This window comes from Camponotus vicinus, unplaced genomic scaffold (assembly GCF_025532165.1).
Source record: "Camponotus vicinus isolate PSW18456_S1 unplaced genomic scaffold, iyCamVici1.0 SCAF_9, whole genome shotgun sequence".
Taxonomy (NCBI): Eukaryota; Metazoa; Arthropoda; class Insecta; order Hymenoptera; family Formicidae; genus Camponotus; species Camponotus vicinus.
The window spans coordinates 11,030,331-11,102,419 of NW_028141981.1; the positions used below are offsets into that span (position 1 = coordinate 11,030,331).

General features: G+C 36.1%; 2 protein-coding genes and 1 pseudogene across 2 annotated transcripts; 2 read left to right on the forward strand and 1 right to left on the reverse strand.

Moving 5' to 3' along the window:
- Positions 1-1,722: 1,722 nt before the first annotated feature.
- LOC145977271 (ATP-dependent DNA helicase PIF1-like) lies at positions 1,723-9,437 on the reverse strand (annotated as a pseudogene).
- A 20,568-nt stretch (positions 9,438-30,005) lies between these two features.
- On the forward strand, positions 30,006-30,692 carry LOC145977272 (uncharacterized). Its single transcript, XM_083109135.1, has one exon. The coding sequence runs from the start codon at positions 30,006-30,008 to the stop codon at positions 30,690-30,692; it is 687 nt and encodes a 228-aa protein (XP_082965261.1).
- Positions 30,693-31,526: 834 nt separating this feature from the next.
- On the forward strand, positions 31,527-36,443 carry LOC145977274 (uncharacterized). Its single transcript, XM_083109136.1, has 4 exons — positions 31,527-31,573; positions 35,763-35,936; positions 36,183-36,256; positions 36,433-36,443. Exons 1-4 carry the CDS (start codon positions 31,527-31,529, stop codon positions 36,441-36,443), a joined length of 306 nt encoding a protein of 101 aa, XP_082965262.1.
- Positions 36,444-72,089: the final 35,646 nt, after the last annotated feature.

Sequence of the window (72,089 nt, forward strand, 5' to 3'; positions counted from 1 at the left end):
CTAACAAAGTTAAAGTGAAATTGCACCCCAATTTGACGCAATTTTTTATATCAGTACTTTTTGTAAATATTTTTTACATAAAAATAACTATTTCTGTGAAACAATTTTTTTACAGTTAAATTTTTACATAAAGATAGCTATTTTTTGTGATAGCTATTTTTTGTGAAACAATTTTTAGATAACTATTTTTTGTGAAAATTTTTCAGAGTTAATTTTTTATTATTTTACATAAAGGTAGCTAGTTTTTGTGATAGCTATTTTTTGTGAGATGGTTTTTAGATGAACTCGACGCTTTTTCTTTACCTTTTTTTAAAAGATATTTTTTTAAGGATATCACTTCTTTTTGTATAAAAAATTATGTATTTTAAATTAAATTTTTGATAATTATTATATTTCATAATATTTATTAAACATTTTTAAATAAACTCACCACCACCCCCGTCATACTATATCAAAATGTGTGACGGTCTCGCTTGCTTACTATAGATATTTAAATATTATATGATCGTTTTTTACAGATATTTAAGTTTAACTTTTCTTTAAATGTATTTTTTAAGAATATCACTTTTTATGTATTAAAAATGTATGCATTATATATTTTATAAATTTTTTATGAATATTATTTTTTTATAGTACGTATTTATTATACATTTTTAAATAAACCCCCCGTCATACTTTTTCAAAACGTGACGGTCTTTCTTGCCTACTACAGATATTTAAATTATTAATTTTATCATATTGGATATATTTATATATTACTTATTAGACATTCTTCGTAGAAAAAGTAAACAAACATTTTTACTACCTCTAGGTCATTGTTTTTTCTTAACTTGAGCATCATTAGCTTCGATCCAAATATTAGATGTTCCTTCTCTGCACATACTTATATAATGGCCTTTATCAATATCAGGGTTTTGAAAAAATACGGCATTTGTCACTTTGTACGTGTGTCCATCTATTAATATCTTAGTGGTTGGAATAGCACATAAATTAAAATCATGTGTCGCTTTCATTGATTTATCATTTTGTGATGGAAAAGATATTAAATGAATCACGATTATCTCTTTTGCCAACATTATTTCTTTTTTTAATAACATATTATTTTTTTCAGCACAATATTCACACGATTCGTTATGCAATTGAAACCAATGTGAAAAAGTAACATTTAACAAATCATTAAGACCATATTTTTTTTCTTCAAATTATTAATAGGAATGGAAATAATAATATTATTATCAACAACAGTTTTTGTATTATTACAGGTTTTACACCGTCTTGTAGAAACTATTTGATTTCTCATGAAACTTTTTATGCAATCATATTTTTCGCAAAGAGCCATAAGAAAATCAGATGCATTTTGTTTTACGGGATTTGAAAAATATTCTCCTAAATATTGTCGTATTGAATTTGTACTTAGATTACACACACCATTTTCATATCGACATACTAATGTACGTAAAACATCTGATTTTTCGCAATGAAACAATTGTTGTCTAATAATATTAAAATTTAATAAACACTGCAATACTGCATTTGCATAGCATGAAACTTTATCTGTATTTTCGAAACCACGTATAATCCAAGCAGTACTTCGCTCTATTTTTTCATCCGACTGTTGAATGGAAGTAATTATTTTTAGTAACGCCCATAGAACATCTTTTACTTTCGGATAACGCCCTTTTGGAGGTATTATTATTTCTGCTGTTGGTTTATGTATACGTCTTAGCCGGTTATATTCGACAATAGCTTCTTCACTAGCCATTATTGACGAAGGATCAAAGTTAATTAAATGTAAACCATCTAAAGATGTTACTCGTGACAACGCAACGTAAACTTGACCACAATTAAATATAGAATTACCAATATCCATAATAGCACATTTCAAACTTAATCCTTGGCTTTTATGAATAGTTATACCATAACTCAGAGATAATGGAAACTGTTTTCTGGTAACATATGCTCTATCCATCACCTCAAATTTAACGTTTACTCTTTCAATTAAATATTCTGCACCTGATGGTAAAAGAAGTTTAATCTTTTCTACGTTATTAGTACATGGATTTTGTACAATTGAAATCACTTCAGTAATTGTACCGTTTACAAGACCCAAACTAGCATCAATATTACGCCGTGTGGCGTTTTGCCATACGCCACAAAAGCATTACGGCCGAACGCTCTGGGCGCCTACCGCACGGCAGCCCGCGCGCACGATACGCGCACGGTAGCGCGAACGTTAAGGGGATTCCCCCGAGCTGGATCACCGGCCGGCCGACAGATGGCAACGAAGGCGAACCTTTTCGCATAGTGAAGCCCGGCATAGTGAAGCCCGGCTGGGTATATAAGGCCGGGCGACGGCAAGAGAAATCAAGTCACGACTCAGTATAAGTGAGAACGCTTATTACAACAGTCGAAGATTCTACCTTTTGTAGAGTCTCAGCGCTCAGTAACGTTAAAAGCGAAGCCGTATTTTGGCAAGCTTTTTCCAACAGGAGCCGCTACGCTCCTGGAAGGATTCCGTCGAGGCGCAGCTACATTCCACGGCCGCTAATCTCGCCCCGATCACCCGGGCCAGCGAAGCAGCCGTGTGAGGAGTACGAGCCTCCGAAGAAGCGGGTCACTTGGCAGCTGCTACCGTGGAGACTCATACCACTGGAGCTGGACCCTCCAAATCTCACCAGGCCACCAAGGTGTCTACTCCACCAGTGGGATATCCGGGTACGCCGCTACACATCACCGACAGTTACGGGAAGCTATCCAGCGCTACTCTCACCTCTGCCTCCATCACCTCGACAGCAGAGAGAGATAGGTGTACAAACCGTACGCACGCTGGTTCACAGAGGCACACAGGCGCAGCCAGCGACCCAGGAGCAAGCAGTCCAGTCTGATAGCGACTGGGAGACCAACTCTACCTCCATTGCTACACAGACGGAAACTCCACCGGCGGACCTAAACAACAACTGCCTAGGGTCACTGAAAATCACTAAGACGTTCCCGCCAATCACATACCGGGAACGGCTACCTCACTAAACGGTCCTTTTCAGGACCATCTGTATATAATACGTGTACATATTAGTAGTAATAAACCATCATTGTATTATATCAAGAGTCAGCTTCACAACCTACACTCAGCCTGATCCTCATCGAGCGAAAAACATAGAACACGCGGAACAGCGAGCGAGAGCGAAAACTAGGACGTAATTCCTCTAGAGCGAAATACCTAGACGCCGTATCATAACTTTAGCTCTAATTTTAATCGTAATTTGTTTGAAAAGCCCAGCTGTTCTAGAATTATCATCATCATTATTTGATAATACTTTTAATACTTTTTTTTTACATATGGAATACATTCAATTGTATCTTCAGCGATTAATAATATTTCTTCAGAAGCAATACGACTTAACATTGCATTATTAAGAACATCACACATATGACAAGTGGGCAATAAACAAACGGTATCTGATGGCAGAGTGTTAATAAAATCACATAATTCGTTTAATTTAGATTCAAAAGAATTACCTTTGTAAGCGGAATAATAATAGACAACGGTAATCGAGGATTCTAGAAGGAGAGCCTTAACAACAAGCGTGATTAGGCATTGGTAAGCTGGCGGTGGCGAGAATAGGTGAGGTGCGGGGTCCTGCGAGACCAAAACAGACACGACCCAAAAGGTCGGCATTCGGAAATCAGCCGTTGTAGAGGAAAGTCGCGAGAGAGTTCTGATAACGAATCTGACTGAGTTTATATTTGAGTTAACGTTTAAATATAATTTTGATATCATTATTAAATTAAGTGTGGTGACAACTAATTTCGTGATCTATCCTGTCTAATACTTCCGAGTAATCCTCTATCCATTTCGGCTATCTTGAGAACCGTAATTTTGGATTTAGGTCCCTACAATTCTTCAGAAGTGGGATTCGAATTCGTTCGCATATTCGGAAAGAAATTAAGAGACAGGATTTACGAGATTGGCGCACATTTCAGTGACGATTTGTTGGACAGTATATCGGCTCGTGTAATTAAGAAGAGACTCGGAAAGAAAAATTTGTGATCGTAACGGATTTTTACTAATTATCTTGCTTGTTGTCGAGTCGCGACCTTTGAGGGAAAACATTCGTGTGGTGAGAAGTGCTTTGTCCTTGATCTTGTGTGTCGATCGAGAATCGTTAACGGTTTGAAATGGAAGGCGAAAAATTTACGGTCTCGCTATTGAAGGAAACGTTAAGGCGGGCCGGTCTTTCGCAGAGAGGTGCTAAGCCGGAACTGCTGAAAAGACTTTATGAATTTGATCCGAGCGGTGCGTGGAGGCTCACGGCGGGAGGAGTCTCGACGGAAAATGTATCCGCGGAGAGAGAGGAGACGGTGGAGCGGTTTTCGCGCGTGGAGGATGACGTTGTCGAGGGAGAGGACGAGGCAATAGTTGAGGAGCGGTGTCGCGTTGTGCGGGGTGTGGACGATGCTGACCGTGGTGGTCGGGAAGCAGAAGAAAAGGAATTACGTGACAGAGAATTCGAGCTCATGAGACGCAAGCGAGATCTAATGCGAAGAGAACTGGAGTTTTTACGTCAGGAGACGCGCACGGGGGAAGCCATGAGAAATGTTGAATCACCGGCGACGAGTGCAAACCAAAATGTGATGATGCGTCCACAGATTAAGGCTTTGGCCGAGTTAATGAGCGAATTCACGGGCGAGGAGGATACCTTTTGGAAATGGCGCAAGCAGTTTGAACTGATTCGAGTAACGTATCAGCTGGACGATGGGACGGCACGTGTTCTTGCGAGTATGCGATTGAAACAGAAAGCCCTTCAGTGGTTCCATTCAAGACCAGAACACTTAGAAATATCGGTGGACGACTTGCTTGAGGAGATGCAAGGCATTTTTGATCACCGACCAGGAAAAATGGAATTGCGAAAGCAATTCGAGAGGAGGACCTGGCGTCATGGTGAAACGTTTAGTCACTATTTTTATGACAAAGTAATTCTCGCAAATAAAGTGCCAGTTGACGAAGACGAGCTAACGGATTTTATAATAGACGGCATGCCGGATGGAATTATACGAGATCAGGCACGCATCCAATGTTTCAAGAAGAAAGAAGATCTGTTAAGGGCTTTTGAGAAGATGACCATTCGCCAGACAAACAAGAATTCACACGTACGTGAAAATAAAAACGCCATTGCTCACAAGACAGACGCAGGACGCAAACAGGAGTCGCAAGCTCGAGAGACTACGGGACAACGAGGATCGGATCCAAAATGCTATAATTGCAACGAGATGGGACATTTGGCAAGGAGCTGTCCGAAGCCCAGGAGGGAGCGAGGCTCGTGCTTTGGATGCGGAGCGACGGATCACAAGTTGCAGAGTTGCCCGCAGGGGAAGCGGACGACATCGCTGAAGGAAGCATCAAGGGCAGTCGCAACATCCCAAGTCGCCAACGTAGTGAGACAAGAAAGGAGCGACAACGAGTTCCTTAGGCGTACCAGCGTGCAGATGAGCGGAAACGGATTAACGTTTAGTTGCGAATTAGAGTCACAATTAGATACTGCCAGTCCAATTAGCTTAATTAAGTCGAAATATATTCCGCCCATATTAATTCATAATATTTCAGAGCGGATACGAAGGGATTAACGGCTCAAGGTTAGAAATTTTCGGACAGGTAGAGGCGAGGATTTCGATTGACGATCGCGGAGCAGACGGCATGAGGCTGAGAGTGGTTTCGGACCAGGCGATGCAGTGCGATGTCATTTTAGGACGAGATTCGATTAGAATTTTAGATCTTGGACTTATTAGAGCGAAGGTAAAGCCGATTAAAGAAAATTTTACGGACGAAATATTAAATATAGAATCTAGTTTGTTTGAGGGTAGTGAAGTGGACAAAGTAAATATAAACTGTCGATTATCAAGTGAGATTCGGGAAAAATTTATGGAGAAGTTGCAAGAATCCTATTTACGAGCGGAAAAACCGTCAGAATCGGAAGTCAGGGCCGAATTAAAGCTGTACGTCAAGAATAAACAGCCCTTTCATTTTGCTCCGGGAAGACTATCGCAAGATGAGAAAAATAAATTACGCGGAATAGTAGACGATTTATTAACGCGGAAAATCATACGTCCGGGAAATTCGGAATACGCGTCTAGAACGGTATTAGTTAAAAAGAGAAATGGGAAAGTACGATTATGTATTGATTATAGAGAGTTAAACAAGATTACTGCAAAAGATAATTATCCACTTCCGATTATTGAAGAACAAATTGACGCGTTATAAGGGAAACGTCATTTTTCGTTATTAGATCTTAAGGACGGATTTCATCACGTTTACATGTCGGAAGATAGCATTAAATACACTGCTTTCGTGACTCCGTTCGGGCAGTACGAATATTTAAAAATGCCATTCGGATTAAAGAACGCGCCTGCACGATTTCAACGATACGTTAACGAAATTTTTAGCGACCTAATCAAAAGCGGGAATGTTATTGTGTATATGGATGACTTTCTGATAGCAACGGACACTGTCGAAAAGCATTTCGAGACATTGGACAAGGTTTTCCATCTCTTAGTACGAAATTTACTCGAATTGCGGTTAGACAAATGTCGATTCTTGTATGACGAAATAGAATTTTTGGGATACGTTGTCTCAGAGAGGGGAATACGTCCAAGCGATCATGGGATCGTCGCGATAAAAAATTTTCCCACCCCTAAGAATGTCCGAAACGTGCAGAGCTTTTTAGGCTTGTGTTCTTATTTTAGAAAATTCATTGGGATCTTCTCCCTAATTGCTGGTCCATTGTATGACCTACTTAAGAAGCAGGCGATATTTAGATTCGAACAAAAACAATTAGATGCGTTTGAACTACTAAAAGGAAAATTGATCGAAGCTCCTATATTGACGATTTATAATCCGAACGATCCTACAGAATTGCATTGCGATGCGAGCTCGCAAGGTTTTGGTGCGGTATTGTTGCAGCGTAAAGCGGATAAGCGATTTCATCCGGTTTTCTATTTTTCTAAGAGAGCTACGGAGGTAGAATCACACTATCACAGCTACGAATTAGAGACTTTGGCTATAATATATGCGCTCAGGAGATTCCGTATTTATTTACAGGGCATTTCGTTTAAAATAGTTACCGATTGTAATGCATTAGTTATGACGTTAAACAAAAAAATAATTAATCCACGAATAGCACGGTGGGCGTTCGAATTACAAAATTACGATTACAGTACCGAGCATCGTCCGGGCAAAAGAATGCCACACGTAGATGCTTTGAGTCGGGTAAACAGTATACTTGTTATCTCAGACGGCACATTCGAGTTCAATTTATCCGTATGTCAAGTTCAAGATCCGAAAATAAAAGAATTAAAAACACGATTAGAAAGAGAACAAGATAACCTTTTCGAGTTAAGAAATGGACTAGTATATCGTAAGAAAAAGGATCAAGTTCTATTCTATGTGCCACATGATATGGAACGAGAATTATTATATAGATACCATAATGATTTCGGGCATTTAGGAGTCGATAAGACTTATGATGTGTTGCGAGAGAGTTACTGGTTTCCTGACATGAAGGCTAAGGTTCGAGCTCACACACAGAATTGTCTTAAATGTATTGCTTTCTCAAGGCCGTCGGGTAAGATTGAGGGCTTTGTTCATAGTATTCCGAAGGGAGAAGTGCCATTCGAGACTGTACATATAGATCACTTTGGCCCCGTGGACCGAACGAATGCAGCAAAAAAATATGTGCTTGTCATTGTCGATGCGTTTACTAAATATGTAAAATTTTATGCAGTTAAGACAACAGCGACGCGCGAGACAATTAGATGTCTAAAAGAATATTTTAATGCGTACAGTAGACCGAAAATTTTAATCTCAGACAGAGGCACGAACTTTACCTCAAGCGAATTTGAGGAATTTATGTCAGAAATGAACATTAAACACATAAAAATAGCCACGGGCTCGCCACAAGCGAACGGACAAGTAGAGCGATACAACAGAATTTTGGCTCCTGCGATAGGCAAATTGTATGATGGGAAAGATTGGCACAAAGCGCTTAGCGAGATCGAATTTGCGGTAAACAATACAAAAAATAAGGCGACTGGCGAAACATCTAGTAAGCTATTGTTCGGAATAGAGCAACGCGGACAGATCGTCTATGCCTTAAGAGAATATGTTTTAAAACACAACGACTCGGAATTAGAGAATCCTAAAAAAATTAGAGCAGAGGCGGCGAAAAGGCACAAAAATACAACGAGAATTATGTAAATAGGAAGCGCAAAGCAACTCGCGAATATGCGGAAGGTGATCTCGTTATGGTCAAAAACTTCGAAACATCGGGCGGAAAGCTGGCGCCGAATTTTAGAGGACCGTATCGCGTAATAAGACGATTGAGAAATGATAGATATATGGTAGCGGACGTGGAAGATTGTCAGATTTCGCAAAGGCCGTACAAGGGAACGTGGGAGGCCGCTAATATTAAGCCGTGGCGAGAGATAACGAGCCTAGTTGAGCATTAAATTGTTTCTTCCAGATAGGGAGTGACGGCGGAAACAATAGATTGTAACAAAATCAAATGTAAAATATTTCGCTATTATGTTGTGATCGAGTAAGCGTGTTCGACGAAAGCGTTCAGCAAGATTTAAATTTTGACTTGTATCCTTAATAAAATGTTGGAAACGGCCGAGGACGGCCTATTGTCAGGCTGGCCGAATTGTAAGCGGAATAATAATAGACAACGGTAAACGAGGATTCTAGAAAGAGAGCCTTAACAACAAGCGTGATTAGGCATTGGTAAGCGGGCTGGCGGCGAGAATAGGTGAGGTGCGGGGTCCTGCGAAACCAAAACAGACACGACCCAAAAGGTCGGCATTCAGAAATCAGCCGTTGTAGAGGAAAGTCGCGAGAGAGTTCTGATAACGAATCTGACTGAGTTTATATTTGAGTTAACGTTTAAATATAATTTTGATATCATTATTAAATTAAGTGTGGTGACAACTAATTTCGTGATCTATCCTGTCTAATACTTCCGAGTAATCCTCTATCCATTTCGGCTATCTTGAGAACGATAATTTTGGATTTAGGTCCCTACACCTTTAAAAGATACTTTTTTATTTTCAAGAATCTTGCAATCAGATTTTGTGACTAAACCGAAACGAATTCTCGACAGTAATTCACGATAAGAGCCATCTCCATGCTGACGCATATTAATTGTTAATTCATTGTAATCGAATAATGTAGTCCACAAATTAATAGCATTTAAAGAGCCAAAATATTTAGCAATTTTTTCATTTGATAAGTGCATGAAAATAGGATCTCCGAGTACTGGAGGCAGTTGAAGTAAATCTCCAAATAAAAGAATATGCTTTCGGCCAAACCAACCATCATCGCAATCATTAGTGTCAAATATTTCGGACAATCGAAGATGTATATACATTAACATTAAATTAGATATCATTGATACTTCATCAATTACAAGAAGAATAACATCCTTAAGATCCACTCGTAAAACTTTCAATACATAATCAGATAGTTGTTTATATTTAGGAGTCTGACCATGTTGAACGGGTAATTGAAGCAACCTATGAATTGTCAAATCATCTATGTTAAATGCTGCTATTCCAGTAGGTGCTGCTACAGCAGTATCTCTATAAAGATTTTGTTTTATCCAACATTTAATAGTCTTAATTAAGAAACTTTTTCCAGTACCACCTTCTCCGCTAACGTATAATCGTAATATTGATTTATCTGATTGTACAGTATCAATAACTCTATTAAATATGTAACGTTGCGTTTCCGGTCGCGGTATAGCTCGCCGGGATCAGGAGTTCTTGTGTCAGGTTAGAGAGAGAAACGTCACGAATCTACTGAAATGTGCGTGTATATTTATTGAATGTAATTGTATTTTACAATGTGTGTGTGTGGGTGTGCGTGCGTGTGTGTGTGTGTGTGTGTGGGTGTGTGTGTGTGTGTGTGTGTGCGTGCGTGTGGATGTGTGTGATATTCGAATTAATCGCTATTAACCAATATTCGGTCTTATAAATCGACGTTCGGGTTTTTGTCGGCGTTTCCGATGTGTAACGGGTTTCCCGCTTTCGGTTTTTGCGCGTGTTGACGCACGGTTTTTGTCGCGATGTCTGGCACGGCCGTCAGCTGTTCGTCGGGCTTTAAATTCGTACGCGTGACAAGTGATTACAATTTGTTCGCTGTGTTCGCAATCTTTTATAATAAATTTATCTGCGTGTTTGCCAATTAATCGAGACAATTTAGTCGGTTCGGTGTGTTCGCGATACTTTTGTTACAAATTTATTCGCGCGTCAGACAATCAATCGAAATCGGTTTACTGTGTGCGGTCGCGGTTTTCGTATTATTATTACTGAGATGGTTACCGTAAGATGTTCGGATACGGATACGGATTGATTCGCGAGGACGGGAGTATCTCACGAGAACACTCGTTGGAGGCGGTTCTCTCTCCACCCCGGGACGTTTTTAAGATACTCAGGTGGTGGAAGGAGCGGGGTCGGCTGGCGGGCCGAGAACGCTCGGCGGAACTGGAGTTCTCCCTCCGGTCCGATCGGCAGCCTGGTTGTAAGCTAGGAGATACCTTTGAGAGCGATGGGGTGGAGTAGCCCTCCACCTTTTCGCTTCTTTTCTCGGTACCTGTGGGATTCGGATACGGTTCTGGATTGCTCTGCGCTGTACTAGCGAGAGAGGATTCGGAGTTGTCGTTCTCTTGCGAAACCCGCGTGAGACGAAGTGACTTTTCTGGCCGACGACAGCCCCTTTTGTACGGGGTGACTCGCTTGCGTCGGCGCAGACGGTACAACCCTTCCGAGCGGTGGTGGGGTTGCCGACAGGGGCCGTCTACCCGGCGTATCGTCGGGGCTGTTCGTCGTTTCTCGGCGATCTTCGGCCGACGAATTTTAACGGTTTTAAAATTGTGGGCGCACTGCGCCCCTGCCCTTGCCCGACGGGTGGTCGTCGGGCGGCAGCTTCCGGTCGGAGGAATGGCCGGGAATTGTTGGGGTGATGCGTTTTAGACGCATCGTTACAAATACTCGTTTTTGATCCGTATTTAATTTTGCTATCATTTCAATCACATCAATCTCTGGAATTATTTTCTCACCAAGATCTTTAAAATCTTGCATTGCTCCATCAGCCTCTACATTTTGAACATCTATTGGATTTTCAGGATCATCTTGAGATTGTTGTTTTTGTAAATCATCATCTAGACATTGTCTAACTAATTCTTCTGCAGTTTCAAATGCTCTTTGCATTTCTTCTAATTTTTCATGATATTGCAGTGCTTCTGTAAGATGTAGTTTTACTTTATAAAACGATTCGGCATAAGTATCGATTCCATTTTTAAGATCCTCTAATTTTCTCCAGGGGTGAACATAAATAATAACGAATAGAAGTAGTTTTCTGGTTGGTTATTAACATTAAATCTATAATGATTAATAAGATGTCCGCGCCGTCGTCGTTTAACATATTGATTATTACCTATTTTATAATATTCAATCTTTTTACTACTTGGTTTAGTCTTCGTGATATCGTACCATTGTGCAAATTCATAAAGAGATTTTTCTTCTAATTCATTTAGTCTTTGTGGATAATAATTATCTATCAAAGATGGATAAAATATATCTGTAGATTCAGCATTAAGGGTTTCAATTTCTTTACGGTTTTTTAATCTTCTGTGTCGTATCTGATTAACATCTAACCATCTAATAGTCGTATTTCGATCAGTTCCATGTAAAGGAATATTTAGCAATGTATCAGCAGCTTCAAGAATTCCACATTCTCTGTTATTCGTAAATCGCAAAGCAATATTCCATAGACGACTTGCTAATGATTTGTTTTTACTATCTGTACTTTTAAGAATAGAATCAGACAATTCACTTTTTCCCGCTTTATTCATATATTTAGTAACGTAATAAGTAAGCAATGATGATTTTTCACCAATATATTGTATATCCATATTGTCTTCCCATGCAGTAAGCACAACAGGATTATAATCATTTATAAGAACTTCATTGTCTGTTCGAGGAAGATCATAAAGTCTACTTTTATGTTTCAATGGTTTCCTTCCTGCTATTGAAGTTGCCACATCCCTCATTTTCAAAGATTCAGTAACGGGACGAGGAAATCCAAAGCGACACACACGAAGAACCTTATTACTTTCTGTTTTTTTAGAACGAAACAATAATCGTTATGTATGTGTCGTTGATGTGTATTAACACGTCTATATAATAACGGTGAAATATCTTTATTCGGCAATTTACAACTTACGTGTTCTAAAATAAATTTAGAAACTTCTTCAACAGTAGACTCACCGAAAATTGGTGCATCCTTAATCCAAATTAATAAGTGAAAGTGTTGTATACCTCTACCTTGATATTCTCGACGCCAGAAATAGTGAGTTACTTCTCCAATAGGATTATCTTTTGAATTAATAAAATCAAGCATTGCCTGGAATTTATTATCAAGGAATCTTGATGTTGACACGGGATCTTTAGCAATGAATACGCTAACAGATAATGAAGTATCATTCCAGCCATTTACGAATATATGCACCTAAATCTTTCCATAACCATTCACTCGGACTTAATGTCAAAAACCATATTGCAGGTATAATAGGGTCCATAATATTGCGCCATACACTTTAAATCACTTCTCGGTCTACGCCAATATTGTTCTGTATTTCGGAGCGTAGAAAATATTGTACTCAAATTAGATTCCAACAGATCTTTTGACATTGCATCTAAATATTCTGCAGCTGTATAACGAGCTCGTTGATCAGTTATATTTAATTTATGAAAAATTCCTCGACTTAATTGACGCATGTTTGCGTCGTTCAATAAATAAAATAAATATTGTGGATTTAATCTATACTGTGGATGTTTGGATATCAAACGACATTTTATAAATTCGTAATCATGAAGTTTGACTTGTCTAGTCTCATGTTGACCATACATGCCAAAGGGATATAAATCTGGAAAACACATTAAATCTAAATTTTTTTCACGGTTATCCAAGGGCATATCTTGAACTTTTAACATTTGATATAAATCTGTTGAAGTTTTATTTGCTTTCTTTTCATATAAAGGGTACATAGTATATTGCTCATAATAACCATCGTTTCCATCAGTAACCTGAGTTAACATTGCTTTCCGTTGACCATCTAATGTAATTTCCACATCGTTTTTCGTGTCTTTTATTGAATTATTCAATAACTCATTATCTGATATCATTTCTACATCATGTTCTGTTTCTTTTATCAAATCATTCAATTCATCATTTAATGCTGCTTCTTCTGTTTCTTCCATTTGAAATTCTGAATCTTTTAATTTTGGCAAACATAATTCATTATAATTATTTGGCAATATAATATGAGAATATAAAGGATTATTACTTTTTAATCATGTTAAGGCATCAAATACCTTTTTAACATCAACTACCTCTTCCCAAATAATTTTTAATTTTGTTGGAACACCTCTAACAAGAATAAACAGTTCGTGATTCATATTTATAGCATCACTTTTATCCCATAATTTGTCAAATGTTTCTTGCAATGGAAGTGGTAGATGAAACGTTCTACCTTTAACTTTTTGCATCATTTGTCTTTGAGGTAACTTTTTATTCATGACAGTTCCCATCTTAAGGACAGTTTGAAACGCTTTAGCTCTTTGTATAAGAATTTTTTCGAATGTGTTAAGAGATGATATTACTTCGGGTACATGATTTGAAGAGGTTATTCCAAATACAATATGCAGGCATTAAACCTTTACGAAATTTGCCTCTACAATAATTACATATATATCGTGTATCTTTTTGTGTTGTATTTTGTTGTATTCGTAGCATTAAATCTCTCCACATTGGATTGTCTATTTTCACTCGACTAGTGAGTTTAGTAACATATCTTCTATAACACAACCTCTCACATGATACACAAACATATTCTGGTGTATCTAACGAACGTTTAGTTAGAGCCTTAAATGCTTCACTATATCTAGATATAATATCATCATCGCTCAGAATAGTTTCTGTTTGTTGATGTTTGTACATATCTGCTTTTTCTTGTGCAGAAGTTGCTATTTCCTCCAATGTTTTCACATCAGCAGAAGCTAATGCTTTATCTAGTTTTTCCATCTCTCGATAGGAAGCTGTCAATTGATAAGTTAAACGCTTCATATTTCTTACTCTTGGAAAATGAGGTGATAATAATTGAACAGGAAGAAACATTCCCTTGCAAAGCGTTAAATCAATATGACAGCTACGCGTATGGCCTAATTTCTCATCTGAAGTTTTCATAGTACATTCATGAATTTTTGGTATTAATTTTGGCACATTTTTTAAAGTACATGTACTTATAGTTTCAAGAAACTTTTGATAACGATTAATTAAAAGTGGATTATTAATTTTACATGAAGTACTGCACGACCATGATTTTTTCGCTCCTGTTTCTTCTAGCGGTAATATATTAACAATTTTTCCTTCTGTATTTATTATCAAAGGCTCCGATGAAGTTTTTATCAATGACATTTTATCTACTTTTCCTTCTGCATTCAAAGGTTCTTCTGCAGTTACATGATGATACGTAGAATCAATGAAATAATTTTTCGATGAGGCTGTGTGTGCAGATATACCACATAACGCTGCTAATTTATCCTCATTAGTAGAATTTTCCGCAAAAATCAGATTTAGTTCGATCAGATTTACTTCTGCTTTTTGTCTAATCAAAGCTAAAATTTTATATACATTACGAATATAAGACTTTCTTACATACATACACCACCGTACGATTTTTTCAGCTTTTAATCGTTTTTCGATATGATCTGTAATATTAAGTTTCTTTACAATATTTTGTATATATACTTCTGAAGAATGATGAAGTTTTATAGTGTTTTGGGATCGAAATTTTCTATACTTTTTCAAAATTTTTTTTCGAACATCATAATTTTTTACTGTAGGTACGGATTCTTTACTTTTCTGATAATAACGTTTGTTGTAAAGCCATTTACGAGTAGGATCTAACCTTTTTTGTCTATCTCGTTCACGTTTAGAGTTCTTAGAATAATTTACGCACTTTTTTGCGCGTCTATTTTTTGAATTACATTTATATCGATATCGATCTTTAACGCGTTCCTCTTTTAAATTCCGCTGATATCGATCACGTTTTTTAACGCGTTCCTCTTTTAAGTTCTGCTGATATCGATTACGCTTTTTAACGCGTTTATTTTCTAAGTTTTGTCTATATCGTTCGCGTTGTTTAGCGCGCCTATCTTTTAAGTTTTGTCTATACCAATCACGTTGTTTAGCACGTTTATCTTCTAAGTTCCGTTTATATCGATTACACAGTTAAAAAAAATTGTTTTCTAAATCTTGATCATATTGATTGAATTGTGCAGCAAGATTGTTTTCTGAATCTTGTTGTTCAACTTGATCATGATTATCTAAATCTTGTATGTAACATACACGTTTGTTAACGCTTTCATTTTCCAAATACTGATATTTATTTTCATTAGTATTATTTAACAGAATATTATTTTCACATTGAAAATGTTTTTCAGCGCATTTTCGTTCAAAGTTTTCGTTTGTATTTTGTTCACAAATGATAATATCATAAATAATCACATTTGATTCATTGCTATTAAATGAATCATTATTGGTGTCAATTTTGCAGTTATTACTTCCAATATAAAGCTTATTTTGAAGACATTTATTACTTTCTTCATAAATCTCAATATCTGTTTTTATGAGATTTTCTAGATTGTTTTTCGTTATTAATTGTAATTCATTATTACTTAATTCTTTTTTTAATTCATAATTAAGACGCTTTCTTTTTAAACAATTTAATTTTTGTTGTTTTGTTTCACATTGTCGTATAGTACGTATACGAATTGCTTCAGCTTCTCTTGCTTTTATAACAGCTAATGGAAACACTTTTTGTGGTACATATTGTGGATCTTGAGGAAAATGTTCAATAATATTAGATTCAAAAATCTTTATCAAATGCGAACGCATTAAATTATGATTATATTTTACTTTTTCTGGTTTAACATTAAATAACAAAGAAATTGCAAAAGCTATTGCAAAAACACCACAATCGTTACCGTTCGGTTGATATTGCACAGTTAGAAACTTGACAGGATACTTTTCAAAATCATATGTTGGAAATAAACGTCTCAAAAATTTTTCATGATGCTTATGTAATTTTTTAGTATTTAACGAAGCATAAATAAATATATTCTTTCTGTCATAATAACTGCATACCTAATGTCCATCATGTAAACCTGACGAACTATGCAATATTTGTATATGTTTTTTGTCTTCTGGCACACGCTGAATCGTATCAAGACATTGTATCCGCCATGTTTCGACAGGTCTATATTCTGAACAGTTTTCTAAAAGACGATTAAAATATTCCATATGCATGTCAGTTAACCATTCACCTCGAAAAATTATATTTTTTTCTCTAGGTAATAGGTCTATATTCTTATTTTTTTTTACAGACATACTGTATATATATGTATATATATATACATATATATATATATATATACAGGGTGACCCATTTTAACTTAGGCAGCCAAATAACTCGAAAAATAAGCAAGATAAAGAAAAATGTTTTAGACAAAAGTTGTATGGTTTCGAGGGGGCCATAAGATGGTATCATTGGTTTGACCTTGAAGAGTCATTTGAAGGTCACGTGAAGGTCACTTCAATTTTTTTAAATGGAACATCCTATATATTTTTGTACATTCTTGTAGCTCATCTCGAGAGCTTTCCAAAACACTATAATTAAGTACATTTTCGTTAAGTACTTTTTGAGTTATGAGGCTTGAAATAATTTCTTAATTTTACATAAACCGTAAAATATCTTGTAAAATATTCATTTTTCGATTACCTTACCTTAATAGTTTTATGTACAAAATAATGAGAGGAATCAATTGGTGTAAAGAAAACACATACTATGTGTTTTCTTTACACCAATTGATTCCTCTCATTATTTTGTACATAAAAGTATTAAGGTAAGATAATCGAAAAATGAATATTTTACAAGATATTTTACGGTTTATGTAAAATTAAGAAATTATTTCAAGCATCATAACTCAAAAAGTACTTAACGGAAAGGTACTTAATTATAGTGTTTTGGAAAGCTCTCGAAATAAGCTACAAGAATGTACAAAAATATATAGGGTATTCCATTTAAAAAAATTGAAGTGACCTTCACGTGACCTTCAAATGACTCTTCAAGGTCAAACCAATGATACCATCTTATGGCCCCCTCGAAACCATACAACTTTTGTCTAAAACATTTTTCTCTATCTTGCTTATTTTTCGAGTTATTTGGCTGCCTAAGTTAAAATGGGTCACCCTGTATATATATATATATATTCTGTTTAGAAAAATCGCTTTAAAGAATCTAAACTTAACACAAGATACTATCGTATCTCTTACTGTAATACTATGACATAGCTATAATAGCTATAATTTTTGTTTAATATACACAAAATTAATATTTTTAATAAGGCGCCTAAGGCAAGCCAGAATTCAGCGCTATTGCAGCCGACAATTTAATTCAGCGCTTACGGCAGCTTTTATACAGCGCCAGAGCAGCCGATAAATTTTTATATTTTTTATAATTTTCTGCACTTGTAAAAATGAAAAGATTATATAAAATATAAATAACAGAAAATTTTTAACATAATTATTTATTTATTAAGTTAAAAACATACATATAAATATATACGTTTTACACGTTTTATATTGCAAATTCATAGTACATTATAACAAGCTCATAGTTAATTACAATTAACAATATCCATGTTACTATGGCCTACCACTATGGCCAATATTCATAATAATTAGATCTTATATTGAAGATCGTCTTAAGATCCCATTCAACCAATGAAATTATCGTATAGTACCACTTGATTGTTGAATGAAATCTTAAGATAATCTCAAATTTAGACAAAAATTGTATGGTTTCGAAGAGAGCCATAAAATTATACCATTGATTTGACCTTGGAGAGTTATTTAAAAGTCATGTGAAGATCATCTTTAATTTCTTAAATACAGCTTACTATTTTTCATTGCATATGTATATTCTTATAGCTTATCTCGAAAGCTTTCCAAAATACTATAATAAAATATTTTTTTATTAAGAATTTTTTAAGTTACAATAAAGCTTTAAAGTATTTTGACACAGTTCTAGTATTTTGCATAGAATGAGACAAATTGATAGATATAAAGAAGACACATATTTAGCTTTTAAAAAAAAATGTAATTTGTAATATGCAATTGTATATTTTTTTTAAAGCAACTATGTTTTCTTTACACCAATCTGTCTCATTATTCTGTGCATAAAAGTATTAAGATAAAATTATCAATAAATGTATATTTTGTGAAATATTTTTACTTCCGACTGCTGCCAACCTACGGTTGGCAAAAGACGGAGGGAGTATGCGTTTCACCGAGCTCGGATCGGTTGTTACACTTTTTTCGATAATAATAACATAGTTGTCGGTCTCATCTTTTGCACATCAGTTTTTTACTAACCAAGGATGGTTTTGATCATATAATTATCATTCTTTATTCTACTAAGAAGCAAAAATGATTCACCAATAAGATTCGTTCTAAGCATCCGTATAGGGAAATATATTTGGAGACATCTCGAAATAGTAGCGGCAATAATAATTGACATAACCCTACATGTCAAATTATTATTGTTGATTATTAATAATAAATTGTTGTATAAAGTTATTGAAAAAGTTTAAATAAACATGGAAAATATGGACATATCTGAAGAAAATGTTCCTAAACAGATAAGCTTTTCTCTCTTTCTATTATTAATAATAATTACTTTTATTTATATAAAAGTCATATTAATAAATAATGTAATATAACATAATGAGAGAAAATAATCTTCTGCATAGCCATATAATTATGATTATATGATATTTCTACAATCATTCTTGACTACGCAGCAAATATATAAACTTCTATGATTGCAGAAATACTATATAATCAATTATGTGGCTACGCAGAAGATTCTCTCTCTCACATTATGTTATATTATTGTTGCATTATTTATTATTATGACTATGCTGCAAATATATAAACTTTTACATAAATAATATAACATAATGCGAGAGTAAATAATCTTCTGCATAGCCATATAATTATGATTATATGATATTTCTACAATCATTCTTAGCTACGCAACAAATATATAAACTTCTATGATTGCAGAAATACTATATAATCATAATTATGTAACTACGCAGAAGATTCTTTCTCACATTATGTTATATTATTATTGTATTATTTATTAATAATAATTATTTTTATTTGCAGCATAGTCATAATAATAAATAATGTGATATAACATAATATGAGAGAATATAATCTTCTGTGTAGCCATATAATTATGATTACATGATATTTCTACAATCATTCTTGACTAATTGCAGCAAATATATAAACTTTTATGATTGCAGAAATACTATATAATCATAATTATGTGACTCGCAGAAGATTATTCATTCTTACATTATGTTATGTTATGTTACTGCGCAGCTCTAATATTCACTCTTACATTATGTTATGTTGTTGCGCAATCCTAGTATTCACTCTTATTAATTATTTATATGCAAAAATATCATATAATCATAATTATATAGCTGCGCAGAAAGTTATTCTCTTGTTTGTTCTCTTGTGATTATTTTATTTATATAATGTGTTTAAGATTGCAGCAAAAATATTTTTATTAAAAAACAGGATACATTGTTTAAATTTAATATATTCTGTATTACATATTTCAGTGGATTGTTTAAAATGAGACATTCTATATAACTAATCCATTATTAATTATTAATCTATACGCGAACCAAACAGTTGATTAATTAAATTGTTTAATACAAATAACCAGGGACCTGGACCGAAAGCTTTTTTCAGTTCGGTTCCGGTTACGGTTTAATAAAACATCGAATAAGTGTTTCAGTTTCAGTTTCGGTTTCTTGACCAGTGAACAAAACCGAAACCGAAAAAATTACGGTTTTTTTTAACTTTTTTTTCGGTTATAGTTACTTGTACCGAAAGAGTTTAAAGTAGGGATGGGCGATGTTTAAAAAAAGCATCGACATTCAAATAATCGATTTTCAAAAATAACGGTTTTTTTAAAATCGATTATGACTGAAAAAATCGATAATAATCGATTATTTCGTATTTTTTAATATTAAATTAATGGCATTATATAAAAATAATATCATTAATAATCATCAGTTATAAGAATACACACACACGCACACACACACATATATATATTACATAAGAATATATATACATATAGAGATATCATACAAAATAAATAATTTTGGGAATAGAATTAAATAGAAATTAGAGAAAGGAGATAAATAATTTTATAAAACAAAAACGTTAGAATGTGTAGTAAGATATATATTTGATGTATATCAGCTATGATAAGATATATAATATAATATGTATTGCATAAGTAAAAAAATATCAATTTACATTTTTTCTTACACTTAGCTTTCTTATATAATGCTTTTTACATATATAATATCATTTATTTTATTTTATATATATAAGGATACCAGAAATATCATACCAGAAATAATCTACTTTTAAGGTTGATATTACATTTGTCGTATGACGAATTTTTCAAGTGTATTGATTGGCTATTGGACAAAAAATTTCTCGAGTCCATAGAAAGCAGCCAATTAATACGTTGAGAAAATGGGTGCATCCAGAAGCACAACCGCTCACTGAGCGGCTAAGTAGCACTCGAATGTGATTGGTGAATTCAAAGATAGAAACCAATCACATTCAATTGCTACTTAGCCGCTCAGTGAGCGGTTGTGCTTCTGGATGCACCCAATGGTCCATATTCTGAATCCTCTTTTATCGATAAAAGTGCCTCTAAAAGTGGCTTATAGCCAATCAGAAGGCTTATAAGCCACTTTTAGAGGCACTTTTATCGATAAAAGAGGATTCAGAATATGGACCAATATGTCGTACGACAAACGTAATACCGGCCTAAAAGCATATAAGGGCTGCGGTCAAGAAGACGCTGAGAATGCTTCGAAGCGTTTTGATTGTTTAATATGCTACTCTACCGTTTTTTAACGTAACCTTACGAAAAGTTATGTTAGTAAAATCTAGTGATAAATTTAGTAACATCGAGAAGAAAAAATATCGATATAACAATTAATCGAACATAAAAGCATCGGATAAATAATCGATTTCTTACTAAAAAAAGCACCGATATTCAAATAATCGAGTGATTTTTGCCCATCCCTAGTTTAAAGTGTAATGATAAATTTAATAAAATGACTTTTTTAATATTTATTAAATTGTATATGTGCAGGTGACGAGAAATAAAAATTAAAAGTTATATTATTTAATATAATGTTTTATTTTATGCATATACATATAATATTTCTGAAAACATATTATAAAAAAATTAAGCATTTTCTATAATAAAATTTAGAGAGAAATTAAGTTAATTAAATATAAGGTCTTTTAACTTTTTAATAAAGATAACTTAATAAAAAAATAACTTCTTCGCGATATCACGAATCAAGTGAGATCATTTTATTTGCAGCGCATTATAAATGTCAAGTTATAAATGTTGTCATTTGCGCAACATCTGCGCAGACGAGTGTGTCGAATTGCAAATCCACTCAACGCACAGGCATACTTCAAATTAGTGTTCTATTCTATAGTGCACTCTAGACTTCTAGACAATAAAATTATTATTCAAATTACCATTCCGCTAGATTGTACTATAAAATTATCATTTGGATTAACTAGGCTCAAACCGACAGACTTATGATCGCGAATCTGATCACTTGAAACTTATAACAGCTAACTAAATAGCAATACATCTATCATAAGCTTAGGATAGACGAAAAATCATAGAATCGTATCTTCAAAAGTAATTTTTATAAAAATATTTAACAGAATTTTATCTGAATTATGTGACACATTTCGATGCTACGAATTATCGTAAATAATATTGCAGTATCAATGCGTGAATAATAATGTTTGAACGAGTCCGTAGAAAGAGAAAGAGAGGCAACAAATAATCGCAAAAACAACACAATAATAAGAATAAATAAACTAACTTAAGAAATAAATTCTCACTACAGGTAAGTTACAAAAATTTTGGCGATATTCGCGTGCTCATCAACAAAGTTAGTATACAGGGTGATCCAGAACAAACGTTCGTCTTTAAAAAAATAAATTGTCGAGTCTATTCTAAGACGATTTTCCCTTTACCAAAATTGTCTACGAGGCTTAGTTTTTAAATTATTAAATAAAATAGTTTGCGAATTACGGAACGAGTACAAGAGGTAGACAGGGACGGCGCAACTCACGTTCGATACAGGCGATCATGTGGGGCGCTCGACGCGATCAGCTGATTGCTGCACACGATGAGTGTAACAATCAGTGTGTGTGGTGTATTTATGCACGCGTATCCACACATGCACCGTACTCTCTCTCTTTCTCTCTCTCTCTCTCCCTCTTTCTCTCTCACTCTCTCACTCACTCACTCACTCACTTATTCTTACCTTAATAATGAGATTCTTCATACTGCTGATAAATAGCAGTGCCCAGTGTGTTGCACGATAATAATCGTCGTCGACGAGACGTCGTTTCTTCAACACGCAGTCTGACACATCGTCAAATAAGCGAAGTTTTTTCTTTCATCACTTTCGACACTTTTACAAATTTACTCGCGCACTTAATCACTCACGATTGATAAAAGGAGGAATTTACCAACGGTTACGGTACGAATTTAATAAACGGTTAACGCATTTAATTATTAATTACACACTCGATTAAAGAAACGCGTTAACAGAACGCGATACTCGATGCAAAGCGCGCGACGCGACGACCGACGACAAGCAGGTCAGGTTAGTACTAGCGCGTAATGCTACACGTTTATGTTTGGCAGCGCTAGAGGCGCTAGTACTAATTTGACCTGCTTGTCGTCGGTCGTCGCGTCGCGCGCTTTGCATCGAGTATCGCGTTCTGTTAACGCGTTTCTTTAATCGAGTGTGTAATTAATAATTAAATGCGTTAACCGTTTATTAAATTCGTACCGTAACCGTTGGTAAATTCCTCCTTTTATCAATCGTGAGTGATTAAGTGCGCGAGTAAATTTGTAAAAGTGTTGAAAGTGATGAAAGAAAAAACTTCGCTTATTTGACGATGTGTCAGACTGCGTGTTGAAGAAACGACGTCTCGTCGACGACGATTATTATCGTGCAACACACTGGGCACTGCTATTTATCAGCAGTATGAAGAATCTCATTATTAAGGTAAGAATAAGTGAGTGAGTGAGTGAGTGAGAGAGTGAGAGAGAAAGAGGGAGAGAGAGAGAGAGAAAGAGAGAGAGTACGGTGCATGTGTGGATACGCGTGCATAAATACACCACACACACTGATTGTTACACTCATCGTGTGCAGCAATCAGCTGATCGCGTCGAGCGCCCCACATGATCGCCTGTATCGGACGATGAGTTGCGCCGTCCCTGTCTACCTCTTGTACTCGTTCCGTAATTCGCAAACTATTTTATTTAATAATTTAAAAACTAAGCCTCGTAGACAATTTTGGTAAAGGGAAAATCGTCTTAGAATAGACTCGACAATTTATTTTTTTAAAGACAAACGTTTATTCTGGATCACCCTGTATATGCGCCGACTGAAATCGGACTAAAATCCCAATTTTTATCGTTAATTATCTAGAATTGGCATTTTTTATGTTTAACATCTTTGGAACTACACATTTGTTTGTATTTAATGACAATGGTCTTTTTTCTTTTATATGTGATTTTCTGAAACATTTAAATTACAAATAAGAAGAAAGAACTTATTTTATATATATATATATATATATATATATATATATATATATATATACATATATGTATGTATGTATGTATATGTGTGTGTGTATTTACTTTTACATAATATTAACTATTAACAAATGAACTGAAAAAAACTTACGTCTCTTTTTCATGACAAAATATTCTGTTAGCTCTAACAAGCAATTGGTTTTCTAAAATATCTTCACCGATATCAAATTCATTTTGTCTCCGCAATGGAGACAAAATGAATTTTAATCCAGAGAATAATCGTTCTACACTGACTTGAGTGGCAGGTACAGCTAGAACAGTCATTGCTAATTTATATAATTCGGGTTGATTTTGTTTCTTTTCATCCCAAAATTGTAATACATTTATTTTTCTATTAAGTCTTTTTTGTTCAATGTTGTATCTTTCAAGTTCAGTTTCTATTCGATACAAATCCGATTCTCTAGATGAACATGTCTTTGTTAAATTTTGCTGTCGTTCTTTGAGAAGTCTTTGTTGAATTTTGCTGTCGTTCTTTGAGATGTCTTTGTTGAATTTTGCTGTCGTTTCTTTCAAAAGATTTTCAAATTTATCATGTGTAGAAGCTGTTGATAAACAGGCATTTTTACATATGTCAGACTCTATGATTAAAGAATTAATTCCTATAATTGGAAAGCGTTTTTATTTTCTTCGAAATCGGAAGAAGTTGCTTGAAAGGGAAAATGAAAATTTAGATGTGGTAAGATATTTTTCGTATTACGTAATTTTATTTTTGTGGAAAGTAGTAGAAATTGTTATTTTTTGGACTAAAACTTTATGCTCTCTTTTACGGCTTTTTATAAATTTATTAAATCTAGAAGTTTCTTTTGTCGAATTTCTATAAACAATTATAAGTATAAATTTTATTTAACATTATATATATATATATATATATATATATATATATATATACAATATATTTAGTTTTGTTGAAAATTGTAAAATTATATTATAAATCTCTTTATATTTGCATTCAAATTAATAGAAAATATTTTATACTTGCAATATCTTAATTTTAATATAAAATTTAAATATTTCTTTTCTAAAAATTACAGTCTATTTGTTATTCTTTTAAATAATTTAGAATCTTTTAATATTTTATATATTTTGTATATTTATTCAAATAAATGTGATATTTTATTTATACTTAATATTTTGTGTGTGTGTGTGTATGTGATATATATTGGTATAATTATATTATAATTTTTAATATTGTATTTGTGTGTAAAAATATAATTTTTGAAACATTTATTTTATTCAACATATATGGATATATTTGGTATATAGAAATTTATATAGAAATTATATTACAATTTGAGTATATCATTTATTGTTTTTCTTAATAATCTTATTGAAGCATCTACATGTGTTTTTTTAAGTTTTATTAAATTAATTGGATTTTTGTAATTTTTATTATTAAATATTAATTTTTTATACGTACAAATTTGAGAGTATAAATTTATTTTTATATTATATTTAATTATTGAAAAATTTTTATATTTATTCCAAAAGTCTGTTATCTTTTAAACAAGATGTAGTTATATTATCTCCTTTACATTTTACAAAGCGAAAATTGAATTAATCATGATTCTTTTTTGAATATATTGTAAATTGTATATTCCGCATTAATTATTTCTACTTTTATTATAAAAAAAGTTATTTACAATATGATTTATAATAGGAACTCTCAAATCAATTATGTGGAAGTGAATCTATAGCAAGTAGTTCTTCGGATAGGGATACTATAAGAAGTAGTTCCTCGATTAGCTCATTTGAAGATCGTGGAAAGGTAATGTTTTATATAAATTTTATAACAACATACATTCTTTTCAGTTTTATGTGTTTTTAACTAAGGTTTATTATATCATGCATATATTATTCAGTGTAGGTTTAAATGCACATACAATTAAAAACATTTTTATATATATTTTATATTTTTCTTCTAGATTCTAAAAAAATTACTCTCTGAATCAAGTTGTGGTAGGAAAATCTTGAGCCAAGAACGATTAACTCCGTCAGATCGCAATAAAATTTGTCATATAATTATTGATAAACTTCTTTGCAAATCTAAAAAGTAATTCATAAATGTTGTACAATTTACGAATATTTTGTTATTTTATTTTTTTATTTTGTTTCATTTTAATTATTGTAGAATTACTTCTGAACAATTTCAAGAATGGTCTGCAGAAATAATCAGCGTTTTTAAATACGAAAAGGCATCGACGTATTATGTTCCATTTAGTGCAAAATTTAAACGTCTTGCTAATGGTAAATTTTGGGACAAGTATAATAATCTTAAAAAATATATTCAACAACACGAAAAAAAAGATGAAAATGAAAATATTGAAACTATTCCTGACTGTCAAGAAACATTAATTAAATTACGTGCAATTCAACCGGATGATCCAAATCTCGAAAATCTTTGGAGAGAAACGTTTAAGGCTAGAAATAGAGGATCATCGATTATTGATTATTATGAGGAATATCCTATTTTAAAAACTTACATTGGCATTGTACTGGTAATTATATTTAAAGTTTCAATATTCTATCAAATTTATAGAGATATTTTATATATATTTTATAAATTATTGTAAATTATTGCAGTTACAAATTGATTTTGAGATAGAAACAGGAATAGAGTCGTGTTTTTTTTCTAAAAAGTGGCCCGAAGTTGCTCCATATGTATTACAACTCGCTATAAAAAAAGAAGTATGCTCATCATTGTGCGAGCTACAGAATGGTATATATGTATACATATATAAACATATAATTTCTTTTTACATATTCTCTCCACAGGATATGCGTCAATGCCGTTGCCACGGATGGATTCTGTCGCTCGTTGATCAAATGGGCGTAAAGACACGTCCGACTTCCTCCCACATACATCTCTATCTTTCTCTGGAGGCCTGCCCCGGCCCTATCTTAGGGTCCATCCGCCACTGCTATTTGGTACAGTGGGGATTTTAATATATACTAGAGGGATCTTGGGGGATGTGGTCACTCTACGGCGTTGTGCTCGTCGGTGCCGTTTTATACGGAAGGCCAGTCGGAAGCCAGCATGTACGCGAATACCTCCACCGGCACTTATTTGGTCAGCGAGCGACCTTTTCAAGGATCCTCCATGGCAATCGGCATTGCATCCATCGAGCAAGATACCAACATCGCTCTGGAGTCGCATATCACTGTGTTAAAAAGCAGCATTAGGTGTGAGGTCTGGATAGCTCAGTGGTCTAGAGCAGTTGCCCGGAAAGCGAAAGACTCGGGTTCGATTCCCGATCCAGCCACTTGCGCCTCACATATTTTTCTAGTCTGCGAATATTGTTTTCTAGCAATTATTCGTTAGGCTGAAAAATGTGTGAATGCTCTTTCCACAGGATATGCGTCAATGCCGTTGCCACGGATGGATTCTGTCGCTCGTTGATCAAATGGGCGTAAAGACACGTCCGACCTCCTCCCACATACATCCCTATCTTTCTCTGGAGATTTAAATGCGCAACAAAATATTTTATATTCATTTTATTTTTCTATAATTATAAATAGTGTAAACTTAGAAATTTTACTTACAGTTTTTATAATAAAATTTATTTTATATTTAGAATTTAAATTTATAATAAAACTTTTTAATTTTTTTCAGAATTTTACGAAAAGATGTTAATTTTTTATATATAAAATAAATAACGATTTTTTTTTTTAAATATTTTTTTATTGAATCTTTTTTACATGTTTTTGTTATGCAATATTCTATTCTATTTTTATTTTGTTTGTAATAGTAATGAAATAATAAAATAGTTTAATATGATTAATAGATTTTGTTTTGAAGAAGAAAGACGAAAAAAATTTAATTTTTTTCATTATATATTGTATATATATATATATATATATATATATATATATATACAGTGAGTCATTTTAATCTATAATCCCAATTATCTCGTTGGCAAAGCATGACAGAGAAAAAATTTTCCCACAAAAGTTGTTTGTTTCTTTGGGGGCCATAAGGGGGCCACCATTGGTTTGACCTTGAAGAGTCACGTGAAGGTCACCTTCAATTTCTTAAATGGAACCTACATTTTCTCATTACATATTCTTGTAGCTTATCTCGAGAGCTTTCCAAAACATTATAATTAAGTATTTTTTCATTAAGTACTTTTCGAGTTATGAGGCTTGGAATTACCCTTGACATCAGCCGAACCCAGGATGCACCGTCAAGGAGGTTGTCAAAAGGATTTAGCATCCCATTTTTTTTTGTGTGTTCTTTGTTTTTTTGTGTTTTTCTGTATTTTTTTTTGTTTTTGTTTTTTTTTGTTATTTTTATGTTATTTGAATTGTAAACTCCCTTGCCCCTCACGTATAAAGTGCTCAATTGCGATGAGACTTCCAATCTTTATGCAATATTTACTTGAGTTAACCACGGATTAATTGTTCAAAATTATCGCCGTTTTGTTGGATACAAAGATCAAGTCGTACCCTGAATTGTCTTATTGTTCCAAGTAAAACATCTCGAGGTATTGCTGCACAAGCTATACGAATGCGTTCCATCATATTATCTCTCGTTATTGGCCGTTGAGCATAAACAGCGTTCTTAAGATATCCCCATAAGTAAAAATCTGGAGAAGTTAGGTCAGGTGAACGAGGAGGCCATGCAACAGGACCACCTCGTCCGATCCACTTGCCATTGTAATGGGTATTTAAATAATTGCGAACAATGTGTGCATAATGCGGCGGTGCTCCATTTAATTGGATCCACATCCTTAGCCTTGTTGCTAAGTCCACATTTTCTAGTAATTGTGGTAAAATGTCTCTAAGCAAACTTAAAAAGTTTTGCCTATTCACGTTCTCTTCAAAGAAATAAGGACCAATCAAATAGCCATTGACGATTCCACACCAGACCATAAGACTCCAGCGGTGTTGATTGTCTATGGACCTGAACCAGTGAGGATTTTCATCTGACCAATAATGGCAATTATGTCTATTCAATTCTCCAGTATTTTTAAATGTTGACTCATCTGAAAAAAGAACATACCTGAAAAAGTCTTGATCTTGTTGAATCATTCGCATTGCCCATCGACAAAAACGTACACGCAAAATCATTTGGGGTTAACTGTTGAGTTAATGTAATGTGATAAGCGTGATATCTTCTCGCTCTCAATATTCGCGATACTGTTGCTTGAGGTATGCCTATTTCTCTTTCTATTTGTCGAGTACTAATGTGAGGATCAAGATGAATATTCGCTAAAATGGTAATAACACGCGGATCATTTTCGTCGTATTCGTGGTGTCGGCGTTGACGAACAAGAGCTCCATTTCGAGCTCTCTGAACGGGGGTTTGAATTGTGACATTATTGGGGTGTCTCCTATTGGGGTAGCGTTCTGCATAAAGTCTTGCAGCTGCTGCATAATTGTTTTGACTTTGTCCTAAAATCATTATCATATCAACAATGTCGTTGGCACGATAATCAGCCATGTTCCAATTCAAAAAATTTGTTTGAAAAAGGTAAATTGGAAAACAGACTTTTTTTCAATAGAAAATGACGATGCACAAAAAAGTAAAATTTTACTAACTACTTATAACGCTTGGTGGTAAATCTCAGTTAGGTGCAGAATAACTGGTATATCGTTGTTTTTTTCAAAAAGTTTACTTTTTTGTGCATCGTCATTTTCTATTGAAAAAAAGTCTGTTTTCCAATTTACCTTTTTCAAACAAATTTTTTGAATTGGAACATGGCTGATTATCGTGCCAACGACATTGTTGATATGATAATGATTTTAGGACAAAGTCAAAACAATTATGCAGCAGCTGCAAGACTTTATGCAGAACGCTACCCCAATAGGAGACACCCCAATAATGTCACAATTCAAACCCTCGTTCAGAGAGCTCGAAATGGAGCTCTTGTTCGTCAACGCCGACACCACGAATACGACGAAAATGATCCGCGTGTTATTACCATTTTAGCGAATATTCATCTTGATCCTCACATTAGTACTCGACAAATAGAAAGAGAAATAGGCATACCTCAACCAACAGTATCGCGAATATTGAGAGCGAGAAGATATCACGCTTATCACATTACATTAACTCAACAGTTAACCCTAAATGATATGATTTTACGTGTACGTTTTTGTCGATGGGCAATGCGAATGATTCAACAAGATCAAGACTTTTTCAGGTATGTTCTTTTTTCAGATGAGTCAACATTTAAAAATACTGGAGAATTGAATAGACATAATTGCCATTATTGGTCAGATGAAAATCCTCACTGGTTCAGGTCCATAGACAATCAACACCGCTGGAGTCTTATGGTCTGGTGTGGAATCGTCAATGGCTATTTGATTGGTCCTTATTTCTTTGAAGAGAACGTGAATAGGCAAAACTTTTTAAGTTTGCTTAGAGACATTTTACCACAATTACTAGAAAATGTGGACTTAGCAACAAGGCTAAAGATGTGGATCCAATTAGATGGAGCACCGCCGCATTATGCACACATTGTTCGCAATTATTTAAATACCCATTACAATGGCAAGTGGGTCGGACGAGGTGGTCCTGTTGCATGGCCTCCTCGTTCACCTGACCTAACTTCTCCAGATTTTTACTTATGGGGATATCTTAAGAACGCTGTTTATGCTCAACGGCCAACAACGAGAGATAATATGATGGAACGCATTCGTATAGCTTGTGCAGCAATACCTCGAGATGTTTTACTTGGAACAATAAGACAATTCAGGGTACGACTTGATCTTTGTATCCAACAAAACGGCGATAATTTTGAACAATTAATCCGTGGTTAACTCAAATAAATATTGCATAAAGATTGGAAGTCTCATCGCAATTGAGCACCTTATACGTGAGGGGCAAGGGAGTTTACAATTCAAATAACATAGAAATAACAAAAAAGAAACAAAAAAAATACAGAAAAACACAAAAAACACAAAAAAACACAAAGAACACACAAAAAAAATGGGATGCTAAATCCTTTTGACAACCTCCTCGACGGTGCATCCTGGGTTCGGCTGATGTCGGGTAATTTCAAGCCTCATAACTCGAAAAGTACTTAATGAAAAAATACTTAATTATAGTGTTTTGGAAAGCTCTCGAGATAAGCTACAAGAATGTGTAATGAGAAAATGTAGGTTCCATTTAAGAAATTGAAGGTGACCTTCACGTGACCTTCAAATGACTCTTCAAGGTCAAACCAATGGTGCCATCTTATGGCCCCCAAAGAAACAAACAACTTTTGTGGGAAAATTTTTTCTCTGTCATGCTTTGCCAACGAGATAATTGGGATTATGGATTAAAATGACTCACCGTGTATATATACATATATAAAATGAACATTATATATATATATATATATATATATATATATAAAATGAACATTATATATATATATACAGGGTGTCCAAAAAGTTCCGGTACAGCTGAATAACTCCCAAGATAAAGTATTTTCCAAAAATGTTAAGGTCATTCTTGTAGTAACTTTCAACGAGGAATTCAATGGTGACCTTGGTTTTTAACTTGACGATGACCTTCAAGGTTATTTCAAAGTCAACTTTATTTTTTTAAACAGAAACCCCCTTTTTTGATGTCGGCAATCGAAAGAGCGGGAAATTTTACGTCCAAAAATGTTCTCAGTTCATAGGTCAGGTGTGACCTTGACGGTCACTGAAAGGTCATTTAAACTTGAACAAGGTCTGGATACCTCTGAGAAGCATAGCTTCTGGAAATGATTCAAACTTACCTTAGTAATTTATTTGAACAAAGTGCATTCAGTAGTAACCTCAGACTTGACCTTGCCGCTGACCTTCAAGTTTTTTTCCCATTAGAATATTAGATTTACTTTTAGCGTTATCCAGGAACAACGACGTGGACGTAGTAAATTTTATTCCCTTTGGGGTGCTTAATTATCGTGAGTCCCCTTGCCTCTCACGTTTTGGGGTGCTTGATTATCGTGAGTCCCCTTGCCTCTCACGTTTTGGGGTAAATCTAATATTCTAATGGGAAAAGAACTTGAAGGTCAGCGGTAAGGTCGAGTCTGAGGTTACTACTGAATGCACTTTATTCAAATAAATTACTAAGGTAAGTTTGAATCATTTCCAGAAGCTACGCTTCTCAGAGGTATCCAGACCTTGTTCAAGTTTAAATGACCTTTCAGTGATCGTCAAGGTCACACCTGACCTATGAACTGAGAACATTTTTGGACGTAAAATTTCCCGCTCTTTCGATTGCCGACATCAAAAAAGGGGGTTTCTGTTTAAAAAAATAAAGTTGACCTTGAAATAACCTTGAAGGTCATCGTCAAGTTCAAAACCAAGGTCACCATTGAATTCCTCGTTGAAAGTTACTACAAGAATGACCTTAACATTTTTGGAAAATACTTTATCTTGGGAGTTATTCAGCTGTATCGAAACTTTTTGGACACCCTGTATATATATATATATATATATATATATATATATAACACTATTTATATGTTAATTTCAGATATACCTCTCGATACATTAAGTCTTCTTATATTGCCTTATTTATTTCAACCATGTAATGTTAAAACGGGCAACAAAAAAAGATGGAAACCTTCTAAAATAGAAATATCGCAAAGTTTTATCTGCCGAATTCCTGTAAGTAAAAATTTTCTAACATATTTTAGAAAATTATATTATTGTTCGCGAGCGGAATCCGACAGTGCGACGATAGGAACGAAAGGCCTTTAAGTGAAAAAGTGCGCGCCACGTTCACACTCAAAACAGACGTTTATTAATGTCAAGAATAAAAAACAAGTGTTCAGTGCAGTGATTGCGAGAATAAGACAGCGGAAGTTCACAGTGAGAGCAGTTTTCGCGAGCGGTATCGCGAGCGGTGTAGCGAGATTGCGATAGTGCAAGCGGTTTTCGAATGCGTATGCGGTTAATCGTAGTCAAAGCGGAATAGCGGTCGTTATAAGCGGTTTGATTTGCGTTTTATCAGAAAAGATAGCGGAAGTCCGAGTGAGTAAGCGGTCGTATAACAGAATAGCGGTTTAACAAAGCGAAGCGGTTTAGCGAAAAGTGCGGTTTAACGAAAAGTGCGAGACTTCGCTCGTTTCTCGGTAATCGCGTCTTTTATTGAGGTGCCCCTTTGCGACGTGGGCCAATAAGTTTAATTGTTTAGCGGTGACCTCAGGGCGCCGCGCGTAATTGGCCGCCGATGAGGTCTGAGGTAGACAATTCTTTAGTTGTCATGCGCGCAACTTTTTCTATCAGCTGATTGGCAATCAGCTGATCGTGACGTATGGGCGCGCATGCTCACACGCCTCCCTGATTTTGTCGACGGTTGCTTTATTATTGCGAATGTTTATGATCAGCGTTTCTCGATCGATGAAAAAATGCGAGATACCGGGAACGGTCGCGTTTTTGTGAAGGATCGAAAGCTCGAGAAGATTCCTGACGCCCGTTAAATTGAATTCTCGAATTATAGAACATTATTTGAAATATTCTGAGAAATTTAATCCGGGATGAATTTTATGATTTTCGAACAATTATTATTCATAACACACACACACACACATGCATAAGTTTATCGATTGTTATTTTATTTTTTTAAGAGTATAGCAGAATTGAAACCTAAGTTACAAAAACGGAAAGAAAAACTTTTGGATTGACACTACAGCCAATGATAGTTGCAATTGGTTCTATTGTAAATTTAACTGCTTTTTATGTTATTATAAATAACATTAAATATGAATCAACAAGTCTGCTCAATGCAGTGAACTTATGCTTCCAAGTTTTTTTTGCGCTAGATGCAAAGTATCCAGTAGATTCTGAACTCGTATGGTATTTTTTACAATATTTTATATACGGTATTATTAATGCAAAATATACTAAAAGTTTTGTTTCTGTGGACATTGTTTGGAATGAACTACAAGAACTGATGTCTGTTTCGAATGAGTGAAAGTGACAATTACTATAATTAAGGAACCATAAGTTCACTGATTTCTATAATCAATATATATTATATAATTTATAGAATTATGTGTGTGTGACTAATATTTAAAAAATATAAAACACTTATACTTTACTTGCTATTAGACATACATTCTTAAAAATGCTAAAGTGTCAAATTTGTTCTAATACTTTCCCTAAAAGATACTTGAAATTACATATGCGATTTGAACATGATACACATTTGAGTTATGTTAAGTATATTTGTCAGTTTAAAAATTGTCATCGTTCCTACTCAGATAATAAGATGCTTAATCAGCATCAAAGACGTTGCAAGCATTTTACAAGAGCAATATTAGAATCAGAAATATCTCGAAAACCAGCTACAAATATAAAACAGGTAGACATTTATAATGAAACCAAATTAGAATGTAAAATATCCAATAAAATATCAAATTTAAACAAAACAAGTGTCGAAATACTAAACATTTCTGATGATGCAAAATCTAACAATGAAAACAGCAATATAATTTATGATCAAAACTTAAATACTGCGCAGACCGATCTTCGTATACTTGCACTAAAAATGATTTCTTCGCTACATTCGGATGCTACGTTATCTCGAATACAAATTAATCGAATTACACGTGTATTCCATTTATTTCTTAATACAAGTTACGTAAATGATTTAAAACAAATGATATCTTTTACGGAATCACCAAATTTAAATCATATAGTCCAGAAATTCGAAATCTTGCAAAATGTTTTTAGCGAACTTGATAGTGAATATAAGCGAAATAAGTTATTAATTAATCTTGGATATTACATTAAACCTAGACGAATATTTTTCGGAACCATGGATGTAAGAAGTGAAAATGCATTAAAAACTGAAAATATATATGGACAACTAATATCATTAAAAGAAGTACTAAAAGCATTTTTCGAAATAAGCGATGTATTTGAGAAAACGTGTAAGTATATCGATACATTAAATAAAGATAATAATGAAATTTATAACATTATACAAACTAATTTTTGGAAATCAAAAATCTCAGATAATACATCAATAACTATTCCTTTGTTTTTATATGAAGATGCTTTCGAAATAGCAAATCCACTTGGATCACATGCAGGTATTTATAAATTATGTGGAATGTATATCTCAATACCATGTTTACCACCAGAATTATATTCAAGATTAGATAATATATTTCTTGCTCAATTATATCATGCTAGTGATTCAAAAATGTTTTCTAAGAAACAGATTTATTCATACTTAATTAATGAATTAATCATCCCAGAAACAGAAGGTATTCAATTAATGATAGAATCTACAAATATTCAAATTTACTTTAAACTTGCATTAATAATCGGCGATAATTTGGGATTAAATGGCATCTTAGGATTTGTCGAAAGTTTCTCTGCTGACAGTGGTGTCGATTTTGTAAAGTATCTAAAAATATATCTCGTAAGTTATATAGCGAAGACATCAATGCATTACGTAATAAAGTAAATTACGCAGAAGATATAACAATTAACAATGTAACCGTCACAGGCATAAAAGAAAATTGCGCATTTAATATTTTAAATAATTTTCATGCAGTTGAAAATTATAGCGTTGATATTATGCATGATCTATTGGAAGGCGTGTGTGTATATGAAATTAGTTATATTTTGTATTATTGTATTATAGAGCAACAATATTTCACTTTAGAAACTTTGAACTGGCGTTTGCAATTTTTTAATTTTGATCCGATGTCAAGTCGTCCTCCTGCAATTTCAAATTCACAATTGCTTAACAAATTCATTAAAATATCTGCTTCCGAAATGTTAAGTTTTGTATTAAATGCTGGTTTAATATTTGCTGATCTCATAACTAATTCTAGTGATAGACATTGGGAACTCTTTATATTGTTACGAAAAATCGTTTCCATTACACTTCAGTACTTACAGTATTACTGAATCAACAGCAGATTTATTAGAAAGCTTGATTAATGAACATCATATGTTATACATTGATTTGTTTGGAGAATCTTTGAAACCTAAACATCATCTAATGGTGCATTATCCTCGAATAATGAAAATTGTTGGACCGCTTCGTTCTCTTTGGTGCATGAGGTTTGAAGCTAAACATCGGCACTTAAAACAATATGCTCGTGCAATTACTAGTAAGATAAATATATGTCACAGTATTGCAATTAATCATCAAATAATGTTAAGCAATTTATTAATAAAATTGCAATCAAATAATTTACCTTATGTGACATATAAAAGAAGTAATTCATTAGTTTCTCATAAAAAAGTGTCATTAAAAAATTGCACTCAGTTGAAAAGTATTTCTTTTGGAAACGTAACAATTAAAAGAGGATCGATTGTCTTAATAGGAATTGATAACGACGATTTTCCTTTATTTGCAGAAATTGCAGATATTTTCACAAGTAACATAAATGCATCTTTAGCATCGCCATCAAATTTTATAGCTACTGTAAAATATTTGTTTGCAACGTACTTTGATAATCATTATCAAGCTTATGCTATAAATATTTCAAAAAAATATGAAAACATAAATTTTGATTGTATAGTTCATTTTAAAACATATACATTAATTCAAAAGGCAGATGGTAAATGTTATATTAGTTATTAAGATAAATATAGAGTATATATATTTAAGTAATTACTTAAAATTTTGACAAAAACAAATTTTTTTTACTATATAAATATTTATTTTATTTCTTGGTTTCATATGTTATATTTTTCAATATAATATTAAGTTTATGTTTGATGTTTGTATATTTTATACTCTAATCTATGTAATTTCTATACACAACTTCTATATACTCCATGTAATTTCTAATTCATAATAGCAAAATATTTGTAATGTACTTTGATAAACATAATGATAAGCTTTCATAAGTTTACATAGTTAAGTATAGTTAAAGTATACACACTTATATATATTTCAGAAAAAACATAACTATAAATTTCGATATGTGTAATGTGTATTTTAAAGTATATATCAAAGTTAATTTAAAAAAGAAAACTAAAAGATATGTGCAAATGTTATATTATTGAATTATATATATGTAAAAAAATAATATATGTAAAAAAATACAATAAATGTATGTAAAAAACCATTTTGTATCTACATTTTGTATCAAAAAATCAAATAAATATTCTTTAAAAAATTACTTTTTCATCCTTTTACACTTTTGTGCCTATATTAGAAATACTGATCTACAATAAAATAATCATCATGAATGGTTAATTATACTCAACTATATAGTAGTTACAAACAGTTATTATAAAAATAATTTTAACTATATTAAACGTTCTAGTAAATCCAATAATATATTATTGTTATTGTGAAATTAATATATTTTCATGCAACTATATGTATGGTTGGTACACACATAACTGTCATTTTTACATGGTAAGTGGTATTATAAATATGATGCTAACGACTAAAATGAAAGTAAAAGGAACTATATATTATAGTAATAAATTATACTTATATTAATAGTAAAATATTATATTTTTTATATACAGGGTGAGCCATTTTAATTAACGCACGCAATTATTTCGGAAACAAAGCATTTTAGAGAAAAATGTTTCAGACAAAAGTTTTATGGTTTCGAGGGGGCCATAAGATGGTATCATTGGTTTGACCTTGAAGAGTTATTTGAAGGTCACATGAAGGTCACCTTCAATTTCTTAAATGGAACCTACTATTTGTCATTGCATATTCTTGTAGCTTATCTCGAGAGCTTTCCAAAACACTATAATTAAGTACCTTTTCGTTAAGTACTTTTTGAGTTATGAGGCTTGAAATAATTTCTTAATTTTACATAAACCGTAAAATATCTTGTAAAATATTCATTTTTCGATTATCTTACCTTAATACTTTTATGTACAAAATAATGAGAGGATTCAATTGGTGTAAAGAAAACACATAGTTGTTTTGAAGAAAAAATATATAATTTGCAATTAACAATTCCATATTTGCGTGCGTGCGTGCGTGCGTGCGTGCGTGCGTGCGTGCGTGCGTGCGTGCGTGCGTGCGTGCGTGCGTGCGTGCGTGCGTGCGTGCGTGCGTGCGTGCGTGCGTGCGTGCGTGCGTGCGTGCGTGCGTGCGTGCGTGCGTGCGTGCGTGCGTGCGTGCGTGCGTGCGTGCGTGCGTGCGTGCGTGCGTGCGTGCGTGCGTGCGTGCGTGCGTGCGTGCGTGCGTGCGTGCGTGCGTGCGTGCGTGCGTGCGTGCGTGCGTGCGTGCGTGCGTGCGTGCGTGCGTGCGTGCGTGCGTGCGTGCGTGCGTGCGTGCGTGCGTGCGTGCGTGCGTGCGTGCGTGCGTGCGTGCGTGCGTGCGTGCGTGCGTGCGTGCGTGCGTGCGTGCGTGCGTGCGTGCGTGCGTGCGTGCGTGCGTGCGTGCGTGCGTGCGTGCGTGCGTGCGTGCGTGCGTGCGTGCGTGCGTGCGTGCGTGCGTGCGTGCGTGCGTGCGTGCGTGCGTGCGTGCGTGCGTGCGTGCGTGCGTGCGTGCGTGCGTGCGTGCGTGCGTGCGTGCGTGCGTGCGTGCGTGCGTGCGTGCGTGCGTGCGTGCGTGCGTGCGTGCGTGCGTGCGTGCGTGCGTGCGTGCGTGCGTGCGTGCGTGCGTGCGTGCGTGCGTGCGTGCGTGCGTGCGTGCGTGCGTGCGTGCGTGCGTGCGTGCGTGCGTGCGTGCGTGCGTGCGTGCGTGCGTGCGTGCGTGCGTGCGTGCGTGCGTGCGTGCGTGCGTGCGTGCGTGCGTGCGTGCGTGCGTGCGTGCGTGCGTGCGTGCGTGCGTGCGTGCGTGCGTGCGTGCGTGCGTGCGTGCGTGCGTGCGTGCGTGCGTGCGTGCGTGCGTGCGTGCGTGCGTGCGTGCGTGCGTGCGTGCGTGCGTGCGTGCGTGCGTGCGTGCGTGCGTGCGTGCGTGCGTGCGTGCGTGCGTGCGTGCGTGCGTGCGTGCGTGCGTGCGTGCGTGCGTGCGTGCGTGCGTGCGTGCGTGCGTGCGTGCGTGCGTGCGTGCGTGCGTGCGTGCGTGCGTGCGTGCGTGCGTGCGTGCGTGCGTGCGTGCGTGCGTGCGTGCGTGCGTGCGTGCGTGCGTGCGTGCGTGCGTGCGTGCGTGCGTGCGTGCGTGCGTGCGTGCGTGCGTGCGTGCGTGCGTGCGTGCGTGCGTGCGTGCGTGCGTGCGTGCGTGCGTGCGTGCGTGCGTGCGTGCGTGCGTGCGTGCGTGCGTGCGTGCGTGCGTGCGTGCGTGCGTGCGTGCGTGCGTGCGTGCGTGCGTGCGTGCGTGCGTGCGTGCGTGCGTGCGTGCGTGCGTGCGTGCGTGCGTGCGTGCGTGCGTGCGTGCGTGCGTGCGTGCGTGCGTGCGTGCGTGCGTGCGTGCGTGCGTGCGTGCGTGCGTGCGTGCGTGCGTGCGTGCGTGCGTGCGTGCGTGCGTGCGTGCGTGCGTGCGTGCGTGCGTGCGTGCGTGCGTGCGTGCGTGCGTGCGTGCGTGCGTGCGTGCGTGCGTGCGTGCGTGCGTGCGTGCGTGCGTGCGTGCGTGCGTGCGTGCGTGCGTGCGTGCGTGCGTGCGTGCGTGCGTGCGTGCGTGCGTGCGTGCGTGCGTGCGTGCGTGCGTGCGTGCGTGCGTGCGTGCGTGCGTGCGTGCGTGCGTGCGTGCGTGCGTGCGTGCGTGCGTGCGTGCGTGCGTGCGTGCGTGCGTGCGTGCGTGCGTGCGTGCGTGCGTGCGTGCGTGCGTGCGTGCGTGCGTGCGTGCGTGCGTGCGTGCGTGCGTGCGTGCGTGCGTGCGTGCGTGCGTGCGTGCGTGCGTGCGTGCGTGCGTGCGTGCGTGCGTGCGTGCGTGCGTGCGTGCGTGCGTGCGTGCGTGCGTGCGTGCGTGCGTGCGTGCGTGCGTGCGTGCGTGCGTGCGTGCGTGCGTGCGTGCGTGCGTGCGTGCGTGCGTGCGTGCGTGCGTGCGTGCGTGCGTGCGTGCGTGCGTGCGTGCGTGCGTGCGTGCGTGCGTGCGTGCGTGCGTGCGTGCGTGCGTGCGTGCGTGCGTGCGTGCGTGCGTGCGTGCGTGCGTGCGTGCGTGCGTGCGTGCGTGCGTGCGTGCGTGCGTGCGTGCGTGCGTGCGTGCGTGCGTGCGTGCGTGCGTGCGTGCGTGCGTGCGTGCGTGCGTGCGTGCGTGCGTGCGTGCGTGCGTGCGTGCGTGCGTGCGTGCGTGCGTGCGTGCGTGCGTGCGTGCGTGCGTGCGTGCGTGCGTGCGTGCGTGCGTGCGTGCGTGCGTGCGTGCGTGCGTGCGTGCGTGCGTGCGTGCGTGCGTGCGTGCGTGCGTGCGTGCGTGCGTGCGTGCGTGCGTGCGTGCGTGCGTGCGTGCGTGCGTGCGTGCGTGCGTGCGTGCGTGCGTGCGTGCGTGCGTGCGTGCGTGCGTGCGTGCGTGCGTGCGTGCGTGCGTGCGTGCGTGCGTGCGTGCGTGCGTGCGTGCGTGCGTGCGTGCGTGCGTGCGTGCGTGCGTGCGTGCGTGCGTGCGTGCGTGCGTGCGTGCGTGCGTGCGTGCGTGCGTGCGTGCGTGCGTGCGTGCGTGCGTGCGTGCGTGCGTGCGTGCGTGCGTGCGTGCGTGCGTGCGTGCGTGCGTGCGTGCGTGCGTGCGTGCGTGCGTGCGTGCGTGCGTGCGTGCGTGCGTGCGTGCGTGCGTGCGTGCGTGCGTGCGTGCGTGCGTGCGTGCGTGCGTGCGTGCGTGCGTGCGTGCGTGCGTGCGTGCGTGCGTGCGTGCGTGCGTGCGTGCGTGCGTGCGTGCGTGCGTGCGTGCGTGCGTGCGTGCGTGCGTGCGTGCGTGCGTGCGTGCGTGCGTGCGTGCGTGCGTGCGTGCGTGCGTGCGTGCGTGCGTGCGTGCGTGCGTGCGTGCGTGCGTGCGTGCGTGCGTGCGTGCGTGCGTGCGTGCGTGCGTGCGTGCGTGCGTGCGTGCGTGCGTGCGTGCGTGCGTGCGTGCGTGCGTGCGTGCGTGCGTGCGTGCGTGCGTGCGTGCGTGCGTGCGTGCGTGCGTGCGTGCGTGCGTGCGTGCGTGCGTGCGTGCGTGCGTGCGTGCGTGCGTGCGTGCGTGCGTGCGTGCGTGCGTGCGTGCGTGCGTGCGTGCGTGCGTGCGTGCGTGCGTGCGTGCGTGCGTGCGTGCGTGCGTGCGTGCGTGCGTGCGTGCGTGCGTGCGTGCGTGCGTGCGTGCGTGCGTGCGTGCGTGCGTGCGTGCGTGCGTGCGTGCGTGCGTGCGTGCGTGCGTGCGTGCGTGCGTGCGTGCGTGCGTGCGTGCGTGCGTGCGTGCGTGCGTGCGTGCGTGCGTGCGTGCGTGCGTGCGTGCGTGCGTGCGTGCGTGCGTGCGTGCGTGCGTGCGTGCGTGCGTGCGTGCGTGCGTGCGTGCGTGCGTGCGTGCGTGCGTGCGTGCGTGCGTGCGTGCGTGCGTGCGTGCGTGCGTGCGTGCGTGCGTGCGTGCGTGCGTGCGTGCGTGCGTGCGTGCGTGCGTGCGTGCGTGCGTGCGTGCGTGCGTGCGTGCGTGCGTGCGTGCGTGCGTGCGTGCGTGCGTGCGTGCGTGCGTGCGTGCGTGCGTGCGTGCGTGCGTGCGTGCGTGCGTGCGTGCGTGCGTGCGTGCGTGCGTGCGTGCGTGCGTGCGTGCGTGCGTGCGTGCGTGCGTGCGTGCGTGCGTGCGTGCGTGCGTGCGTGCGTGCGTGCGTGCGTGCGTGCGTGCGTGCGTGCGTGCGTGCGTGCGTGCGTGCGTGCGTGCGTGCGTGCGTGCGTGCGTGCGTGCGTGCGTGCGTGCGTGCGTGCGTGCGTGCGTGCGTGCGTGCGTGCGTGCGTGCGTGCGTGCGTGCGTGCGTGCGTGCGTGCGTGCGTGCGTGCGTGCGTGCGTGCGTGCGTGCGTGCGTGCGTGCGTGCGTGCGTGCGTGCGTGCGTGCGTGCGTGCGTGCGTGCGTGCGTGCGTGCGTGCGTGCGTGCGTGCGTGCGTGCGTGCGTGCGTGCGTGCGTGCGTGCGTGCGTGCGTGCGTGCGTGCGTGCGTGCGTGCGTGCGTGCGTGCGTGCGTGCGTGCGTGCGTGCGTGCGTGCGTGCGTGCGTGCGTGCGTGCGTGCGTGCGTGCGTGCGTGCGTGCGTGCGTGCGAGACTGTTACGTGTCGTGACTTTGCGAATATCGTTCTGTCTTTGTCGCGCTTATTACGTGTATGATCTGCGTCTATTTCGTGATATTTGTTGTGTGTGTGAGTGTGCCGCGGTGCGTAATAGAATACAATTAATTAAGAAATTGCCGAAATTCGAGAACTTAATATTAATATTAAATATTTATTTAAGATAATAGTAAAAGTAATAAATATTTTAAAACACTTATTTAATCTAATTAATTTTTAAGTAGATATCATACGATGTATGGATATCACACACATCCATGACAATAATAATATTAATATGTTAAATGTTTATTATGTTTACCGCATTCTTCAATCGAACACATGATCGCGTTCGATAACGCCAGTAGTACCTTAACCTACCGCAACCTGCCATGACAAAAAACTGCTTGCAGTAGCCGAGTAATTATCGTCGCATTGTCGCGTCGTCGCGTCGTGTAGTAACGTGTCCGCGCGTGTTTCTTTCATCGAGTGATTTTTAATCGCCAACAGTTATTATTCGACAGTGATTAATAGTGATTAGTGATAGAGTCATTAGTAAATTTCTCGTCTCATCGAGTGAGTAAATAAATGTGATTACGTTAAAGTTTATAAAAGAATACATTTCATGAAAGAAGAAAAACTTTCTGTTAATAATTTAGTGTAGATTTCTTGTCTTTTGCAACGTGATATCTACGTTAAATTTGAGAACGTACGATCTATTGGAAAATTCATTTCTCCTTCAAGCAATTACAGCAATACATCAAAAGTCATCGAACAAGGTAATAATAACTATTTTTTGACGTTATGTGAAAACAGATCTCGGGAAGTCATAGGGACAGTGTGTCAAAGCAAATTCGTGAAAAGAGAGGGGTTTTTAGTGGGTAGGGAGTACCGAGTTGGTAATTCGACTTGGTATTCGAGTTCCACATAACTCACTGGATCGACCGGTGGGTATGCATAAAATGCATTTTCCCCTCTCGTAAAAAAAAAAAAAACAAATTACAGGTGAGTGAGCGAATGAGAGAGAGAGAGAGAGAGAGAGAGAGAGAGAGAGAGAGAGAGAGAGAGACAGACAGACAGACAGACAGACAGACAGACAGACAGACAGAGAGAATGTATGTGTTCGCATGTGTGTCTGTATGTGTCATACGTTAACTACTTCCTTTAATAATTCAAAAACTAAGCTTCGGACGAAATTTTGCCAAAGGAAAAATCGTCTTAGAATTCGGTCAAGATTATGTTTTTGCAAAAACATAAAGTTATTTAGAATCACCCTGTATATATATATATATATATATACAGGGTGTCCCGAATTTAAATGGCAAAACTTCAGGAGCGTGTAGGGGACCGAAAAACTAAGTCAAAAAGTCCTTTAGCGATTTGCTCGTTTTTGCTTCATTTTGGAGAAAATCGCAAAAAAAGAAACAAAACAAGTTTTCTTTTTTTTACTTATTTATTTACATTTTATTTGTTATCATCTATTTAATGCAGATATTGTTCAAAATGTAGCCCTCTTACAGCAATGCAAGCATTACATCTAGCACTGACTTGATTAATTGCGGCTAGACATTGTTCTGGTGATATTTGGTGCACTGCATCTATGATTCGGTCTCTTAATTGCTCTCTTGAATTGATTGGCACCGAATAAACTTCCTGCTTCAAGGTTCCCCATACGAAGAAGTCCATGGGTGTCATATCAGGTGATCGGGGTGGCCAAGGTACTATTCCTCCACGTCCAATCCATCGTTGTGGATAATTTATGTTCAGCCAAGATCGAGCAGCTCTGCTATAGTGAGCTGGACATCCATCGAGTTGGAACCACATTTCAATCCGCTGCTGTAAGGGAATGTCTTCTAAATAATTAGAAAAGTCGTCCTCTAAAAAATGCGTAAATGTGATTCCATTCAATCTTTCGGGTAAGAAATACGGTCCCACCAGCAATCCGTTCCAAATTCCAAGCCAAACGTTTATAGCAAATTCATGCTGAAACCTGTTTTCTCTAATAGCTCTGGGATTTTCATGAGCCCATACATGATAATTTCTTTGGTTAACAATTCCTCCTCTTGTAAAGGTAGCTTCATCGGTCCATATTATTTTTAATGGAAATAAATTGTCATTGCGAATTGTTTCAAGAAACCAATTACTAAAATTCAATCTCTTGACGTAATCTTGAGGTAATAAATTCTGTACTTTTTGAAGATGGTACGGGTAGCGATTATCACCTTTCAAAGTTCGCCATATTGCCTGCCGCGATATTCCTAATGCAGCTGATGCTCTTCGGACGCTAGTCTCAGGATTGTTATCAAAGTGGTGTTGAATACAATTTCTTCTCCGACAATCTGCTCTTAACGCTGCCTGGAATTGGTCGCCTTCATTACGAAGTGAAAATGACCCAGTCTCTCGTAGTCTATTAAAAGTCAACGAAAAGACTTGTCGATTAGGCACTCTTCTATTTGGAAATCGGCGCGCATACTCTCGCATCGCTTCTAAAGCATTACCGTTGCAGAAACCGTACACGAAAACTATATCAGCGTATTCAACATTAGAATATGTACGCGGCATTGTAGCTGATGCTATTCACTTCAAAATATCTGAGTAACTGACTAAAGACTGATGAAGGACTCATAGAAGAAAGCAAGAATGTAAACAAATGAAAGAATGTAAAGGATAACATCAAGTAACATCAGTAAAAAGAAGAAAACTTGTTTTGTTTCTTTTTTTGCGATTTTCTCCAAATGAAGCAAAAACGAGCAAATCGCTAAAGGACTTTTTGACTTAGTTTTTCGGTCCCCTACACGCTCCTGAAGTTTTGCCATTTAAATTCGGGACACCCTGTATATATATATATATATATATATATATATATATATATACACGGTGAGTCATTTTAATCTATAATCCCAATTATCTCGTTGGCAAAGCATGACAGAGAAAAAATTTTCCCACAAAAGTTGTTTGTTTCTTTGGAGGCCATAAGATGGCACCATTGGTTTGACCTTGAAGAGTCATTTGAAGGTCACGTGAAGGTCACCTTCAATTTCTTAAATGGAACCTACATTTTCTCATTACATATTCTTGTAGCTTATCTCGAGAGCTTTCCAAAACACTATAATTAAGTTAGTTTTCATTAAGTACTTTCCGAGTTATGAGGCTTGAAATCATTTCTTAATTTTACATAAACCATAAAATATCTAGCAAGATATTCATTTTTCGATTATCTTACCTTAATTCTTTTATGTACAAAATAATGAGAGGAATCGATTGGTGTAAAGAAAACACATAGTTGTTTTTGAGAAAAAATATGTAATTTGCAATTAACAATTATCGAAAAATGAATATCTTGCTAGATATTTTACAGTTTATGTAAAATTAAGCAATTATTTCAAGCCTCATAACTCGGAAAGTACTTAATGAAAACTAACTTAATTATAGTTTTGGAAAGCTCTCGAGATGAGCTATAAGAATATGTAAAAGCATATAGGGTGTCCCATTTAAAAAGTTGGACTTGACCTTCACGTGACCTTCAGGTGACTCTTCAAGGTCAAACTAATGGCGCCATGTTATGTCCCCCTCGAAGCCATACAACTTTTGTCTGACACTTTCTAGTAAAACTCTTCCTTATCGAGATATTCGACCGTGTCCAGACTTTTTTAACACCCAGTATATACAGGGTAGGCCATTTTAATCTACGCACTGAAATATCTCAAAATCCATAAGTTTAGGACAAAAATATTTCAGACAAAAGTTGTATAGTTTCGAGGGAGCCATAAGATGGTACCATTGGTTTGACCTTGAAGAGTTATTTGAAAGTCACGTGAAGGTCACCGTCAATTTCTTAAATGGAACCTACTATTTTTCATTCCATATACTTGTAGCTTATCTCGATGGCTTTCCAAAACACTATAATAAAATATTTTTCCCTCAAGTACTTTTTGAGTTATAAGGCTTGAAATCATTTCTTAATTTTACATAAACCGTAAAATATCTTGTAAAATATTCATTTTTCGATTATCTTACCTTAATACTTTTATGTACAAAATAATGAGAGGAATCAATTAGTGTAAAGAAAACGCCTAGTTATTTTTAAGAAAAAATATGTAATTGTTAATTGCGAATTACATATTTTTTCTTCGAAACAACTATGTTTTTTCTTTACACCAATTGATTCCTCTCATTATTTTGTACATAAAAGTATTAAGATAAGAATCGAAAAATGAATATTTTACTATTTTATTGTTATGTAAAATTAAGAAATGATTTCAAGCCTCATAACTCGGAAAGTACTTAATGAAAACTAACTTAATTATAGTGTTTTGGAAAGCTTTCGAGATGAGCTACAAGAATATGCAAAAGTATATAGGGTGTCCCATTTAAAAAGTTGGAGGTGACCTTCACGTAACCTTCAGGTGACTCTTTAAGGTCAAACTAATGACACCATCTTATGTCCCCCTCGAAGCCATACAACTTTTGTCTGAAACACTTTCTAGTAAAACTTCCTTATCGAGATATTCGACCATATCCAGACTTTTTTAACACCTAGTATATATATATATATTGTGTATATGTATAACTTACACAGAATATTTTCCGTAACACGTTGTAACGCTGTTTTTCCGCAGCTTGTTTCGCGTACGGTTGTTACGCCACTGCGTGACAGCGAGTAGCTATGACGCGAAATTCGAGAAAGAAAACGCAAGAGTGTAATGCTGTAGTGTGGGCGTACATGTATACTGACGTATACTATTACACGCAAGATGAAAGAGAAGGATGGTACAAGATTGACTCTCCTTGTCACACAAACCGATTATGGCGCCATCTATCGCGATGTCGGGCAACTAATCTACTGCTCTGTTTTACTCTTGTATCGCAGTCTCACACTCAACAATATGCACGAAAATTTTGCGTACCGAAATTATTTTTACTACGATTCTAAACTCATTTCTAATAGTTTATTTATATTCCTTCATGCAATCTCTAACAGGAAGCTATGTTATTTTGTACATATAAACTGCAATATTTTTATATTAAGCAAGTTTTGTTACGGGTTGATGTCAGAAGCTGATAAAAAACTGTAATTTTTCAATTTTTTTTGTTTTTGACATAAAACTAGGAGGTTCCTGCTTTGTTTTTATAAATACTTTAATCGTGGAGAAGGAATTATAATTCTGTGCAATCAATAAAAAAATTTCGGTATGGAAAAAAATAATCGTTTTGTCGGTAATCCGGCATCCTCTTAAGCCTCTTTTTTTCCAAAATATTATGACAATTTAATTTTCTCTATAATTCTTACTTATTACTTTTCTCATAATACTTAAAATAGTATTTATATGTAGTATTTATATGTAACTCATTAATAAAGTAATACTCATTTATTGGACATGTCTGCATCATATAACATGTAAGTGAAAATGAAAAAAGTGAATGAAAAAATTAAAATTTAATATAATCATCAAAATATTCATGCATAAGCATATCATATAAATCACATAAACTAAATTAAATCACATAATCAAAATTAAAAGAAAACTAAATGTAAAATAGTCTTGAGTATACATATCAATCATATAATATTTATATAAATAACAAGAAACTAAGTAATAAAAAATAAAAATATGAAAGAACAAAAAATGATATAGTAATTCTGTTTATTCTGAATCACTACCAACTTTAAAATTTTCTTTATCATTTAACAGTTTTTTCAATATATTATTATTACTTTATTCAATATATTATTATTACTTTATTTTTTCTATCTCTAATATTTCGTCATGCCTTTTCTCTTTTGATCTTAGTTTATTTATTGCAACTGTTTTTTAATATCTAATTCTTTTTCGCGCATTTCTATACAGGGTGGCTGAAAACTTTTCGCACATCCGAAATGGTGAAGGTAGATTGACTCAAATTAAAAAGGAAGATCCTCTACTGTTTTGCGATATTTGCAATAATTAACGAAAAATTAATTAAAGAAGATGGGCCAATGCGCGTGGCTAGAAGTGCCCGGCGGCAAAGGCGGTCTCACTGTAACATAATGCCGGTGCGCGGCGAAGCGGTGATTGGGGAGGGGAGGAGCCTTCGCCGCGCGCCTACACACTCATCGCTCCTCCCATCCCCAATCACCGCTTCGCTGCGCGCCGCCATTATGTTACACTGAGACCACCTTCACCGCTGCGCCCTTCTAGCGCATTGGCCGATCTTCTTTCATTAAAAAATTAAAAAGAAAATGGCATAAGAGCCAACGCGCGGTATTTGGAATATATTACACTTTATTTTTTCGTGCAATGATTGCGATGCGTCATATGTCGGCCAAACTAGCAGACAGTTAAAAAAACGAATTTCTGAACATCGAAATCACATTCGACGAAATACGTCACAACCTTCGGTTATAACTAATCACAGACTGGAATTCGGTCACGATTTTAATTGGGAAGAATCTTAGATTTTGGACAGGGAGTCCTCGTTGGGCAAAAGGCTTGTCTCTGAAATGCTGTTTATCAAGCGCCAAAAAAATAGCTTGAACTTGCAGAGTGATACAGAGTGCTTGCATCATACATTTGCGACGATAATCGATAATTTATCGAAAATATGAGGCGTTCGTTCATGCGTCGGTATGTTTGTTATCGTTGAGTCAACTGCGCATGTCCTTGGTTGAGTCCATGTTTACGTCCTGACAACCGAGGACATATTTATACAGTTCGTGATCGAATCTCGAATCGACATGGGGCGCACAGCGGCATACTATATTATTAATTGTAAAAAGCGCGGAATCTGGTGAGCCATGCTTCTAACTATTAATTTAAGCAAAAAAACTTATTCACGTGTAATATCTTTCGGTATTTATTTTATTATTTTTATTCGATTTGTAAGATCTGTTGTGACGTCGCATAGTATAACTATAGTATAACATAGTATAACTATAGTATAACTATAGTATATTAATTATAGTATATTATTTAATTGACTGTTGGAAGCAGAGCGCTTACTAGACCTCCGCGGGATGCAATTTAGCGTCACCTACGCGTCGAGAACAAATTCGTTTAATGTAACGCGTCACTATCTGTAATATAAGTTGTTAACATCGCGCTGAAGAAGGATCAAAAGATGATCCGAAACGTTCGTTTTTTGTTACTATAATGTGCTTTTTAATAAACTAATATTGAAAAAAGAAAGAAGTGTTGTTGCTTCTCTGCGCTCCAACTATCGCGCGTTGGCTCTTATGCCATTTTCTTTTTAATTTTTTAATTACTTGAGCCAAATCTCTAATTATTAAATTCTTTAATTAATTTTTCGTTAATCATTGCAAATATCACAAAACAGTAGAGGGCTTTCCTTCTTAATTTGAGCCAATCTACCTTTACACTTCGGATGTGTAAAATGTTTTCAGCCACCCTGTAAAACGCTTTTTTAATTTTAAAGCTTCTTTTCTAGTTTTTAGTATATTTTCATCACGTTCTTCGCGCCTTTTTTCTTGTTTTTACATATACTCGAAATAAAAATTCTCAAATTTATTTTTCATTTGTGACGTTGAAATTTTATTTGAATTATTAGCTGAATCATTAGTTAAAATATTAGCCGAGGTGCTAGTTGAAGTACTAGCTGAAGTATTAATTAAATAAGGAAGCTGAAGTACTAACTGTAATATTAGGTAAAATATTACTTAGAGTGTAATTTACATTTTTAACTTTTTGTTTTCTTGATGCACACGATTGATTTTCTTGGTTTCGTACATGATGCGCATAGAAGCATGGAAATTCGTTCCGTTTCTCTTCATGCGCACTCCCTGCATGCATGATCCAATGTTTTTCAACTGCGTTGCTCCGCCCCTTCCGGTGCATGAGACTGCATGGAGTGCCTCACCTCACGAGCAGAGGCAGTTCATGCAGTCCATGCATAAAAGCAGAAATAGCACGAAAAATGGCGAATAAGGTTAATATACCAGTTCTTGTTGGTGAAAAGGAAGAATTGCACACTATTGCAGTGACAAATGAGGAATATATACAAATAATGAAAGGAGGTAAATATTTTGGTTAATAAAGACTCTCTTATTCTTTGTTAGACGCAACATCGAATAAATATTATTGTAAGGCATATTATACTAACAATTTAATTTTATTATTTATTGTAATAACTATGAATTTTTTCTTGACTTTTTTACGTTCTTTAATGCTAGCTTATTAGTCTTGTGCTAAGATAAATTGTTTTTAGAAACAGAAAATTAATGGAAAAATATAGCGCGTGAAATTAACTTAACCTATGAGAATAAATAATTCTGAAAATATTATGGTTCACTCTTTAATATTTTGCTTTGTTATTTTTTGATGATTTCTAGATGAGAGACTACTTCAAAAGTTAATTGCAGAAGAAACAGAAAGAAGAAGTGCTAATACAGTCCAACAATTTGTTAATGATAACAATGAAATTGTGAATAATTTTAACAATACATCCAAAATAAGTGACAATACCGAAGAAAATCAGAAAAATGATGAAAATAAAGAAACATTTACTTGGCCAGAGAAAACAATCTTGCTTTTCTTAGAACTCTATCGTGAAAGAGAACATGAGTTTACAACAGGACTGAAACGTCATAATAAATTATGGTCTGAGATTGCGTCTGAATTAAAGAATTTTAATTATAATGTATCTGCTGTACAAGTACAAAATAAAATGTCAAGTTTAAAAACGACATATGAAAAAATAAAAGATTTGAATGCAAAGAGTGGCAACCATAACAGTTCTTGGAATTATTATTCTGTAATGGATTCATTATTTGGAGAAAAAAGCTGGGTTTCTCCTCCAGCCGTAGCAAGCAGTGATGGACCAAGTACACCAAGTCAATTAGCATCTGAGTCATCTTCATGTAATTCTTTTAGAGACTTTGAACTTCAGGATATTGTTTCCCCTAAATCAAAAAAAAAGGAAAGTGGAAGTCATTTTAGATACTTTTATATCAGATTTAAAGACTGATAGGGATCAAAAGAAAGAAGAAAGAAAAGTAGAACAACAGGAAAAGGAAAAAAGAAATGAGCAAAGATGGGAAGCATTAAGGGCAGAAAAACGTGAAATGCACAACGAAACATCTGCGATCCAAAGATCCCTTGTTGATCTTCTAGGAAAATTGATAGAAAAAAATACCAAATAATTTTTAAACACAATCCTTTATGTGTTCTGAAATCCTCATTGAGATGTAAGTAACTTTGATGACACTTAATTGATATTAACATTTTGATTAATTTTTTTATAATATAACTTAAAGCACATTGTATTATGTATAAACTTATATATTTAATATATTAAATATTAATAAATAATATGAAATTATTTGTATTTATATATAATATATTTTTCTAGAAAACATATTAAATAAAAAAAAATAAATAAGTAATTCTTTCTTATAGAAAAAAGTATTTGGATGCGAAGACTGCCATAATTAAAACAACTCAGGACGCATGAAATGGTTGAGGCAACAAGATGCTATCTCAGAAATAATAGTATAATACTGATGCAGAATATAAGCCAAAATATAATTTGGATTGTCTGATATCTCTAGTGTCTTAAATTAACGATGATGTAATAACTGCTACGCTGATAGAAATGTATTTGCATTGACTCTTACTGTGATTTACTTAGGAATTTTCATATTTAGTTTTGTTTGCCCATATTAATTATTCACGTTTAATTTTTATTTATATTTTTATTTCTATATATATACATATATATATATATATATATATATATATATATATAAGTCAAAGTAAAGTTGCACTTTAAGCTGCTTTGTATCAGTAAGTTATATTTGAGTGTTTATAAATAGTATAATTTGCAATTAACAATTACATATTTTTTCTTAAAAATAACTATGTGTTTTCTTTACACCAATTGATTCCTCTCATTATTTTGTACATAAAAGTATTAAGGTAAGATAATCGAAAAATGAATATTTTACAAGATATTTTACGGTTTATGTAAAATTAAGAAATGACTTCAAGCCTTATAACTCAATAAGTACTTGAGGGAAAAATATTTTATTATAGTGTTTTGGAAAGCCCTGAAGATAAGCTACAAGAATATGCAATAAAAAATAGGGGGTTCCGTTTAAGAAATTGACGGTGACCTTCAAATGACTCTTCAAGGTCAAACTGATATCGCCATGTAATGCGTTACTTGAAACCTTACAACTTTTGTCTGAAATATTTTTGTCTACCGCGCTCAGTCTTTGAGATATTCGACTGATACGGGTGGTCTGCGACCCCATAATTTTTTTAATGTTGAAATTTTGTAAACCTTTGGAAATTTCCGTCCAAATTTTTGTTTTCTTTGTAAGATTGTCTAATATATAGAGATTTGCTTCATATAATGTTAAAAGTGCAAGTGTTTTATTCTTAGTCCATACTGCATCTAACAATAACAAAAACGCATTAATTAAAATTATTTTAAAATAATAAAAATTAATATATATATATATATATTACATCAAATTATTTTTTTAAATTTTATATACCTTGTTTATTTAATTGTTTTATACTATAGTCTCCAGGATTTTGATCTTGGCTTTGAGAAAAACTTTCTTGAGCTAATAAAATATGATCATCTTGATTTTGGCCTTGGCCCTGATGAAGGCTTTGGGTGTAGTTCCAAAAACCGGTTACCTCCGATTTTGATGAAACTTTGTGAAAAGCTTCTTTTCAACTTAAAATAGAAGCCTGTAAAAGGAATTTTGGCGACTCCTATAAGAAAGTTATTTTTTAACAGAAGATTCACAAATTATATGCAACATGCGAGTATACGAATTCCTAAGTAATGTTGATTTGACTTTTAAGAAGGTTAAGGTTATTTTAACTTTCTATGCAAAGCGTACGGTTCCACATGGGTTTGTAACTTTCCATGCGAAGCGAGGTTCACCTCACACCATCGCTGAGTCAGCGCGAAACGAGGTCTATTATTGTATGGTTCCACATGGGTTTGCAACTTTCCATGCGCAACCACCCCGCTGGTAGGCAAAGTGGACCTCGCTTTACAACTTACAGCATATATCCATTGTGATTGAACTCTTCGCAATGCGACCCCTACCGGCGCACAGTGGTCAAAACGGCCGAAAACGTGATCAAAATCCATTTTTTTTAATTTTTTAAAAATTATTATTATATTATTTTTTGTTAGTTCTAAGTCTTTACTAGATTTCTCTAATGTTTTAGTTCAAAAGAATCCCATTTATGGGAACTATATGTGCACAAAGTTCATGAATATCGCAATTCTCTTATATGATTTTGAGAGCCATAATCAGCGTCACAATATGATTCCATTTATAGAGTGGTCATCGTACTAGGTTATTAGGTCTTTTCATTGATGTTTAGTTGTATTATTTGTACTTCTAATAACGCCGTTATTTATTCTATTGTCATTACAGTTAATAGAAATAAACACTTCCTAAACAAAATAAGATAGTGCTGTTGTGTAAGATGTAACACTGAATGAATATTGCGTCGTTAAAAGTCTGCGTCGTGAGTTAGCGCGATGAATCGAACAGAATTTAAAACTTCATTATATATCAAAAGAAATAAGAATAAGTTTATCTGCGCCAAAATGCGCCGGACTACTTTAATTACTGTATAAAATTCGCCGAAACTGACAATGAGAGTCTGTACTCTGGTCGAAAACGTGGTCAAAATATGAAAGCGTCCTTCAATTTGTACGAAAATTGGTATCCCAGGATTTTCGAGATTGCTGATTACGAATCCGTAATCGAAATTACAAAATACAAAATGGTGGAACCAATATGATGGATCTATATATTTAAAAAATTTCAGATTTAGCCAAAAATCGATATCTTGGTGTTTTTGTGATCGCTGATTACGAATCCGTAATCAAAATTACAAAAATTAACATAGAAGATCCAACAAAAAATATCAAATTTAAACAAAAATTTGTTTTAAAAGAGTTTTTTTAATTGGAAAAATTTAATTGTATAGTATTAATTCTATAGATGTATATTAAATTCTATAGATGTATATTAAAAAGTAATTAAAAGCTGTTACATCCGGCATTAGCGTTATTAGATATGCAACACAGGAAGGTTGTACAGTCGCATTTTGCATATCTTTTTGCACTTTGAGCGCGTTTTTGGATGCGCATAGAGGAGATAAGGACCCCCGAGTTCGTCACTTCTCAGGTATTTTATGACTCCAAACCTTTTCCTCTTTATATGCGCCCGCTTGCGTATAGATATTATAGAAATTATTTTATACTGTTCACCTAAGCATTTTTTTGTGTATAATAAATAAAACTTTTTATTTATCATTACTGTCATCACTGTCAGAAGAATCAATCTCAGAATTAAGATTATCTGGTTCCACATATTGTATTTCTGATTTTACTACTAATTTTATTGCCTCTGCAGATAATTTTTTCGAATTTTTCTTGGGTAACGATATATGTGAAACTATTATGGGATCTGATGATACTAACAAGATTTTTAATAAATCTATATTGGTATGAAATCTTGTGTCTTTCCTCGTATGATGCTCTCTGAAGTAACGATAATCTTTGTTGCGGGCTTCCTGAGCCTCTTCTGAGAACAGCCCTACTGGAAGTTTACTGTTTCTTATTATTTGCCCCCCGTGGATTAGCACCTTATGCACAACTACAGGCATTGGATACCATTGATAGTTCTTTACAAAGAGTTTCGCGGTTTCCATACAATATTGGTGAAAACAGTCGACATTGATTGCGCAATTACTCGAGATTACTTCAAGTATTATTCCAAATCTATAAATAATTTCCTCCTTTATTCCTATAATAGATGCGGAAACAATATTATTAAAAAATGGTATTATTAAAATAGTATTATTAAAAAATGGTATTATTAAAAAATTTTCTCGCTAAATTACCATCATTGGTATTACCTCCACCTTGTTTAGGAAAATCTACTAATAATCCTAATTGAGAACGGAACTTATCTTGAATGCTTCGTTTTCTTGAGGCCACCAAAGCTTTGCTTTCGTCTCCTCTCACTTGCCATTTCTTCAAATCCAAACGGTACGCAACATGGAGTAAACATTCATAAAATCTTATTCGCGCATGGAGTGGCGAGATACCAAATGAAAGAGTTTCTTCCTTCACTGATCTTCGTACAACATTTTCAATATCATTCATATTTATTGGGAGAGTTCCGCAGATAAAACATTTCTGAGACGATATTATTTGTCAAAGAGTTGCAAACTTTACCATCCACCATAGAAAGAATGAGCTCATGCTTGACAGTGAAATTTGCAATAGATGTCATTTTTAAATTAACAATTTGATCGTCAACATATTTTTTTTCCTTCATGATTATTTCAGAAGTTTCCTTTATAAATCGAAATCGAATTGGTCGACAAAATCTGGTTGAATTCGGTCTTGGATTCTCCCAAATTATTTTCTTCGCGTCAGAGCAAATCAGTTGCAAGGGTACTAGACATGTCAGGAGTATTTGTGCATCGCTATCGGTTCCATCTTGAAATGCTTGTTTATATTTTGCCCGCCAGAACCATCAAATCCCCATTTGCTGATCATAGTGATATTCTGAATCTCTTTGTATTGCGTAGACGATAATCGCATTGTTTGCAATATTCTTTGAATCGAAAGATCAAGTAACGCTTGGAGAGAGATTTCAGCCAATGACTCCGTCACTTTAATGCTGGATTCTGCAGGGTAACATCTTTCTTTTGCAGATAATATTTGGTTATAAGGCGGGTATATGTTGGCACCTTTGCATTTAGCTCCCTTCTGGATATCGCAGTATATCCTTTTCGATAAACGATTCCTAATGAGAAGCGCTAATCCCTCGTCTTCACTATATTTTTCAATGTGAACTTTGTCTTTTCTCCAACATGTGATCAACTCCTCTACCTTAGAAGACTTATTCTCAACCATTTCTTTAAGAATATCGGCAAGGATTTTTTGACCTGTATTTCGTAAACTCATTTCAGTTGCGTAAATCAATTCAGAGACTGTTGATGATTTTCGAATGCCTTCTGCCCTTCTGTCTTTCTCCGTTTTGTTCGTTCAGAGCATTCTTCAAAATTTTTTATTGATCTAGCAGCGCTGACCAGAAGAGGTAGATGGAGTTGCAAGTGTTTCAAAAGCAAGTGTACAATCGAGCTACGTAGAATATATGGATAAGAATTTGCTTTTTGATCTATCCACAGTTTGCCATCTCTTTCTAAAATCGTTGTATAATTGGCGAATCGATTTCTCATTCTCTGAAGACAATTTTTCAACAGACAAAGAAGTACATATACTGTTGAAAATGATCGAATTCTTTCTTCTGTAAATATATTTCGAATAGAGCTTTTCTTGTTATTAAGAGAGACATTGCGAAAAGTCTAACCGAGATTTCTTTGTTACAGATAAGATAATTGTGATAATTATATCAAGAATATAGCTCGGATAATTACTTTGGAATATGAGAGTGTATGTACAATCACACAGAGAGAAGACAATCGAGGTACTAATATTTACACTGTAATATCCACACTGTCTACGCACCGTTGTTTATGCCGTTATGAGTGTGGTTCGACAAACGGGAGATATAACAAATGCTTATCTGTCGTTGCTATGTTACAGAGATATTTGTTCCTTGAATTAATGCACACAAGGTACATACGGGAAACTTTATACTTCTTAACAAAAAGTATTGTGCGTTTATAAAAGCAGTACCTTCAATCGTTATATTTTATTATTACTTCGCGTACCTCTTGTACCTCGTACTAATATACCGAGAAAAATATCTCCTATCAGTGTAATTCGAAATGTTAATTCTATTTAGAAATTGGTATCTCGAATTTGGAGGTACTGCGCAATACAAGGTTTACAGGATACTGCTGCTGGCACTTATATGTATACTAATGCGGGAGGTGTCCATGCGAAAATGCCCTATCGTGGATAATACTGTCCGATAAAAAAAGTAGTTTTTTTAAGGATTGTGGTATGCGTTTTTAAATAAATTTGGGCTGAATACAAATCTAATTCGTAATCAGCGACCACAAAGACACCAAGATATCGATTTTTGGCTAAATCTGAAATTTTTTAATATATAGATCCGCCATATTGGTTCCACCATTTTGTTTTTTGTAATTTCGATTACGGATTCGTAATCAGGAATCTCGAAAACTCTGGGATACCAATTTTCGTACAAATTGAAGGACGCTTTCATATTTTGATCACGTTTTCGGCCGTTTTGACTACTGTGCGGCGGGGTGGTTGCGGGAGGGGGGCCGAAGGCCCCCCTTGGACCCCCCGCGCGCGCGCGCGCGCGTGTGTGTGTGTACACATATGTCAAGGCCAAGGTCATTGGTGAGGTTGCCGTTCTTCTAGATATTTACCGTTTCGAACAAGCTGCCTAAAGGTAATATTCACTTTTACGAAAAAGAGCTTAAAAAGTGCCTTAATTTTCGAGTCGCCAAAAATCCTTCTCGTATACTTTTTTTTGTACCTAGAAGGAACGTATTTACAAAATTTGACTCAAATCGGAGGTGACCGGTTTTCGGAACTATCCTATGTGTGTAAAGAAGACTTACTATCAAGTTTAGCATATAAAATGTTATTATTATTATAAACTTCTCTTCCAAAGAAGCAATTGTGATCGGGAACATCTAAAGAAATAATAGTATTGCAATGTAGGCATGTAAATTCTGAAAAATAATGAGAATTATAACATTTATGAAAATAAATAATAAAATTTTTATTGTATTTTTTATATCTTACCATTTTCCGAAATAGACTCCATCTATTATTTAAATCTGTACTTTTTAAATAATTTATACTAAGAGTGAAATTGTACGTAATATCACTTGTAACATCACACGAGATTACGTATTATTTAAAGGTTATGTTCAAAGACATTATTACCACCATTTAAATAGTACCTATAAAATTTCTTACAACGTTGGTAACATTGGACACTTGTACTTAGCATTCTTCTGTGTCGGGCAGTGTAACACTGTGTCGTAGTTGGAACGCTTCGTGGTGGACACAGTGTTACACTGTCCTCTGTGTCCCTAGCTGGAAAACGCTCTATATATACAGGGTGACCCATTTTAATCCATCCAGTCGAATATCTCGAAAACCAAGCCCGGGAGAGAAAAATGTTTCAGACAAAAGTTGTTTGGTTTCGAGGGGGCCATAAGATGGTACCATTGGTTTGACCTTGAAGAGTCATTTGAAGGTCACGTGAAGGTCACTTCAATTTTGTTAAATGAAACACCCTATATATTTTTGCACATTCTTATAGCTTATCTCGAGAGCTTTTCAAAACACTATAATTAAGTACCTTTTCGTTAAGTATTTTTGAGTTATGAGGCTTGAAATAATTTCTTAATTTTACATAAACCGTAAAATATCTTGTAAAATATTCATTTTTCGATTATCTTACCTTAATACTTTTATGTACAAAATAATGAGAGGAATCAATTGGTGTAAAGAAAACACATAGTTGTTTTTAAGAAAAAATATGGAATTGTTAATTGCAAATTACATCTCATTAGCATCTCATCTCTATACACGAAAATACGCGATTTTCGGACAAAATAATTGTTTAAAAAATTTCTAATTGTTTTAATCATCAGAACTCTTTAGAAATGCAATGTGCATGCCGAGAACTATACGAGACATATTTTATATTGAGAAGAACTAACGAAAATCGACCGGCATCTCACCTCAACGACAATAAATTATTTTATATGGAGTTTAATCGTCAGAACTTTTGACAGGACGTGTCTAGGTAGTAGAACTCTACGGATTCTTACACCTCCATGATCAATAATGCGAAATACGATGAGATGCTATCTAGCGTTATTGGAAGTTAGCATCTCAATTATAAAAATGCGATTTTAAAAGGTAATTCGATGGAACTATTGTTAAAACCTATCAAGAACTGTAGAACTATGCTGGATGCAAGTAAATCTGGAGTTTATTTATGAGATGCTGAAAGTTGAGATGCCAACTTCACACACGTACGTTTCTATAATAAAACATCTTGTAATTGGCGGTTCCGAGGCTTTATTGAATTTTCCCGGCGACACCCCATATCCCGTGCCGCTCACAGCACAACAATTTGGTAACAGCGGTGGGATGCGCCGAGATTAAACCGCCCAAAGAGTCCTCCTGGATTTTTAACGTCTGTAACAAAAGAAAATATAAAATTAATAAAGTGGAAAAAGTCATTACCATATTAAAGCAGATGGATTCAAGCAAGCCACTCACCACTTAACATAAAGGTTGTTTTCCAGCAACGGACACAGGCGACACAAAGTCACACAGTGTTCGACACAATGCTTTCCTACAACGACAGAATTCGAGTATACACAGCTAAAAAGGTGAGTTGAGAGATTTGTGTTCAATTCATGGCTGCCAATTATTTGACGAACATAAGGAAATTTCAAGTTGTAAAAATTAAAACATTGTATGTAACTTGAGTCTCTTTTTGTCGCGCTCCTCGTACGAGTCAATACGAGTCTGAGAGATTATCAGATCCGCACGATTGATCAAATTTCCGACGTTACCGTGTATACTGCAACCCACTATAAAAATTATAAAAATGTTTTTTTGCAAACGTGGAAAAGAAATTAATTCACTTGATAATGCCACAAAACATTTGTGTTTTTTGGGAAAATCTATTTATTTACAACACAATAATATATTATACGCAACTTAGGATGATAAAGGTAAGTAAATATTTTTAACTTCTGTGTGTGTTTTTAATGGTAAAAAAAGTATATTTTTGAAACATTTTATTTTGCAGATGTACATTGTGTAGATGACTCTAATTCTTCTGCAACGAAGGAATACACAACTGAGGATGATAAAGGTAAGTAAATATCTCTAACCTATGATGTGTGTTTATAATATTAAAAAAAATATGTTTTGGTTTACAGATTTGATTTGTGTAGATGACTCTTCTGCAATTAATAATTCTTTTACAATGAGAGAAGAATCATTGTCCACATCTAATTGTTCAACAGCAAAACAACGTATAAAATATAATAAAGTACATAATTAATCATTAATTAAATATAAATAATGCAACAAGTTCTTATTATTAAAAATGCTATTTGAACTTGAAATGCAATTTTAGCATTGCTAGCTCTCTACGAAGCAAAAATTAATATGCTAGATAATCCTAAAAGAAGAGGAAAAATTTGGCAAGAAATTGCTATTGATTTACTAGAAAATTACGGTATTGAGGTATTTATTTTTTACAACTATTAAAATGGTTTATCATTTAATTTAATTAAATTTCAAGTAAGAAATTACATCTTATTTGTATAATATTATTATATTTGAATTATTTTGTTTATAAATTAAATTAATTAATTTTTGTTATAGGCAAGCAATCAAGTAAGATAGAAAATGAACGCTTTACTAAAAAAATATAAAAAAATAATCGATAATTTTTTCTAAATCTGGGAGAGAAAATATTGAATTTGAATGGTTTCAATCTATGGATATTTTTGGTAAAATAAGTAAATATTTTAAAAATAAAGATACTACCAATCAAAACTATACTGTATCGTCCAAAGTAAAAAAGATAAAGCAACAACTTCTCAATCATTTGAAAAAAAGGCTTTTTGAATCTTTATGTTTATCATCAACAACTCAACATTTAGAAAAAAGTCTTCAATCTTCAAGCAAATCACCCAGAAGACTACTGCAGATCCATTATCTCTTTCAGTAAATGAGGCTGATATTAATCCTAAACAGAAGAAACGTTCATCTTGTGGAACAACTTCCAAAATCGTGAAACTAAAATTGAGTTGGAAAAACAATGGATTGATCATTTAACAATGAAGCGAGAACGAGTGGGACCCGTTTGACCACGTTAATATTGACCACGATGATATTGACCACGTTAATATTGACCACGATGATATTGACCACGTTGATATTGACCACGTTGATATTGACCACGGTGAAATTGACCACGGTGATATTGACCACAGTCCCGATTGACCACAGTCCCGATTGATCACAGTCCCGATGGACCACAGTCCCGATTGACCACAGTCCCGATTGATCACGGTGATATTGACCACATATGTACACACACACACACACACACACACGCGCGTGCGCGCGGGGAATGCAAGGGGGGCCTTCGGCCCCCTCCCGCAACCACCCCGTCGGTAGGTAAGGTGGACAATCGCAACGTGGTCAATATCACCGTGGTCAATCGGGACTGTGGTCAATATCAACGTGGTCAATATCATCGTGGTCAATATTAACGTGGTCAAATGGGGCGCTCCCAGCGAGAACGTATAAAAGATGAGAAAAATGCTACTTTTATGGAAAACAAAAAAAAATTAATTAAATTTAAAAAAAACAACGCATTTAAAGAACAAGAGCTTCAACAGCGACGCGAGATTGCAGAAAACAAACTAAAAGAAAAAAGATATACGCTGAAATATTAAAAGTTGAAAAGCAAAAATATAAGGTTTTGGAAAGATCTTTGGGTAACAAGGAAAATGTTCAAAATGTGTCATCGGAATCAGGTTAACAATACATTAAGGTAAACAAATATATGTTATATTTCCTTAAAGTAATCTTTATTTATTTAATTAATTGTGTTTTTATTTTAGCTTGCAGTAAAGAAGCCAATCTATCAACTACTCAACATTTAAAAAAATAACATCTTCATTAATATCCAAACCAATCATTCAGACCAAAAAGACCAGTGCAAATCTATTATATTGTCTAGTTAAAAGATAAATTACAAGGTTAATTAATTACAAGGCTAATAAAGTACAAAGTTAAGTTAAAATGCAAAAATATAAGCACAAAATTTAAGTTAAAATATAAAAGTAAAAGTACAAAGTTTAAATAAAATAATTATTTTTTCTGAAATATTTATTTCTGTTGTATTTTTTAATTAATATAATTTTATTTAAATACATGTATAAGTTTAAGTGAGACAATAAGTTTACAAATTGTCAAGAAGTTTAAGTTTGATATTAACTTTATGCCTAATATTGTATCAGAATGTTTGCAATAAAATTATATGTAGTGCAATAAACATTTGTTTATTCTTGAAAAAGATACATAGGTTTTTAATTATTCCTAATTATATTAATCTACATTTATTTATCAAAGAACATATATACATATGAACATGTGTATAAAATCAAATTGAGGTTTAAAACACTTTTAAACCAGAGAAGAAAACTATATTACTGCGGAAAAATTTCATGGAAGAGTCGAGTTCTTATACTCTATCTAATACTCTAATATTAGGTTCTATAATCACATTGTCATTTAAAATATTTTCGTTATGATATTCAAGAAAATCATATGTATCATTTTTATCGATACAATAGTTATGTAATATACACGCTGCGACTACTACATTAATAAATGGCATTTGACGGTATTCATTAAAAAATTTAATACGTCTAAAGCGCCCTTTTAAATTGCCAAATGCTCTTTCGACTGACATCCGTGTTGATGAAAGCATATAGTTGCATTCTACCTGTTGAGGAGTTAAATGACCGTTAACTTTGTATGGTAGGACAAGTCATGGCAAAGAAGGATATGCTGAGTTACCTATTAAAAATCTTTTAAAAAAGTTTCACCAGGAAATAGGTGTATTTGATTAGCAAATGATTAGCAAAGTTTCATACATTGATGATCTGAAGATACGTGAATCATGCAAAAAATCAGGCTCGCCACAATATATATTTGTGAATCGCATATTTGCATCTACAACAATTTGCAAGTTAATTGAAAAATGTTTTTTTCGATTAATATAATCACGAGCATTAATCGCAGGTCTTTGTATTCTAATGTAAGAGCTGTCAATTGCTCCTAAAACATTTTGTATTCCTCGTTTAGTAGAAAATTGTTCACATACAATTCTAACATGTCCTTGTAGTCTGATAACCGTATCCAATTTAATCAGAAGCCGGTATACAATTCGTCGTAAAATCCGAAATATGAATGAAATTGAAACATCAAATCTATCAGATAAGATCCGTAATGGTTCAGTATTTGTAATATACCATAATAATAATAAAAAGCTTAGTTTTGCAGAGACCGGTTGTGTTTTCAAAGAATATGATGGAATATAACCAGAAAGTTCCAATTCATCTAAAAATAAATTTTATTATTTTATATTTTTGCATTATGTAACTATTTAGTTATTGATTGAAAACTTAGACATTCATTGTTATACCAATTAACATTTGTGCAATATGTCGATTTATTCTCATATGTTGTTTAAATTCTTTATTAGAAGTACCAAGAGTTAATAAGTTCAAGATAATTTTTGATATGGTATCTTCTCTGACCACTTGCCAAAAATTTTAACAATGGAAATAGTAACAAATCTTTATCTTCATTGCTTGATGATTTGATGTTATCTGTACTATCACTACTGCTTGATTCATTCAAGCTACTACTTGAAGAAGTAGAACTAATAATTAAATTAGATTTTTTCATTAATTAACAAATCTATTTATTATTATCGTTATTTATCTGAAAAATTAAAATATTTAATTTATAATTTTTTATAAAATAAATATTAAGCACAAAATGTTTGTGCAAATTATACTTACTATGCCATTAATACACAATTTTTAATTTCTATATAATTTGTAGAAACTGATAGGTTAGGTTAGGTTAGGTTATTTATAAAAAGATGTAAGAATAAAATTTTACGAGAAAAATCACTATTACTAAAGCGCGAACTACCGGCTGTACTGAGAATTAAATAATGTTCCAATAAGCAGCTTTGCACAACTCTCCAGTGTCTACACTGTGTCTATTTGTGTCTCGTTGCTGGAAAACGCCCAAAGCCAACAAGGGATAAGAGATCATGGTCAAGCAGCCGAAAGCCGAGAAGAAGCATCAGCGCCTAAGGACCAACGTCGATCCACGACCTTCGCATAGACAACGCATCACCGACGGACAGCATGTCACCAACGGACAATGATCCGACGTATCTATTAGCAGCGTCAGCAGTCGAGCGAACTGATAAGCGACCATGCGATTCACCGTACTACTACTATAAGTAGAAATTTAATTTAAATGTCGGAACCGTTAAACCGAATTCGATTCAATAACCCGCGATTCTTGAGCGTGCCAGCACGATTGGCAAGTAGACTTGGTCTTGTAACACCGCTACAAGTTGCGGAAGAAGCTACTCGCGATATACGAAATGGAGTGCGAAGAAATTTAGAGGATCAATATTCGAGTTCCGAATCTTCCGAAGCACGCGAACACGATGTTAACGATAATTTAGAACACAATCGACAAAACGTTAGTCTAGTTACTGTCAGGAGAAATTATTCGTCTATATCCATTGATATCAGTCTTTTCGAGCTAAATCCCGAAAAAAATATGGATAACGAAGTCGTCGATAGAGAAATCGAACATCTGCGAGCGCAACAGGCCGAACAAAATGCAGCCGCGAATTACGAAGACGCAGGTCACCCGGTAGAAGGTAATAGTAATATATTATTAGCCGAACTCGTACATAGTTTCCAAGAAATGCAAAAAATGAGAAAGAACCCCGCGCACATTTTATATGAAAAGTGGCTTCGGTCAAATTGACTGAAATTGAAATATGTTGTAGTTTAGGTGTTGCTGACCAAAAGTTTCCTGAGGCAAAAAATCCAAAAATCAAAAGTATAAAAGATATGATGATTTTTAAAGTGTAGTATTGAAGTTTATAAAACGTCTGTTTTTGAATACATAGATTAAATTAATATATAAATTTGGAAAAAATATTTATATGTAATATGTGTCACTTCTACAATATTTAATGATTCTAAACTCTTTGTCATGCGTGTCTGTTACGCAGAGATCAGGTACAGCTCGCGCGCACGCGCGCACACATATGCACGCACGCACGTACGCATGCACACATATATAACAGAAACGATTTGGAATCATTAAATATTGTAGAAGTGACACACATTATATATAAATATTTTTTCCAAACATTCATATATTTATTTAATCTATGTATTCAAAAACAGATGTTTTTTTAAACTTCAATACCACCCACTTCAAATCATCGTATCTCTTATACTTTTGATTTTTGGATTTTTTGCCTCAGGAAACTTTTGATCAGCATCACCTAAACTACAACATATTTCAATTTCAGCCAATTTGACCGAAGCCACTTTTTTCATACAAAATGTACGGGGTCCTTTACGCGAACAAGTGCGAAATGTGCGTATCAATCAAGGAAACTTTAACGGAACACAAGCGAATCCAAACAATGTCCCACACGACGTGACGTACGGACGTACCGAATGTGATATCAGAAATAGACGTAGCGCAGCCCCGCACTATCTACCATTAAAAGAAGCGCGATCAATGATTCCCGAATTTGACGGATCATTGCGACATAAATTACAAGAATTCTTAAACACATGTACATACGCGGTACAAAATATTAATCCCGCGAACAAAGAATCGTTGATGCAAGCAATTCTATATACTAAATTAAAAGGTAAAGCCATGTAAAACTTCGAGACGCGAGATATACAAACGTTCGAAGAATTAAAACAACAACTTGAAACGTGCTACCAAGCAAAGCAAAGCACAACACATTTGCAAATAGAGTTTAATTCGCTAAAACAGTGCTGGGATTTACTTGCAACTTTCGGCCAGATTTCTTAGCTTACGCCTACTGTTCCCCTCTTCCACCGCTCGCGCCTTAGTGACCGCGTCACCGGACGCTCGTAACTAAGGAACGCTCAGGAATGTGCGCGTCACAAATGTAATGTGGTAATCTATCTATCTAAATTCCATTTATTGTTTATTAATAATAAAAATAATTATTCTATTATTAATTACGTATATGTTCTGTAACAATTTAAAATATTTATGTTTTGAAACGTAATTAATAATAGAATAATTATCTTTATTATTAATAAACAATAAAGAGAACATTTTTTCTTTCGAAACAATTATGTGTTTTCTTTACACCAATTGATTCCTCTTATTATTTTGTACATAAAAGTATTAAGGTAAGATAAACGAAAAATGAATATTTTACAAGATATTTTACGGTTCATGTAAAATTAAGAAATTATTTCAAGCCTCATAACTCGGAAAGTACTTAATGAAAACTAACTTAATTATAGTGTTTTAGAAAGCTCTCGAGATGAGCTACAAGAATATGCAATAATTAATTGGAGTTTCCATTTACAGAATTCAAGGTGACCTTTATGTGACCTTGACAACACTCTTCAAGATCATACTGATATCGCCATGTAATGCGTTACTTGAAATCTTACAACTTTTGTCTGAAATATTTTTGTCTGCCGCGCTCAGTTTTTGAGATATTCGGCTGATACAGGTGGTCTGCGACACCCTGTACACTCCGCGACAACGATTCGTTCCCCGGCCCCTTTTCGCGGGGCAAGGGGAGCGTAGAACTGGCCAATCAACTGGCAGCATAGCAGCGGCTGATTGGCCAGTTCTACGCTCCCCTTACCCCGGCGAAAAGGGGCCGGGGAACGAATTGTTGTCGCGGAGTGTACATACTTATCACGCACGTTATTATTACGTATAAATACATTAGGACTACTTATTTACGTTTATATATATTGCGACGTTTCTCAAAATTGTTAATTTTATATACAATTCCTCCTCGAGGTGTTAGGGAGGAGGATGCTAAAGGGGGAGCGAAAACGTCGTCAAAAACACAAGGATAGAGATACTCGCGCTTGGAGGAACTAAGATGGAGGGTGTTCTCGCGCGAGCCGCGGCGAAGCGAAGGCTGTCTCGAGATCTCGAAGTTGGGCGCCAGATACGGACTTTCACGTATCAGTTCGCTAAATACTAAAACAACGCGAAAAACGTTTGCCTGATTCGCCACGGGCCGACTAGCTCACCTAACGGTAGAGGGGCAGGGTCTGTTGAAAAGGATATTGAAATATTTTATACGAGGCTTTTGGTAATTAAAATCGACAAACACACAACGGAATTTAACAATCACGAGAGGCGAACCCTCAAATAAATTACGCGAACTTAATATAAAAGAAAATATAATAAATTTATTCCAGAAGAAAAATATGAGAAAGAAAATATAAAGTAAAAGAAATAACGATTCGAATTCAAGAAAGAAATAATAATAACATAAATAGCACATTTGAAATAACGAAATATAACAGACGTTAACATAACTGCGAAGATTTGAAATAACGAAATGTACTACAGATGATTCTTCGATAGCGGTGATAATAATAACGATACGAAATCGAGACTATAAGAAAGCGCTGATATTTGTAGTTCTTCTAGCCCGTTTTTATGGCCAGACTTTGCGAGGCCGAACGGCGTTTCGAAAACGTAACGGAAGTTTCGACAATCTTATCGACGACTCATTTTACAGGTCTTTTTCCTTTGTTCTTTCACTCGCTCTTTTAATCGACAGCAATATGTTCGAAAAGAGGCTTAATAATTAAGCGAGAGTAATCAAGCAATTTGCGAAGACGGAAAATCTCGCTTGCGACGAGCGCGTTCGATGCGATCGATAATCAACAGCCGTCGGACGCCGCTTACTTTCTTTCCGGCATAACGCTTTTTTACTTACGCAAAGCCCTCGAATTTCGGCAATTTCCTAATTTATCGTAATCTATCACGCACCGCGACACACTCACACGCACGACAAATATCTCGCAATAAGCGCAAATCATACACGTAACGAGCGCGACAAAGATAGCACGATATTCGCAACGTCACGATACGCACACAGTCACACACTCACATACACGCTAATTAATAACGAAAATCGCCCGAAGATCGATTGCGGGGATGTCTTACGCGGCTTCGACAACTCTTTTCGACAGCACGGATAGCGAACGCATTCCCCGCGATTTACCGCGCACGTGGTCGATATACGAGAGCCGGTCGCTACGCGTTTTACGACACTCCGAATCCCGGAGAAAGACGAACGGTTCCTTATCGACGACCGACGTTACGATCGTCCTTGATGCCTCGGTCGCTTGTCTCCGATCGCTCGAAATGCACGAAATTCGAAAGCTCGATACAAAGCCCGAGCGACAACGAGACACGAAAATGGCGACGGCGACAGAGCGGCCGGTCTACGGACGGAATCGCGTACGTGGCTTACAATATAGCGATGGACAACCTCATCGATACTTGCTCCTGCAGCCAGGGGGATGTTCCTCGGCTCGTTCTCTCGTTTAGACCTCAACGGCGACACACTTCACGACAACGACAAGAACTTCACAAAAGCGACTATCAGCTGTGAGTGCCCGCACCAGAATGAGTCCCTGGATCTCGCGATCCAGGGCCGATAGCGGCGTCAATCCTGCGCGCAGGGGTGCGCGGATTCGCGGCCAATAGCGCCGCGACACGCGAGGTATTAATGCGCCCCGCGACAACGCCGTATAGGGGGCCGTAACGGCCCCGATAATTTGAAAATCTTAATTTCGGTGACCCTGCTATCGGTGGTCTTCTTGAGGCCGATCGTTCGTCCTCCGTTCTTGGAGGGTAGCGCCTACCGGGCCCGGTGATCCCGGTCCAAGACAGCTGTTTCTTTGATGCTTTTCCTACTTTAATTGCAGGGGGCGAAATCCACCCGCGACTCTGCGCTGTCCTGATCCTCCGGCGCTATCTCCGCTCTCGACTCGAAGGCTGTGAGCGCCGTGTCGGTGGTCGCAAAAAGATTCCTCTTCTTTTTCTTCCGGTTGTTTTCCGGCGGGTTGCCTGACGTACAAAATAATACAAAAAATTACAATTAGAAAAATGCGAAATCACAATAATAGCTCGTCTCTCCGGAGATCACGATACGGCTCTCGCTATCTTTTTCTGGCGCGGCCGCTCGGCTCGCGCCCCGTCAAGATATTCGGGGCGGATGGACGCGCGTCGGGACGGCAACGTCACAATATATATATATCCCTATACATATATATCATTAGTATATACATACATATACATATATATCTAGTACCATAATACACATCTCTCATATTTATTCATAAGGTGATATACAAGGTGTATAAAAAGTACCGGGACGGTGAAATATCTCGAAAACTAAGTATTTTAGAAAAAACGTCAGATAAAAGTTGTAGGATTTTAAAAGATCTATTTACTGGCGCTATGAGTTTAACCTTGGGTGGCATCGCCAAGGTCAGAGCAAGGTCACCCAGAATTTTTTAAATGGGACCCCCTATTTTTTATTACTTATTTTTGTAGCTTATCTCGAGAGCTTTCCAAAACACTATAATAAAGTATTTCTTCATTGACTACTTTTCGAGTTATGAGGCTTGAAATAATTTCTTAATTTTATATAAACCATAAAATATCTAGTAAAATATTCATTTTTCGATTATCTTACCTTAATACTTTTATGTACAAAATAATGAGAGGAATCAATTGGTGTAAAGAAAAAACAGTTGTTTTTAAGAAAAAATATGTAATTTGCAATTAACAATTACATTTTTTTTTTCGAAACAATTATGTGTTTTCTTTACACCAATTGATTACTCTCATTATTTTGTACATAAAAGTATTAAGGTAAGATAATCGATAAATATTTTACTAGATATTTTATGGTTTATATAAAATTAAGAAATACTTTATTATAGTGTTTTGGAAAGCTCTCGAGATGAGCTGCAAGAATAAGTAATAAAAAATAGGTGGTTCCATTTAAAAAATTGAATGTGACCTTCACGTGACCTTCAAACGATTTTTCAAGATAAAACCAATGACACCACCTTATGGCCTCCTTCAAGCCATATAACTTTTGTTGGAAACATTTTTTTCTAATTCTAAGTAATATCGAGATATATGACTGACAAGAATAAAATAGGACACCCTGTATATATATATTGTATATATTATATATATATATTATATATATATTATATATATATATATATTATATTATATTAAAGCCTCTATTTTAAAAATCATTTGTTAAATTTAAAATTTATTCTTCACCCTCTCGCCATTTTCTTAAAAGTATGGACATGTTACGTCTCCAAAAAATTGCACAATTTGATGCATTCCAAAGGGTGAAATAAATTTTTGATTTGCAAATTTCATGATAGTCATCATCATAAAGTAAGGACTTTTATGTGTGAATAAAAAAAAATGAACTTTGTACGATTTTCTTTCACGAAGTTACGACATTTCAGTTACCTATACATTTTTGTTTATTTACCGTCAACATTAGTGTTACCTGATGCATACCATGAGGAGGTTGCTAGTCGGATTTGGCGCATTGTGTGCATGCGTGTGTGTATATGTGTGTGTATGTGTGTGTGTGTGTGTGTGTTTGTGTTGGAGGACGGGAATGTGGAAATGTTCACATTTCAAAATATGTATGCCTCTTCGTCTTCGGATAATCTCTTGCAAACGCTTATGCATATTGACGCAGGCTCTAATTGTTGCTTGAGGAATTTCATTCCATATTTGATTTTGTAAGAGATTATCCGAAGACGAGGCGGCAATACACATTTATAAATATGAACATTTCCACATTCCCGTCCCCAAGGTATGCATCAGGTAATGCTAATGCTAGCGGTAAATGAACAAAAATGTATAGGTAACTTTGGAATGCGTCAAATTATGCATTTTTTTGAGACGTAACACGTTCTTACTTTTAAGGAGAGGGAAGGAGGATAAATTTTAAATCTGACTAAATGATTTTTAAAATAGAGGCTTTAAGCTTAAGAATGAAAAAAAAATTTTCAAATACGATCATTTTTGGCGGAGTTATACTTATTTGAAGTTATGCGAAAATTTGACATGAAATTACCTATGCGATAATTTTGTTGACGAGTGTACTTGAATTTATACAGGGTGTATAAAAAGTACTGGGACGGTGAAATATCTCGAAAACTAAGCATTTCAGAAAAAAATGTTTCAGAGAAAAGTTGTTAAAGTTGTTAAAAAATGTTTCAGATAAAAGAAAACACATAGTTGTTTCGAAGAAAAAATATGTAATTGTTAATTGCAAATTAAATATTTTTTCTTCGAAACAACTATGTGTTTTCTTTACACCAATTGATTCCTCTCATTATTTTGTACATAAAAGTATTAAGGTAAAGTAATCGAAAAATGAATATTTTACAAGATATTTTACGATTTATGTAAAATTAAGAAATGATTTCAAGCCTCATAACTCGGAAAGTACTTAATGAAAACTAACTTAATTATAGTGTTTTGGAAATCTCTCGAGATAAGCTACAAGAATATGCAATAAAAAATAGGAGATTCCATTTAAAAAATTCTAGGTGACCTTGCTCTGACCTTGGCGACGCCACCCAAGGTTAAACTCATAGTGCCAGTAAATAGATCTTTTGAAATCCTACAACTTTTATCTGAAACATTTTTTTCTGAAATGCTTAGTTTTCGAGATATTTCACCGTCCCGGTACTTTTTATACACCCTGTATATTAACACCGTATTATATTAGCGCATTATATTACTCCATTTCAGCAAACTAATTTATGTAAGAAAATTTACGCAATACACTTACATTAAGTATTAAATCAATAAATTTATTTTTTCTCTCTTTCTTCCTTCCCCCTCTCCCTCATTATACCTATACGCTATTCTCTTATAATTTGTACGTTATACTTCCCTAAATTTATATATATTAATTATACCCTTTAACAAAATATTAGTAATAATAATAATAATAATAATAATACTAACAGTAATAATAATGTTGATAGTAATAATATTGATAGTAGTAATAATGATAATAATAATAATAATAATAATAACGATTAAAATAATCGCACTGTTTCATCCTTTAATAAAAACACTGGAGGAAATATCTTTTCAACGACGTTATCCCTCCTTATAGAGAATGGAAATCGAATCCATCGACACCACACAATGCTCCGAGCATCAAGAAGTAAGAGTTGTATGCGTGGAATCGCCGTTACTCTTCTGGGTACGACTCCGAAATAACGAAAAACCTTCGAGAAACTACAAAATAGATTACAAGTTCAAATGACCGCTAACAAGAAACTCATGACAAATATACAAGAAGATCAAGCCGTCAGCGTAATGCACAACAAGTTCTGGCACAGAGGTATAGTAACCAGAGTCAGCAGAATAATAGGAGCAGCCGAAATCTTTCTAAAGGACATTGGCCGAAAAATATGCCTGCCTCAC

Bases quoted from the DNA above. Each gene is read 5' to 3' on its own strand.
- LOC145977272 (XM_083109135.1), top strand. From the start codon at position 30,006: ATGATTTTACGTGTACGTTTTTGTCGATGGGCAATGCGAATGATTCAA.
- LOC145977274 (XM_083109136.1), top strand. From the start codon at position 31,527: ATGTTCTCAGTTCATAGGTCAGGTGTGACCTTGACGGTCACTGAAAG. The intron at 31,574-35,762 runs GTCATTTAAACT...ATTACACTTCAG, and splicing joins ACCTTGACGGTCACTGAAAG to TACTTACAGTATTACTGAAT. The intron at 35,937-36,182 runs GTTTGAAGCTAA...AACAATTAAAAG, and splicing joins CGTTCTCTTTGGTGCATGAG to AGGATCGATTGTCTTAATAG.